Raw genomic sequence first — 72,089 nt, 5'->3', positions numbered from 1 at the left:
AGGATATTTTGTGTTATTATTGTTGTTTTTGTGTGTGGGTTTTTTTTGTTTGTTTGTTTTTTGTTGTTTTGTTTTGTTTTGTTTTGTTTTTGGTATCAGCAACACATTGTTTTATTATAGTTCTTAATTAAAAGGTTTATTATATGGTAGAGACTTTTTTCTATTAGTCTTCATTTGATGAATATGTTCTTTCATATTTTTGACCAGTTTCCTGTTAGATGAAATTAGGTCTGATTCTTTTTGTTTTGTTTCTTCTACATCAATCTATATTATCTTCTTATATAGTTCCATAAACATACATAGATTAGGAAAAATGTACATAATAACAGTTTTCCAGTTTTCCAAGTTTTATAACTTTTGGAAAGTTTTATAGTTTTTCTTTATTCAGGTTTAGGTTGAATCATTTCTCATTAAAATTATTCTTAAATATTTTTTTCTTATTGTATGTGGTATCTCCTGGCACATCTCTGAAATGACTCTGACATATAACAAAATAATACATAGATTAAAATATTGATCTACTCATTTACTTTATTAATTCCTTTATTAACTTAAACTTTTAATTTGGTAGTTTTTAATTTTCTAACCACAATTTTTTTTATAACTTCCCTTTGTTTCTTTCTTTGATATGTTTTAATTCTGGCCTCATTTTTTTGTTTTTTACCATATAGTAGAGACAATTTGAATAATGACAACATGTTGATCATACTAATACTTTTTCTTGTTGATTTTAATGGCTGTTAAATTATTTTTACTAGTATTTAATAGAGTTTAACAATAAATTCAGCTAAACTGCTTCTAGAAATACCCTTTGAACACATGAGAATAAATATTATAAATATATAACATTCTAAGCAATGAATAGCTAAACATTTATGTTTCACCCTTAAAATGCTTATACATTACATATACTCATATACACATATATTCACATCATATTATAGCAAATTATTTTTACTCTTTGCCCAAGGATGTTTATTAATTTGAGAGATATACAGGGAGGGGGGAAAGGGAGGGAAAAAGGAAGGAAGGAAGGAAGGAAGGAAGGAAGGAAGGAAGGAAGGAAGGAAGGAAGGAAAGAGGGAAGGAAGGAAGTAAAGAAGGAAAGAAAAGGAAAAAGAACCATTGATATGAGAGAGAAACATCAATCGGTTGCCTCCTGTATACACCGAACCAGCAGTTGAACTGTTACCTTTTTTTTTTTTTTTAATATATTTTATTGATTTTTTACAGAGAGGAAGGGAGAGAAATAGAGAGCTAGAAACGTCGATGATAGAGAAACATCGACTAGCTGCTTCCTGCACCCCCCCCACTGGGGATGTGCCCACAACCAATGTACATGCCCTTGACCAGAATCGAACCCAGGACCTTCCAGTCCGCAGACCAACGCTCTACCACTGAGCCAAACCAGTTTCGGCTGAACTGTTACCTTTTGGTGTTTGGGATGATGACACTCCAGCCAAATGAGCCATCTGGCCAGGGTTATAGCAAATTCTTAAGTACCAAAGCATGTGTATGGTCAATGAATATCACAGGTTAAAGGAAAGGCTGACTGCTACCTGGAGAAGATAGATATTAAAAGATAAATGGGTTTGGATGGGTAGAGAGCAGAGGGAATGGCATTCCTGATGATGGAGAAAGCAAAGCAAAGGCATGGCTATTCTATTTTCAAGGCATATTCAGAGATCGGATAGGCAGACCAGTCTTCAAGGTGAGAACAGTGCAGGTGACCCATTCCCGGCTCATTTCCCTGGCTTAACTCTCTCCTGAGCCATGCTGTTGCAGGTCTTTAGAATTGTTTGGAATAGTGGATGATTTTCCCCTCTTCCCCAGTTTGAATCCAAACCTCTTTCCTTTGTCAGACTGCACACTTTCAGCTTTGTGTTCTGATGGAGTCTCTAGTGTGGTCTTTTTCTGATGATCTCCCGGCCTCTGGACCTTGGTTGTTTAGCATGATTTGCAGCTTTGCGACATTTTTATCATGGGCTTGCTATTGACCTTTATTATCAAGAAAATATTTAGTAAGAATTTTATTATATGGTTTAATATCTTAAATTTTTATGACATTCCTAATATTTTTGCTCTTCCCATAGGGAAGGATGTCTGCTCTTACTTTGCAAAGATGATATTGGGCAGATGAAGCATATGAATGCTAAGGTAAGGAAATTCTGCAGTAGAAAGTTTTATTTGTTTATTTATTTATTGATTGATCAATGTATCCTTATCCCCAGTAGAATGTTCTTAAAGGGAGTGTGCAATAGTATAAAACTATAGAACAACTATGACTTAAAAGGACATTTTACATTAAAAAAAACCCATTATGTTTTATAGTTATTTCTTCAAAATGAATCTTATAAAATATGAAATAGGATAGACTTTCATAATTAGAAACACAAGCCTCTGCAAGAATGTGTATGTATTTGCATTACTAAAAGAAAGAATGAATCACAATATTTATTTAAATGTGAATTGTTTCATTTAAAACCAAGTAATTCCCAGGTAACAAATCACAGTGACCCCAGCGATTAGTTATCAGATTTCCCTGTAGAACTCTTAAGATACAATCCTGTGATGAAAACTATATATATATATATATATATATATATATATATATATATATATATATATAATTTCTGTTCCCAATTCCTGAGTCAAACCTTGAAACTAAATTGAACCCTTAAGGCCTTCAAAGCCTCTAGGTTCAAATATGTTCCTCATCAAACACAAGAACCTGAAATGGAAAAAGAAAGACTTTTTTACAGTGATTATTTTTATTTTTCCAAAACAGCAGTCAATGGACTAGTCTAGCTTTGCCAGTTCTTTGAAAAACTTGAGATTTTAGCATTTCTAATTAGTTGGTCCTCTTGCAGTGCAGAGATTTCAGCCATTTTCAGAGAACTGCCAGTCTTTCAGAATTTGGGGTTATTTTCATTGTGCCTCTCATTAACTCAAGTGGGAGCCCCTAGTCATCAATTAAATGAGCCTTTCACCCTAACTGCTGGCAAATATTTAAGCCTGGAACCATGCCAATGAAAATCTACAAGAATGTTAATGTTTCAAATTCTATGGGTAGAAAAATTTGGAAGAAGGTAGAGTCACGATAGATTTTTGGTAAATCATTTGGTGAACTTCTATTGAATTAAAATGATCTCTCTGATAAATGGTGTGTGTGACTGTAAATGGTATCACCAGCCATCATTTAGTCACCTTTCATTTTCTCACTGATTGATTTGACAAACCTAGTAGGAAAAGTAGGTCAGGTATGGTACATTTTTAACTGCAGTCTTACTTACATTGGCTTTGTTTTTCATTCTATAATAAACCTACCAAAGTAAATAATCATTTACCTGGTATTGTATCTGTAAGGCACCTAAAATAAGAAAGTGACACATTATATAAATATTTTTCCATTTTTTAAAACATAGAGCCAAGTGAAATTTGAAACAGCAAATTAGCAATGTTTTGGGAAGTCTGGGATGTCTAAAGAATTTTCTGTGCACCTTGGTTGGTGTCCAGAAACTAAAATTTGAGAAAACAGAATCTGAATTTAGCATCTTCTCATCATTTTAAAGGCTTAATATTACTGTAAAGCATATACTATATAGGCAAAAATGTGTATTGCTTTTTAAAAATCCCCAGATTTATTAGCTGTATAATGACAACTCTAAAGGCAAACAACTGTGTTTCATGTGTGTAATTCATTGCTGGCACTGTGTTAACAGTCATAGAAATGCAAGTTGCATATTTAGTGCCTTTTCTCACAAGAGTTTTACAACTGCCATAGGAAATAAGGATGTTAGAAGCGCAGAATATTCCGAGTTCAGGAATGGTTTATATAAACAGCTCCAAGTCAGCAAAATGTTTTCCAAAACCCTTGTCAGATTTCTGCACACAACTTATTGGCCAAAATTTTCTCTCATAGCCCATGGCTAGCTACCAGGGTGGCTACAAATGCAACAGATTAACTTCTGCAATCTCTTATAGAGGAGTTGTTTGGAAATGATTATTGGAATGGTCATACAATAGTATATGAATCTACATTATATTCCCTAGGAGGGGCCTATCAGAATTTCTTCCTCCTTAGATATAAACGAATTCCTTTACTTAATTATTTATTATAATGACAGTAACATGATTTATTAAATGTTTTCATGTGTAAGGCAGTATTCCAAGTAATTTCCAAATATTAACCCTTCAACAATTCCATGAGGCATGTTTCATTATGCCCAGAGAAAACCGAGACACTTCTCTGTTCCTGCAACTGGGAATTGGCAGAATAGAAATACTCTCAAACCAGTGCCTTTTAACACACTTCTACCACCCTTTAATTGCAGGCTAATGAATATCCATATCAGCCCTTAACTGTCCTTTTTTCCATTTTTATAATTATACTTTAAATGTAGTTTATTGTGGTGAGTGTGGTCAGATCATTTTTTGAAACATAATTTAAAAAGGCAACTTGGCTGAACTATCATATAGTACAAGTTCCCCAAAATTCCTCATTTTTCTTATGCAAAGTGATGGATTACTCTACATGTTCTCATATAGCACTTCAACACCTAACACATATAGTCTCTGAATTTTTAAAAAAATTAGATCTTTGAGGGTCCAGCAGAAGACTTACCTCAGCCCACTTTTTATGACTGACAAAATTTTCAGATTGAAAATCATCATTCATCTGTTTGCAAAGAAATCTCAATAAAAAATACAAAGACAATGCTTTGAGAGGAAGGCAAAGGGACAAGAAGCTGGAATGCATCTGGGATAAGGGAGTAAGAGATTTTTATGAGTTCTCATATATATTCCTTTGCATGAGAAGGAAAATTGCAGAGTTGATAGCTAAAAACTATATTTAATTTATAGGTGGATTTGGCTCATGTAAAAATAATGTAGTAAATTACTCTGAGAGTAACCTAAAAACATGAAGAATGCAGCGTTTCCATACATGACCTTATCATTAGTTAAATATGAAATAATGCAGGCTCTGACAATTCTTCCACTCACGTTGGACACACGGGCTCTGTGCATGATGCTAACAACTTGAAAGATGCCAGCCTTGGGCAGTGTTTGGAATCTGGCGCTCTAAGTACAGGTGGATGAGATAGGATCCCAGCACTGGCTCTGGCTTGGCTTGACCAAACCTTAGGGTTAAGCATGCTACACATTAATCCCGAGTGATGGATGAGGAGATATAAAAGAATGTGTGTTTAATGGGAGTGCTCTATTAAACATTTAAACAATGATAACTATGATTTCATGGAAATAGTGTAAAGTTGATGCACCAGTCAATAAAATCTAAATAGATACTATATCTTGCTGTGCAGGGAGTTAAAACCTTGTGACAAAAAACATTTCTGTCTACTTCCTTTCTCTCCTTCTACAAGACCTCTATAGCATTTCTATACTTCTGCTTTGGAAAACTAGATTTAAATCTTTCAGACTTAAATGATATTGGACCATACCAAAGACATATTGGCTATAACTGTATGCAGACAAATATTTTGATACATCTCAAGCTAAGAAAGACACATTGAGTCAGTGGAATGTTTTTTGTCCTATGATTTGCATGCTGTGAGAACTTTTGGAGTATGTGAAGCTTAAGTTAAAAACTTAGATCTGACCGTTATGGTTTGAATGAACTTGAGTAATTTATTTTAGATATTTACCAAGGACAAAGATAGCATGGATTTGCTACCGTAGAGGAGGTCATCAAATTCTCCCAACAGAACTGTATTTTATGTGATGCAGTTTCTGGTATTCCATGTCTGATAGAAATCAAGGAAATCAGTATTTTTGTTCACTTTTTGTACTTATACTGATTCTTTTTAATAAATTCAACTTCTTGGAACAAATAACAAATGAGTGCTATGTTAGCATGGAATCTGTTGACAAACTCTAAACCATCAATTTATTTGCCTTAATTTAAATAATTCTCTTGGAAAATGGCCCAGGATTAAAACACAATTTAATGGTGGTGACTAAGATTTATGCAGAAATGATTTTATTGTACTGTGTTTGTCTTAACAATGAAAGTGTGGATAATATAAACCTCCCTGAGGTATACTTTTGATATATTTCAAGGATATAATTTAGTGGTTTTTGCATTAATTCAATAATACCTGTTTGCACATTGGACCATGGTCCTGATTTAGCATCTATCATACTATTTTGTAATTGCCTTTCTTTATGTTTCTTTAGATTATAAGCTCCCTATGGGCAGGAAACATGTCTTTTTTACATAAATAACTAAAAATATTTTATAACAATTTTTATTTTTGGCTGTGGTTAAGGTAGCATTGAAAATAAAGAGAAAAGGAGACAGTGTTACTAGCTACAAGTGTGTTTTATTGAAACTAATAATTGTAAGTACTTCTATATATCCTTTTTTGAAAGTACAGAAAATGTACTTGAAACTTAACAGGTCTCCAAACAAATGACCATCAAATAATAAACATTTCAAGATACAGTAACTCCAAATGTGTTGTGAATCATTAAAAAAATAAACAAATGAAAATTATCTTACACAAATTGAAATACCTAGTTTTTTATTTTTATTTTATTTTTTAATATCTAGTTTTTTTAATTAAATATATTTTTATTGATTTCAGAGAGGAAGGGAGAGAGAGAGAAACATCAGTGATGAGAGAGAATCACTGATCAGCTGCATCCTGCACGCCTCCCACTGGGGACTGAACCTGCAACCTGAGCAGGTGCCCTTGACCGGAATGGAGCCCAGGACCCTTCAGTCCACAGGTTGACATTCTGTCCACTGAGCCAAACCAGCTAAGGCTAAAATAACTAGTTTTTAAGAATGGCTGCTTTCCCACTTAACCAGTGTTCTGGGAGATTGCAGGGCACACAGCTGATCTGCCTGGTAACACGGTCCAACTCGCCCTCCTCAGCATGTGCTTCTCAGGAAGATATATTTTCAGGGCTTCCTCCCAGAGTAGAGGCTGATAGTAGTGACTCTTTTGCCGCGAGGAGCCCAGGAATGTTTATATAATCCATCATGTGTATCCATGAAGTCAGAGGAGTGGGAGTTTGGTCCCACAGGAGTTTTCTTAAAACATTATTTGTAAAAGTGTGGGCAGTTGGCCAAGTCTTCATCTGGCCTCTCCTAATTTAGCTCAGAACTCCTTCTTGTTCAGGTATGTATTTTCTTGTTTGGCGGTAAAAAGCATAGAATAAAGCAGAGAAGGACACACTAAGGCACTGTATTTGTAAGGTAACACAGGGGAACATTCACTGGTTTTAAAGATTAGGATGGAGACATCTTAGGGATGTTATTACACTGCGTATCATAGTTCACTCTCTGTACCCCCATGATGCCTGCCCATTTCACATGCAAATTGTATTCCAAATTTTTCATATGTCTCAATTCAATAAAGCCTCAACTTCATTGAGTTTAAAACCTCATTTAGATTTCATCATCTCAAAAGGCCTACACTTCTTCATCTAAATCATCTAAATCAAGTATGGGTGAGGCTCCAGGTTTAATCCATTCTGAGGCAGAATTTCTTTTCATGTTCAAAACTATGAAACTCAAGAATAAAATCCAATGGTAGGACAGGCGTGGGATGCCAGTTATAGAGATCTCTATTCAAAAAGGGAGAAAGGAAGGGAAAAACGCACCAACATCCCCAAGCAACTTTAAAATGTAAATGAAGCATCAATATGTGGTTTGAAAGCCTGGGAATAATCCTTTGTGGTTTTCAGCTCTCTCATCTGGATTTCTGACTTTCCCCTCTGAGGTGGAGAATCCAACCTCTAGTCACCCTCCAGTTTTCATCAGGGGTAGCACATGTGTTTGATGCTGATTAGGTTTCCCAGCCTGGCTCCTAACTGTGGGGTTTTGGTGGGTTCTATAGCCTTTTTTCATTTTGATCTCTCCCTTCTAGTCCAACCTGGCAATGTTTCTGCTAGTATAAAATTTCAAGACCCTTTTGAGTTTCCTTCGTATGTCACAGGAACCCACCCCATTGGAAAAGAAGCTCCTCCGTGGGCCTTTCTTAGATAATCATATCTTTAATCTTGTGTTCTGCTGACTAGGTTGAGGGAACCCATGAATCACGTGCCTATTCTCCTTAAAGAGACATCTCTGAGACTGAATACTCAGACCTTCTGAGCCTTCAGAGGCTTTAGACAAAGGCCGGCCAGCCACACCCTGGGCTTTGTATCCAGAACACTTTTTCTTGAAAGTGATGCTCGTGATTTCAGTGTCTTTCTCAATCTGGACAGCCAAGACTATTCCACTTCATCAAGTCCTGCTTCCTTTTTGATTAAGTTCTTCCCTTACCTGTACATCTTTCCTCTTGCATTTTACTGAAAGAAGCCGGGAGAAACCAAGCCACATCTTTAACCACTTTGCTTGGGAATCTCCTCAGAAAAATATTCATGTTTGTTAGTTACAAGTTATGACTTTTGTAGAACCGAGGGACACAGTTCTAAACTCTCTGCTACTACGTAACACGACTTCTCTTTCTTCCAGTTCCCAATGATGTGTTTTTCATTTGTTTCTGAGCCCTTAGCAGCAGTGCCTTTACTATCCTTCCTACCAAACATCAGCTTATGAAGATTCAAGTCTCTCTAAGATATTGAAGATTTTCTCTTCTGTGTTTTTCACTGGCTCTTAATTAGCAGAGGCATTCAAGTCCATATATCTACCAATAGTCGGTTCAAAGCAATCTAGGCTTTTTCTTTCATGCTCTTCAAAATTCATTCTGTATTTGCTTCTTGTCCACATGTTTAGGTATTTGTTAAAGCAGCATCCTACTTCTAGTTCCTAAAATCTGTATGAGTTTGCCACATTAACGAATCACTACAAATTGAGTGGCTGAAAACAACCATGTTGACACTCGATTTTAGCTGAGTCAGACCCATTTTAGACTTCAGAATTCCAAAGTGGGTCTCACTCAGCTAAAATCGGATGTCAACAGGGCTCTAGGGAATGCCCATGTCTTTCCTTTTTCAGCTAATGGAAGCTTCTTGCATTTCTTGACTCGTGGCTCTTCTCTCACAGCCAAACGTATAACATGATCACACTTCTCTCCCTTACACCACTGCCTCTTTTTTGTAAGGATCCTTGCAATTATATTGGACCCCCTTGGATAATCCAGCATCATCTTCCCATCTGAAGACCCTTAATTTAGTCGCGTCTGCAAAGTTCCTTTTGCTGTGTAGTCACAGATTCCAGGAATTAGGACCTGGGCATCTTTGGGGAGGTGCAGTTGGAGCATTATTTTTCATACCAAAGAAACATATTATGCCAGTGTTTCCCAACCTTCTCTCATGATGAGAATCACCTGGTGGAGTTGTTAAAACACAGATTCCTGAATCCCAACTGAGAAGTGCTAAACTAGAATTTTTGAGAACATATAGGTAAAATTGCATACCTAACTTAGTGCTCTGTATATAACATCTGTGTTAGAGCACTAGTTAAGTATACAAAATTGCATACCTAACTTAGTGCTCTGTATATAACATCTGTGTTAGAGCACTAGTTAAGTATACAATTTTATCTATATGTTCCCAAAAATTCTAGTTTAGCACTTCTCAGTTGGGATTCAGGAATCTGTGTTTTAACAACTCCACCAGGTGATTCTCATCATGAGAGAAGGTTGGGAAACACTGTACTATGCAAATGAGGTCTTTAAAAGTGAAGTTTATGCCTCCTTTCTTTCTGTATCATCAGGATCTGGTATAGTTATTGCCTGGTACGTAGAAGGCACTCAGTAAATGTTAAGCAATTGTTTTAGTAAAAATAACTTGTATTTGGCATTTGCTACATGACAGACACTCTTCTAAGAGATACAGCAATGAACAAAACACAGTTCTCATTCTCATAGACCTTACCGCACTCTGGTGTGGGGAAGCAGAGAGTATATGCACACAATAGTCTTAAGTGATGGATGATGTGAAGAAACATCATCCAGGTAAGTGTAGAATTTGCCGGGTGTGCTATGTGAGAAGTCCTTTCAAACAAGGTGCCATTTGACTGGAGACCAAACAGAACAGAGGAATCCAGACTTATAAATATTTGGGAGAAGAATATTCATTAAGAGTGAATGGTAAATGAACAGATTCTGAAGTAGGAACATGTAGGGGTTTTGAGATTTTTAAGGAATAGAAAGGATGCCTATGAGGTTCATAATGAGAGGCGAAAGATGGACTAAGAAGAGGTCAGACAAGTGGAAAGGTGGCAGGTTTGGTAGCCTTCAGTAATCTGTGGGAAAGAGTTGGATTACACTGAGAGGGAAATGGAAGTACACTGCATAGTTGGAACACAGGCTGGAAAAAATCTGACTTGTATTTTAAAAGGTTATTCTGGTTGCTATGTTGACTATTACCTGCAGGAAGGTAAAGGTGGGAGCAAGGAGACAAGACAGGGCTATTGCAGTGGTTCTGGGGAGAAATGATCCTGACTTGGCATAGAGTGGTAACAGTGGTAATATGAATTTGTAGCTCATTCTACGTTTTATAAAAATTCTCACCTGATTATACTTCCATTGCTTTCCAAAGAGAGTGGAAGGAAAAGGGGGAGGTGAAGAGAAAGAGAAAGAGAGAAACATTACTGTGAAAGATACGCATTGATTTGTTGCCTCTTGCATGTGTCCTGACCAGACTAGGATGCAACCTGCAACTCATGTTAGAGCCTGATTGGGAATCGAACCTGAGAACCTGCATTGCGAAGGCCAGCACTCTTAACCAATGAGCAACACCAGCCAAGGCTCTGAATTTTTTTCTAAAGTAGAACACATGTGATTTGCATGAAGGATTGATTGTGGTTTGAGAGACGGCAGTTAAAAGTGACTGCAAGGATGTGGGCTGAGCATTTGTTAGTGGAAGCTTCAGGTTTTGAACTGGGGAAGACTACAGACCATAACAAATTTTCAGTTTTGGATATGTTTACATTGAGTTGCTGATCAGACATTAAGCAGAGATGCTATGTGGGCAGATGGACTTGGAGACTTGAGTTCAGAGGAGAGACTGGGGCCAGAGGTGCACTTTTTGGAATCTCGGCACCTAGGTGACATTTAAAACTGTGGAGCTGGATGAAGTCCCAGGCAAGAGAAGAGGCGCCAGCATTGAGCAGAGGTACTCTCTTGTCTGAAGGTCAGAAATCTGAGAAGAAATGAGCCCCAGGGTATGCTCACAGGCAGGCAATGGGGAAGGAGGGGACCCAAGAGAGAGTGAGGCCAAAAGAAGACAGTCATTTAAGAAAGGGGCAAGCCTGGCCTGCATACCTTAGTGGTTGAGCGTTGACCTATGAACCAGGAGGTCACTGTTCAGTTCCAGGTCAAGGCACATGCCAGGGTTGCAGGTTCCATTTCCAGTAGGGGGCGTGCAGGAAGCAGCTGGTCAATGATTCTCATCATTGATGTTTCTATCTCTCTCCCTCTCCCTTCCTCTATGAAATCAAGAAAAAATAAAATTTAAAAAAGAAAGAAAAAAAGGGGCAATCAGTCCTGGCTCTGTAGCTCGTTTGGCTGAGTATCATCCTGATTTGCCAAAGTTGCAGGTTAGATTCTTGATCAGAGCACATACAAGAATCAACCAACGAATGCACAAATAAGTGGAACAGCAAGTCAATGCCTCTCTCTCTCTCTCTCTCTCTCTCTCTCTCTCTCTCTCTCTCTCTCTTCCCTTTCTCCGTCCCCCCTTCTCTCTTCTACTCTCTATTTAAAAGCAATAAGTTAAAAACAAATAATAAAAGTGATCAAATATGTTCGACACTGCTGAGATGCCAGTAAGATGAGTACCCCAAAATAACCCCTTAGTTTGGCATCATGGACGTGATTGTGTTCTGATGAGTTGGGGATACAGATGCCTGACTGAAGTTATCCATGGAACTGCAAGGGCCTTTATAATCCACCAAACAGCAAAGACTCCTCACTGCATTTCTAAACTTTGGCAAATACTTAAAACTATGCTATGGAATTTGGGGCTGACTGGTAGTATAAATATTGGAGTTTCTTTGAAGCTGAGTCAAGACTTCTGCATTAGTCATCTAGAGTTCATTTCTTTGCAAAACTCTCAAAATGTACTAGCTTTAAGCTGTCTAAATTCCTTACCTTCAATTATCTCCCTCTCATAAGACAAACGAGTCTATAAAAACGGAGATTAATGTAACGAAGGAAAATTCCATTTTCCTGGGAGAACATGACTCAGTCCACGCAGAACAGTTTGGAAGGCACTTTTGCTTTAACATTTCTACCCCATTTCCTTATGGTGCAGACAGAGAGCGAGCATCGGATACTGCAGGTCAGGCATTAGTTATGGGGATTCCTTAGTAGAAAATGCATTTGTTCTCTTGAGACCAATGAATATGTTAGTAATTAATTAGTGTGGTATAAATTTCATAGTCCCCTCCTCTTAGTAAAACTCAATCATCAAATTGTTGGCTTAATGTAACTCCATATGTCAAAATCACTGAGTCCGTATTTGGTGTCTTTTGCAAAAAGTAGGCATAACTGTAAAGCACATAAAATACTGAAACTAATAGAGCCAAAAAAAATTATCCTTACATATGCTGCCAAAGTTTATTACAGGTTCTTTAAAATATAGCGTATTAGTGAAAACTACTCCACATACGTCTCTCATAGTATATTCCTATGCTTTTTCATTTCCTTTCTACAGAAGGGGGACTTACAGAAGGTATGGCATAGACAAAAGCAGGGGAAGCTGATTGGAAAAAGGAGGGTGTAAAAGAAATTTGCCAGATTGAAGTTATCATCTGAAACTGTGATCCAAGGAAGCAAATAATCTTTCATGTGTCTAGCATGATCTAGCCAAATGCTGGGTTTTGAGGGGATTAGAATTTGCTCTTGATGCTTCATATAATCTTGCTCTTGGCCCACCTCCCTCTTATTGGGGACATTCTCCTTGCAGTGGTGTTGACATAGGGTTACATATTTCATTACCCTCTGTTTGAAATTTATCAGTCATATTTTTAAGAATGTTTTCTCAACTAGGTCATGTGTGCTAAAAATTGCTTGATTTAACTTCAGATTAAATCCAAACAAAATAGCCAACCAACCAGCTTTCATTAAGGGAATGAAAAAGAAAACAGAAAGGGTGAAATATACAAGGAACAGTTGGCATATGGTCAACTCCCTGATTCGCCTATAGGCACAAACCTGACTCCGGACATGTGATTTCAACAAAGGGTTGGGAAGCTCAGTACTGGAAAATACTGATTGGAAGGGAAATGGTTGGTTACTTTTTTCTTTTTGTCACCGGCTTATATTTGCTTTCTCATTTGTGCTTTATTATTTAACTTCAATAGGTACAAAAGAGTCTACTGAGTATTATTGTTAGGAATAAGATATACCCAAATTCAAATCCCAGTTCTGACACTTACTAGGTTGATTTGACCCATTTACCTACCTTTGTAGGTCTTAGTTTCTCAAACATAGAAGGTAGACAGTCCCAACATTATGAAATTGTTGTGATGAGCATTATGTCAAGAAGTTTTGAAAAAGAACCAGTGTAGAATATAGACCCTAAAGATTTTAATCGTAAATTGAGTAATATATGTCCTGGAAACAAACAATACATTTGACAAGTGTGTTATAGGTACATAGTAACAAAGGACATTTTGGGGAGACCATGTCTTGAATATGGACATTTTTTGTTTAAATAGGAATACTTTTTGATTCATACTATAAAATATTTTGTGCAGAAACATGTATCATTACAAAACACAATTTGACATCTCAATAGATTAACTCACTAGGAATCATTAAGGTAAAGGAAATGTGGAGGAATAATAATATCACATCAAAATTAAGAGATTATTTATCTATCGCAGGACGAAATGATACCATATAAGTGAACAGCGATTCTGATTTGCATGAACTATATTTATCCATCAATTCATATGTATTATCTAAGTTTTCATATATCCAATTGCAATTGCAGAATGCATATAAGTGAATGTTAACAAAATCTCAAAATACAATTAAATTTAGGACCCCTTAACCCAGTGGTGGGGAACCTTTTTTCAGCCAAAGGCCATTTGGGTATTATAACATTATTCAACATATAAAGCTATCAACTTAAAAATTAGCTGTGATATTTGGTTAAACATTTAATTAACTCACCCCTGATGCCTTAACAGGCCAGACCAAATGATTTTGTGAGCCTTATATAGCCTTCGGGCCAGACATTTCTCACCATGAGGCTTAACTTCTAATCACATATCTGATCTCAATTATCTTTGAAATTTGGGAGAATCGAGTATTACCATACTACACACTCTACTGTTTCAGTTAGCATCACTGATGAGAAACCCTGACCAGTTTGGCTCAGTAGATGGAGCATCAGCCTGAGGACCATAGGCTCACAGGTTGATTCCAGTCAAGGGCAAGTACCTCTGTTGCAGGCTCCTCCCTGGCCTGGGCCCTGGTGGGGACTCAGGCAGGAGGCAACCAATCGATGTGGTTCTCTCACATTAATGTTTCCCTCTCTCTCAAAATCAATGGAAAAATATCATTCGGTGAAGATTAAAAAAAATAAAAGAATAAATGAAAAAATCACTGATGAGAAAGTGCTGATATATACTGTGAACACCAAGTTGAACTGAATAGATTTCATATAGTCTTCCAAATGATTGCTATAAAAATGCATGAATAACAATTTTGTTGATTTTTATGCTAAGAAGTTGTGGACTGGAAATAATATCTAACTTGGTCCCAAACATTTTGTTCAGTCTACTCTATAAACAGTAATAAACCTCAGTATCTTCTAGACAATGACACTTGGAATCATTTAGAAATTCAAGCAACAAAATTAGCTGTCATCAGACTTTGGTTTATTGCAAAATGTAGCAAAGTTTTTTGATGTAATCCCTGACCCCTTGCTCTGAAAACAAAAGCGAACACATAATTATTGCTCATTCTTTCCCCCTTCTTTATTTGTGCCACTGTAAAAAGAAGGGAGAGGGGAAAAAATCATTGTAATAAATAAAAATAGAGATGTAAGAGAGAAAAATAGATGAATCCAGATTAGAAATATTAGGAGCAACAGAAATATCATCAAGCAGTTTCAAAATATGCTTCTTTTTTTTTTTTTTTTAAAGGTTATCATGTAAAAAAAAAAAAAAATCACACCAAAAATATAGCAGCAGAGAAGAGAGATAAATACAAGTTAATTGCACACGAATCCCATGCAAAAAACCTGGGTCCTTAGCCAAAGCAGTAGTATTCAGAATCCAATTTGGGAGGCTTGTGCAGCGCCTGCGAGTCCTCTATGACGGAGCTGTCACTGAACTGGTCCAAGTCCGACGGGGTGTGATGGCCTGGGACATCATCCGCCAAAGTGTCCAGATAGCTCCCCACAGAGATGCCGTCCAGCCCGTCGCTGCCGTCGTGCAGGCTGTTGTAGCTTCCGTGGAGGGAGGTGCTCTGGCTCTCCAGTAAGCTGCACAGGCTGCCGCTGAGGCTACTGCCTCGGCTGGTAATGGTGGCTTTCTCTTCAATCATCCACTTGATGGACTCAATGCTCTCATTGATGACAAGCAGCTGGCGCATGAGCCTGGCGTCCGTGGCTCTGAGATTAACCTGCAGAGAAGGGGGAGAGAGGAGAGACCTTCCAGTTAGTCTATGTTCTCGAAAGACCCAGCATTCATTCGGATTCTGTCTTCTTCAGCCCATCATTTTAGATTCGTAGGCTAAATTCACTCGATCTCAGGATGTTTTGGAAAACTGCTGACCAAGGGCGGGGATCCTAATCAAGGAACTCGCTTCCTGCCAGACACATCAGGCCCCAAAAGAGACAGTACAACTCCCAATGCACCCCTGACCCTGACCAAGAGGCCTGGAAATTTCATACTGAATAATATCAGGTTCTCAGCTTAAAAAAGTATGCTCTCTTTGGCCAGATGAATAGCTTATCCGAGTTCACTTGAGAATTTGTGTGTGGATGCTAAGAGGTGGGGAGAGGAGAAATGTGTAGAAATTAGGAATTATCCATAATCATTGTTACAGCTTCTATTTTTTTGAGTGACAGCATGCCAGGCATTATTATAGAAGCTCAACCCTTGTTGTAGTAATTCTATACCACAGGCATATTATTTTATCCCCATTTTACAGAAGAAGAAACAGAAAAGATTTGAGGTCTGTTCTCTTTATGATTTATGAACATATATAGTACTCAATAACGCCTTGTTTCTAAGAGGAACCAAACTGCTCTAATATTTCTTGAATCCAAAAGGGTACCATCATACTAGGCTGACACACTTGGCAAGATGCAGTGTACAGATAGTTTCTGTAGATTTATTTTGCTTCAAGTATATCAGGGGCAGCCCCAATCAGAATTGGGGTATGGAATTCTGAGAAGGTTCTAAAATTAAGAAGGTTCTAAGTGCCTTCTAGGTGTGTGTTTCTTCTGATAGTTCTAAGGAGAAATCTGCCTTTAAAGCCACAAGAGATACTTTCTTTGTGGGTCTTACACTTTAAAGGGACATTTGCCAACATCAGTATGTGGTGGTTCTGGGGAAGGTGGGAAAGGGGAGGCCTCAGGAACTCCATCATTTCCTTTGTTCTTGGAGTTGGAGAGATGTGGCTCCTATGAAGGCTGTGGTGCCTGGCCTGGGAGGCAGGGACACGTTTGGCCACCAGGGGTCCTAGTCACATTTTTTATGGTTTGAAATGGATTCCTTCCACCCCCCCCCCCCCCCCCCCCCCCAGTTGGAATCTTTTAACCCAAGAGTCTGGGCTTTGCTAATTCTCTTTAACATCCATGGCTAATTCAAATTGATAGGTTTCTAGAATTATCAAAGGCACTCAGTCACAAGTGACTCAAGCCATCAGGGAGAAAGGAGCCTATTGTCTTCAAATATATGCATTCATTTTTGTAAAAAAATATTTCCTGGTTAAGAGTTAATCCATAACTGGAGGCAAACTTTGCATTTAGTGAATGTGCTGAACAAACATTAGGGGGGATGGAATTCCTACCAGGGACTTCAAAGATCTAAGATTACAGGGCAAAATATATATGTATAAATAGAAAAAGCACAAAGTACAGTTTAAAAATCTTTCTTTTTGATAAGATATTCAATAAAGTGATTGGGTGATTTCCTTATCTCTTCCAAGAAAGCACTGAGAACAAATTCTGTGGAAGGTAACCAGTGAAAATCTTTCCACTGAAGTGCTCACAAACAGAAGGATGTACACTTAGTAGGTCTAAGAGGAGAATTGTGTAGAAATTAAGGAATCATTATATCATCACATATTAGCTTTTCTATTTGTGGTGTCATCTCATTGACCTTGCAGTGACCTGTTGGTGAAGGAATGTTCCAGTTCACTCATACACCCCCATGAGCCATTAAGATACTGCAATATGACAAATATTTATAAATCAGCAACAATTTGCCTAAGTCCACTGTGGAGCTGAGAAAGTCGGGATGAGCCAAAGTCTTGCAAACGTCTCCAGTCAGGCAACCGTAGCTGATAAAACACGCTGTGTCCGTTGCTGGTGCAATATGAAGGAGAGCATGTCCCGAGGGCTCCCCAAATGAGCACAGATGCATCTGTTCGCATGCCCACCCTGTCCCACTCTGCTCTGGGTGTGTCCCCGCTATTCCTCTCACTTGAAATACTTTTGCTCTCTTCCTCCCTCAATCCAATTCTTCCTCCAAGTCCCACTTCTTCCCTCAACCCTAAATTGCTACTCCCAGCCTCCTCTGTAGTCCTATCTAATAAAAGAGTAATATGCATATTGACCATCACTCCAACACACAATATGGCTGCCCCATGTGGTCAAAATCCTGCCCCCATGTGGACACAAGATGGCCAGCAGAGGAGGGTAGTTGGGAGGGACCAGGCCTGCAAGGGAGGGCAGTTGTGGGTGATCAGGCAAGCAAGGGAGGGCAGTTGGGAGGGACCAGTCCTGCAAGGGAGGGCAGTTGTGGGTGATCAACCTTGCAGGGAAGGGCAGTTAGGGGTGACCAGGCTGGGAGAGGAGGGAAGTTGGGGCAAACAGGCTGGCAGGGGAGTGGTTAAGGGGTGATCAGGCTGACAGGCAGAAGCAGTTAGGGGTAATCAGGAAGGCAGGCAGGCAAGCAGTTGGGCAGCAGTCCTGGATTGTGAGAGAGATGTCCCAGTTGGAGAGGGTGCAGGCTGGGCTGAGGGACACTACTACCCCCTACCCCCCTGCATGAATTTCATGCACAGGGCCTTTAGTTAGTTTATATCTCACAGTTTAGCTTAATTTTGTATAGTCTTACATTGCTACCTATTATTGTGCCTTTGAGCTGTTTCTTTGACTAAATTTAAAGTGCCTTTAAGAAAGAAGCCATCTCTTCTATTTCTTCCATTTCTTTAGGTATGTCATAAGCAATGATTTTTTTTTCCCTTTTACAAATAGTCGTAATTTGTGGGACCTCAAAACATAATAATTCACATTCCCAGGAAACTTTGTCACTCAAGGGTTAAAACACACTTAGGATAATATTTCAGCATTTTTTGCCTGAGCCACACAGTGGCTGCATCAAATACAATTTTTAAAAAAATTCATTGCACAATATGAATAAGAGGGGAGTCGACTATGAAGTAACAAAAGCTTCCTTTGACCGTGACATGATTTATTTAAATAAAAAAATTCTTTTCTTCTGAAAGCAAACATTCACAGGCCATTGAACCACAGTTGGGGAAAGAAGCTGACGAAAGCGGGTCAGTTGGAACGCGTTGATCTGGCTGATAATGATTACAGACCGACTGTGTCTCCCTCTCTGTCCTTGGTGAGAGAGTAAACAGCTTCCCACTGTGGGAGCCCGGGGCCGGCCGGTTCACACGCTGCCCATCCATTTCCTGGAGCTGCAGGCTGCGGGCTTCACACTCACTGCTTTCTCCAGGAGCGAGGCGTGGCTGGGCCACTGCCCATGAACCTTGGAAGAATGAGCAATCCACCACAGAATAAAGCACACTGTCACCTCAGTCTGCGGCGGCTGCTGCCCCACCTTTCTCACTATTATTCATGTTGGTCCTTATGAAGTCTGACCATTGATGAAGAAGAGAGAAGACAGAAGGGGAGAGAGAGAGAGAAAGAGAGTGAGAGAGGGAGAGAGAGAGAGAGAGGAGAGAGAGAGAGAGAGAGAGAGAGAGAGAGGGAGAGAGAGAGAGAGAAAGAGAGAGAGAGAGAGAGAGAGAGAGAGAGAGAGAGAGAGAGAGAGAGACACTGAGAAACTGACTGACTGGCTATGTTGGCAGGAGGCCATGCAGTTCTTTCACTTGAGGTCTTATTAGGTCCCGTAACCTCACTCTGAAAATGGCTAGAGGTGAGAGGCCCTCCTTATGATCTGAATCTGTGTCCCCGCTCTTTGGAGAGGGGATGTGATACACAGCCCCCAGACCACCTTTCTGGTTTTCCTGCTCCCTCCATAACATTCCTCACTGGTTGAAATCATTCTGCTTCTTAACTTGTCTGCTTAGTTCCTGTCTCCCCCATGGGCATGCGAGTGCCACAGAGTGCACAGGATCTGATGTGTCCTCTTCACTGCGCTGTGCTCAAGACGTACAAGAGTGCTGGGCACATAGTAGGCGCTCAGTTAGTGTCATTCAGGGGCTGAATGAGTTGGTCAGATTGGACCATCAGGAGCGCCCCGCCCCTCCCTTGAGCTCTGCTGTGGGCCCGTGACATGTTTGTTTCTAGAAGAAAATACTTTTTTTTTTTTTTTTTTTTTTTTTTTTAATTTAAGTAAATGATGTCATGGTCAGAGGCAGCTTCTGGAAAGGGCATTTCAGTATTGACACGTTCCCAGCGTGCCACCCCACGCCTCTTCATTCACAGGCCTGGGACGCTGGGGAACGGCACAAGGTCATCCCTATCTTCAGCGGGCAGATTGCGAGCTGGTATCTCCGAAAGGAAGTGGACGCCAAGGTGTGAATCACACGCCAAACATGACTGTGTTTGTTCGGAGGTAATAATGGGTACGAGCACGCCACAGGTGTTCTGCAAACACTTGCTGAAATGAGTTAAACAAAGGGAGCAAACACACACAGAGGACATTTACAAAAAAAAAGTTTGCACGAATTGATCCAGCAGAGTGGATGTCCTTTCCTCTCTCCCGCCCTGGCCCTTAGTTGCTGCACTTTAAACAAGGTGAATGCTGACATTTCAGTCCTTTTTTAAGCAGGAGGTGAGCTGGCTCTGTGGTAGAACTTGGAAGGAAGGATCTTGAAAGAACAAATATTCTTAATAATAGACTTTTCCAGATCTGTGTTTTCTCTCACTTTGATACTGAAAGAATACAAAGGTTACCAATTGGCTCAGTGGGATCCCAGAGAGATGAGATGCGGTCAAATTTTCAGTGAAAGAGGGAGATGACAAACTGGTCCGCTTCTTTTGTGGCGGTAAATGAGGAACCTGCCCCTGCCTCTGCCGACCTACATGACCTTTGGGCAAAGTGGCCTGGCACAGAGGCCTGAAAGCCACATCCTGGGTGTCCCCTGAGCGGCAGTGAGCCAAGGACTCAGGGGATGTGGTAAAACAGACTGTGAACAAAGACTGATTTCTGCCCAGGAAAGGAGATTTCATTCAGCGGGGGGACTCAGCTGTCACTTGTGTCTGCTTCTGGCATTAAGATGTTATTTGATAAGAAGATTCTGTGGGACAGATCATCTCAGATTCTCCTCCACCCTGCCGTTGTCTCCTATTCTTTGCCATTTCTGTGGCCGTTTGCTCACTAAACTGTTTCTGCTCTGAGAAAATTCTGCAAGTTATAGAGGAGACAAGTCACACCGCTTTTGCCGCTCAGGAACTCCAGCAAAAGGCTTAGCTGGCAAACACCCATGGCTAAAGCCGGAAGTGTGAGCTCCGTGTGAATGCAGTGATAGAAATTTTAGCTCTGACCATTTGGGTTGAAATAAAAATCAGATTGTGTTCTGCTCCAAGATAAACATGCATATCCTCTTTAACATGCCTGTATCTTGACTGCATGTGCACTTGAACTGCAGAACTGTGTCTTCCCGATAAGGACATTACTCTATCTTGTCAGACTACAGCACCATGTTCTTCTATATCTCTCCAAGCTCTCTCTCACTGTGTCTCCCCTTTTATTTATGAGAATGGATTCATCAGATAAAAGCGAGCCATCTCGTAGTTATGCATTCCTACTGTAAAAGCCACAGTATCCATGACCTAAATCCCAGACGTCCAGCAGGCTGTCATAGGCATTAGAAGGGAGAAAGACTACTTTCCAAGCAAGTCCATAATAACGAACAAGCGGAAAGAAAGCCAGGTTAGATTTGCTTTTTAACAAGATGCTCTAATCCCGGTTTCACATTGGAGGAAACCAGTCGACATTGTTTTCAAGATTTGTCGTTGGCGGAAGCTCTCTTTTCTAGCCAGATCCATTTCTAAATATACAAAAATAATCAAAAGCATCTGTATGTACTAAACGAAAGAGCTGTTTCAAATATGCTTGGAATATTGTTTTTCCAGCAGCTTATCCAGTCTATCTGCATGTTCACTTTGCCTAACCTTCTTGCGTCCAAATTTGCTCCCTCTCCAAATTCACCACATCCTCAATTTGAAGATCACAGATTTTCTGCCTGCCCACAGTAACATTTACAGAAGTTTTATTAATAGTTTATTTGTAAAGCACTCCTCTAACTCTTCTCTCAGAGGATGTTGTGAGTGCCGCCTAGAAGACAGTGTGCATTGCCACCCACAGCCTCTGCTTTGGAATGAACGCTTCAGGGGAGAAGCCATCCACCAGTCCCTGTGGTTCCACCGGAGTTCTCCTCTGCTTTCCCAGTCAGTTAAAAACGGACAATAACATTGGCTTCTAATTGGGCAATAGAGGATTCCATTTTTATATCAAGTCAGCTCTGCCTCCTTCCATTTGTGTTGTTTCTTTGGGGAACTGAACAATAACTAAAACAGTTCACTCTTTTCCCAAGACCTTATAGAAGAGTTATTTCCCCAAAGACTAAATTATATACATAAAAACACCATCAGCAGCACAGTTGACTGATGGATGTTGTTTTGATAAAATCAAAAGCTGCATCTGGTTTATGTGAAAGGGGCGCATGTGATTCCCCCCTCCCTACCCCCACCCCTCAGTTTTAAACATAAATTCCAGGCACCCGGCCTGCTCCTGAGATCTGCACAGTTTCTGCTGGTTGGATAGGAGTTCATAGTCTTGTTCCCTCAGGTTTTTGGTCCAGCAGATACTTAGATGCCTGTGAAGTCGATTCCTCTTCCATAACCTAATATAGTGACATTGGTTTCCTGAGCACTTTCAATACATACCTGCAGAGTGTAGTCACCTGGGCTGAAATTCTTTGGAATGATGTAGCAGAAACACAGACTCCCCACATTTGTACCATGTGCATTTTTTTAATATGGAGGTTAAAATGGCATTTTTACATGGAAGACTAGGTTATGTCAAGTGCTCCTCTGTAAACGAAGCAGCTGTGCTTACAGTGGGAGGGAAGGCAGGATGCAGGGTGGTGAGCTGGTAGATGCTTAACTGGCCCCCTGGAAAACCACACACACACACACACACACACACTAGAAATTGTACCAGTATAAAAGATGTGTAGCACACACTTTACAAATAACAGTAAAATATATAGAGCCTTTTATTGTGAATTTCATGTAACTAATTGAATCTGAGAGAATGCTTTTGTTCATTTTTGCTAAACTGAACCTGTGGTTGTAGTTCAACCACAATTCAACATATGAACTGCTCCTAATCCACGAACTCTTTTCTCAACAATTCTGTCATTAAATTTCATACGTGATCTACTGTTTAACTTTTTATCATGCCAGCACCAATTATATGTGCTAAGCCGAAACCTGTTTCAGCTGCAGCATTTAGCCATGTGCCTCGGCACTAGTTATGTCTGCACCTTGCTGGTTGGTCAGTGGTGTGAGCAACTTTGCTAAATTGGATAATGGGTTCTGAATATGTGAAGAACAGTTCCCTGTCTGCGTGTGCTGTTGATAATGGGATAGCTAAAGACTCGGCCCCCTTTTCAGTCTAATCTGCAGTATTCACATTTTCCCTATCCTTGCTTTATGACCACAAAATCAAGGTCAAGTTCTAATTTATAGTGACTTCCAGTTTCCATGCTGTCAATACTCCTCACACGGTCAGTTTCAGTCTACCAATGTGATATCACTAAGCATAGGGTTGGTAAGAGATTCTCAGCAGTGCAGCATTAGATAGTATTTTACCCAATAGAAACAATACATGTTTTAAACAGCCTCATAAAATAACTAATAGTAAAATGCAGTAAATAATTACCAAGTGAAGTGTTTTGAGCACTTATTACCTTACTTTTCATATAACTTATTCATTTTTAGGTTTATATAAGTACACACTTCAAGGCATAAGAGTGACTGTGACTAAAAACTAGTTTATAAAACTGAACATTTAACACACAGGCCAGTAGGAATTAGCCCTAGTATTCTACTGAAGGTGCAGAATAAAAGCTTAACCTAATCTACTACATTTTTTGATAAGTAGGTCTGAGGCTTTCATTTCTCCCTTAAGGCATTTATTTTCCTATAAAGGATTAAAAGGCCAATGTAACTTTATCTTTTCCATAACTAGGATTTGAGGAAAATGTAAAACGTTTACACCAAACTTATTAGTGTTTGTTTTTTTTTAAATATATGTTTTTATTGATTTGAGAGAGAGAGGAAGGGAGAGGGAGAGATAGAAACATCAATGAGAGAGAAACATCAACATTGATTGGCTACTTCCTGAGCACCCCTTCCTGGGGATCGAGCCCACAACCTGGGCATGTGCCCTGATGGGAATCAAACTGGTGACCACTTTGGTGCATAGGTTGATGCTCAACCAGTGAGCCACACAGGCCAGGCAAAAGTTATTAGTATTTTTTTATGGAAAAATTTCAAATATTGAATATAGATTATTCATTTAAGCATCACTGAGATATAAAATGTACTTGGTAAAGGCATAATACATCTGAAACTCACTTAAGCATTTGTGCTTTGATATTATAATTTTTGCTGGATATATTTCTGATATAATATGCCACACACTTCTCTAGGTAAACAGAACCATGCAGAATCAAGTATAAACTGAGTATTTCTAGTGCATATTCAGCAGTGCCCTTAAGGGTGTTGAAGAAATAACATCGAGTCCCTTTTTTACATGATTCCAGGCATCCTTCCCACCCAAATATGTAATCTTCTCTTTCGGTACATTTTTTTCTTTTGTGCTTTCTTGATTTTAAGATTAGATCTGTTTGTCAGACCTTATGTTCCCCTTTTCTTCCTCATTCTCTTAATTCTATTTCTAATCTGCTATCTGCAGCCATAGATTTTTCCTATGTGTTGAGTAGGTGGGTACTGGGCTGCAAGGAAGACTTACCTTTGCCCTCATTAGGAAGTAGTATTAACTGAGTAAAATTAGGGAGGAGATATTCTCTATAACAGGATAAGGTGCGTGGGGCTTGCTCTCTAGAACAGCTCTTCTCAACCTTTAATGCACATACCTGTGGAATCTTGTTCAAATTCAGATTCTCTTCACTGCTCTGTCATCCTGCATTTCTAACAAGTTCCAGGCTGATGCCCGCAGAGATAGCAACCTCTGAAATAACTGCCAAGAACCCGTCTTCCCTGGTGTATCTACATCTTTGCATAGTTCCCTGCCCTTGTTTGTGAATTGGCCTATGAGCTTGTTTCTGAGGAACAGAATATGGTGAAATGGTGGGATGTCACTCCTGAGAAAAGGTAACAAAAAGACTGTGGTTTCTGTCTGGGGCATATTACTTGCTCTAATGAGAGCCATCTGCCAGGCCATGGGCCGTTCTCCTGTGAGATTTACATGATAAGGAACTACTATTACTGGACAACAGATAAGCGAGAAGCTAGGCTGCCAGCTGCTACAGGCTGTGTGAGTACTTTTGGAAGCAGGTCCTCCCTGAATCCAGCCTTAAGGTGACTGCAGCCCAAACTGATGTGGCGATTGCAGACTTGGAGCTAAGAAACTCTGAGCCAGAGGCACCCAGTGAATCTGTGCCCAAACTCTAACTCACCGAAGCTCTGATATAATGTTTGCTGTTTATCTGGCCGAGTTTTAGAGTTACACAGCATGAATAAGGAATACACCAATGCTTTTGGTAAATGGACCACACTTTGAGTAGCAAGTGCCTAGAGATCTTTTTACATGTGGGTAATTTTCGGTAATGGCTGATGGACCACTCTGCTGATGGAATGATACTCTGCTGATACATTGTTTTATAGTTTGAAAAAAGTAAAGCATAGAGTAAATAAGTATTTAGTGATGAAGACAAAAAATGTTCATTGAGTAGTCATTGGCATCTCCCATGGGCTAACCTTTCTTTTTCCTAAGAAAGGGTGGTTTATATACCCAAAGGAGAAATGACAGATTCAGATATGGCACAGATTGTGGAGTTATTAGACTGAACATTTACAATAGTTATGCTAATATGCTAAGGGATCTAATAAATATTGGGCAATATGCAAGAACAGGTGGATAAAAAATGCAGAAAGATGGAAATTCAAAGAAAGAATCAAAAAATGCTATAAGTAAAAAAACACTGTAATGTAAATGAATATTTCAGTAGGCTGGACACAACCAAAAGAGAGAATGAATGGCCTTGGAAATATGTAAATAATTTGAATGTCTCTTCGAGGGCCTTCGAGGTCCAGCAAACCATTATTTTAATTATCCATGGGATTACCCTATGTAACCTGCTATTTACTATTAATTTGGCCCAGATTTTTCAAATTAGAACTTGGCTTATAGATTTGTGTCTGGATGACATGAAAATGACTTTTGTCTAGCTAAAAAATAATCTCAAAGGTTATGGTTTTACTATCCTGCTGGACATTAAACATTTGCTCAGAGAAACTCTAACTTAAAATGATTTCATATGTCTTTTTCAGAAAATATATCAACCTTTCCTCTAATTCTTTTCTGAACGAACTATATATCGTCACCAGAAAGAAATCTCACAGTATGATCTGATCACAAAACTCCTAACTGGGCAGGTCATGATTGCTAGTTGTATGCCTTGGGCATACAAATTCTTTAGTAAAAGGTTTATCTTTGCCTTAAGCAAGCCCTGCACATTTTTTTAGTGCATCTAGGGTTAACCACACCTTTGGAATAAACATAACCACCCTTAAGAGAGCACATAATCTTGTTAACTACCCGTTAATCTAATCCCCACCTTACTTGAAGAAAGTAATCTTCCTTGTTAATTTCAAAACTGCCATTCCCTGGAGCTCTTGAGATTTTGCTTCTCAGCAATTGTCATTTTTTGCTCATATAAACTCTAATATAAAATTCTCTACATGTTTGGACGTTTCTCATGTCCACACCATCTTGCTGGTTCTCTCATTAAATGAGCTAAGAAAATCTGTGACATGTGCTCCCTCTGGGTTTGTATGAGAGTCATGTTTTCATACTTTTGAACATTGTACTTTGCTTACCTGCTAGGAATAGTTAAATAGAGTTGCCCACAAAGAGACTTCTGGAGTGACTCATCTTTCTACAGCAACAGGACTTGACCTTTTCTGACTCTCAGTTTTCTTCTGGTCTGGTTCTTTCTGTTCTGGTTTGTTTAGCTGCTGTTGTATCAGATTCTTGACCAACAGTTGGTCTATATTGTTTGTCTATTGGTGTGCTCAAATCCACGCAGAAAATATTCTATTTCCACAGATTAGGAGAACAAGCATTTGAAAATGTGTGTTCTGTATTTTCTAGTGCCCTGAGCCTGAGGTGGTAGAATTGAAGTTTCAAGTCCTGTTGATGGTCTAGCATTTAATTAGTCGGAAAAAACAAACAAACAAAAAAAAAACACCTTTTACTGCTCATGATTAGAAAATGAAATATTTTTCTTCTTCTAGAGTACATTAATGAATTAAATTAGTCTCTTAAGAAAAAGAATTTTCTAATTATAGAGGCTAACAAATACTTGGAAAAATGTAATATTACCAGAATTTCAAGAAAAAATAAGAACTCTAATACACTGAATGTACTGACCTATTAAAGGAGAAACAACTACAAAACTTCCTTACAGACAATACTAATTCAGAAGCATTTTTGTAGAAGAATCAAAGTGAATCTTTTTTTTTTTAAAGGTACCTGTCAGCATTGTATTCTTTTTTTTTTTTAATATATTTTATTGATTTTGTACAGAGAGGAAGGGAGAGAGATAGAGAGTTAGAAATATCGATGTGAGAGAGTCATCCATCGATTAGCTGCCTCTTGCACACCCTGCACTGGGGATGTGCCCGCAACCAAGGTACATGCCCTTGACCGGAATCAAACCCAGGACCTTTCAGTCCCCAAGCCGACGCTCTATCCACTGAGCCAAACGGATCTCGGCCAAAGTGAATCTTTAGAGATGAACTATTTTAGGTTATAAATAGCTAACTGTCTTTTTCTTGATTTCTTCAGTATGGTGAATAAATATAATTTAATTTAATTTTTTGAGATTTGAATTTATTATCTAATAAGGAGACTAGTTAATTTTAACTTCCTAAATTTATTATACTGGTTTACTGAAAAGTTAATGTAACCTTCATATATTATGTAAGATTAAGAAAACAATGCAATTATGTATTCTAAAATATATGTAGTTATAATTCTTAGTCTTTTTAATTCAACTGTAATAATTTTCTGTACTGTATCAGGTTAAATATAATTTGCAAGATATTTATTAATTTAGAACTTGAATAATACCAGGTTAATAAACAAAAACATATGGGAAATCTGTATAATTTCTAAGGAGGATAGATTATTGAAACACTGGTCACCAAGTGTTATTGATATCTTTTCAGGATATTTTCCCATTGATTTTTAAAGAGCGTGAGGGAAGGAGAGAAACATAGGGAGAAATATAGATATGAGAGAGACACACCAATTGGTTGCCTCCCACACCCTACCAGGGACTGAGATCAAGCCTGCAAATGAGGTATATGCCCTTGATTGGAACTGAACTATTGTAGGAACCCTTCAGTCCTTGGGTGGAGGCTCTCTATCCACTGACTCAAACTGACTTGGGCTTATATCTTTGCTTTTAATTTAAAGTAATAAAGTGACTATATCTTTGGGTCATTGCCATCTACAAAGGTGTGAAAAAATACATTTTGGTTGTGGAAGTCTTATAATGTAATATGTAAGCTTTGCTGGTCAGCTAAAATGCTAATATGTATATGACAGACTTATTATTCTACAGTTTCTCTCTGAAAGATTAGTAAATTGGATTAAAAAATGATAGCTTAGTTGTGTAGTTGAGACTACACTGGGAATAATCATGGCAAAGAACTGTAACAAAAATATGGTTTTGTATATCAAAGAGGAGAGTTTTTTGTTAATTAAAATTGTTCATTTTCAAAAATATTTTTATTGATTTCAGAGAGGGACAGAGAAATAGCAACATCGATGATGGGAGAGACTCATTGATCCACTGTCTCCTGCACATCCCCCATAACCTCAAACTGAACCATGACCTCCTGGCTAATAGGTGGATGCTCAACCACTGACCCATGCAGCCAGGCAAATTGTTCAGAATGTGAAAAAACATAGTGAAAGACAGAACTTGACTTGATATTGAAAACTGAATAAAAAAAAACACTCATAAAATCTGTTTGCCTTGACTTATAATATCTACAAAGAGTAATTCTGCAAGTAATAAAATATATAAAAATGGTAAAATTTGCTCAGTTTAGATGGACTTACAGGGAGAAGTTGTCAATAAATGTATAAATGCAAAGCTAGAACTATTTTTCTTTTCTTTGTCCTCTGTTGGGGTGAAAAATTGGTTTAGAAGAATTTAGTTTGCTCTTATGGAGATATAGTACAAAGTTATTTCCTGTTATCTGCTCAGATAGCAGAGATTCCTTATCTAACCTGAAAGTTTCAGTGCTTGGTCCTGGCTTTAAAAAAGAGAAAGAGAAAGAGAGAAAGAGGAAGAGAGAGAGGGAAAGAGAGAGGGAGAGAGAGAGAAAAAAGGAGGTTACTTAAAATTATGTTGTAAACTTACTCCAAACTTATAGCCATTCCTTGTTTTCAGACACATCTGAGAGTGTTTTAATCAAATAATTAAATCTACTCAAATAAAACTTAAGCCCTTTTAATTTTGCCTTCCAAAGAAAAAACCCTAAATTCAAGTTGAAAATCATTTAAGATGTCTTTTACCCCCAAACTATTTTTTGAGGTCTCTGCAAGGCCCTTGGCACGTGCCTTGGATGACTGGTAGGTAGCAGTCTTAGTAAATAATTGGGCATGCCTGTCCTCCAATAAACATTTTTAGAAAAACAGGCAAGCTGGAGTTAGACATTCTGTTGCTGTGGCTTCCCAGTGTTGCAGGTATAAAAAGAGGTACTTCCGCCGAAACCAGTTTGGCTCAGTGGATAGAGCGTCGGCCTATGGACTGAAAGGTCCCAGGTTGGATTCTGGTCAAGGGCATGTACCTTGGTTGCCGGCACATCCCCAGTGGGGAGTGTGCAAGAGGCAGATGATCTATGATTCTCTCTCATTGATGTTTCTAACTCTCTATCCCTCTCTCTTCCTCTCTGTAAAAAAATCAATAAAATTATTTTTAAAAAAAAAAGGGGGGGGGGGGTACTTCCTAGTGAATTTATTAACCCAATGAACTGTCCTCTCCTCCTCTATTCCTTCCTTTCCCCATCTTTTCGATCCTGATGGTCGACCTCACTAAAGAATTAAATAAATAGCCGGGACCGGTTTGGCTCAATGGATAGAGCGTCGGCTTGGGGACTGAAGGGTCCCGGGTTCAATTCCGGTCAAGGGCATGTACCTTGGTTGCGGGCATATCCCCAGTGAGGGTGTGCAAGAGGCAGCTGATCGATGACTCTCTCTCATCGATGTTTCAAACTCTCTATCTCTTTCCCTTCCTCTCTGTATAAAATCAATAAAATATATTTTGTTTAAAAAAGAATTAAATAAATATTTAGTATGTATGTGAGTTGTTTGTATGAGTCACGTTTTTGACTGTTGTTGTTTTGAAAGAGGTGGCACAAAGGCATTTGGGCCCCGAACAGCACAGATAACGCAGGTGATATAAAGAAACCTGAAAGTGTTGCAACAAAAGTTTCTGTTAAGTATCTGTCCTTAGTTCTTTTTTTTTTAACCTTTAACTACTTCTTATCTTCTATTTATTAGGGGAAAAAATTTACCTGTATTGCATCAGAGAGCATTCAATACCTTAAATTTTAATATTTCCAATAAGAATAAACTGTCTTCTCAGTGTGAACCGAGGTGAATTCTATGAGGAAAGAATGGATTTGTTACTTCCAGTGGATTTAGCTCTCTGATTATCTGTGATTCAGCACATTCCAAGTACTGTGATGACTCAGTGTTCATAATCTTCCTGAGCTGTCCACGTTTTATTTTCCACAAATAGCTTAATGATATCTCTGGCACTTGCAGATTGTCAAGGACTAAATTTATGTGCTACTCTCTTTAGTCTTTTAAAATGAAAGTGTTTAAACTATTCCTTTGCATAATACCATTTAAAAATGATCGATTTATTTGAAATAAAATGTATTACAGACATTAAAATAGCATTGCCTAACATATTACATTCATTTTTTTTTTCCAATTTAGTATTCTCCTGAATTTTCACTCTAATTAATGTAAATTATTTTATCTGGATATGTGAGAGTTTGCTCTCCTTTGCATGTGATGTAATTTGTCATGTTTATATCTATACAGATCCATTTCCAGAAGAGATGATAATCAAATAAATTTAAAACAGAGGTGATGGCTGATTTGTTACTTACACCAATCATGCCTGTGACCCAACTACCAATTGGTGATGTAATTTAGTGAGACTGGCAAGGAAAATAAAATTTTGGTTCTAGTCTTGGTTCCATTACTAACAACCAGTGACTTGTAACAAGTTACTCAACCTAATCTTCCTAAGCCTGTTTTTCTGTCTGTTAGATGAGAATACTGGAGATCATCTTTAAAATTCCTTCCAGCCCTAAAATGTCTCAATTCCTGGGTATAGCACATTAACAGTGTATGGTCAGCATACAATTTGCACAAAAAAAGAGATTTATCTATGTGTCTAATGGAGCATAGTTAAAATGATCTTAGCATTTGATTCTGAGAGATGACTACATTAGAAAAAAATTACATATGAACAAGGGAATTTCCAAGATAGAGAAATTTTAAAGATATGGGAGAAACAAGCACATAGGTAACAACTGAATATAAAGATAAATGACAAAAATGTGGTAAGCATGAACTAACTCCTCTAGTGCAGTGGGTCTATCCTATCCATTAATCCTAGTTTCTTTCATGTGTTTTTTGTTTTGTTTGTGTGTGTGTGTGTGTGTGTGTGTGTTTAATATGTTTGCATTTATTTCAAAGAGAGGGAGAGAGGAATTGAAACATCAATGATGAGAGAGAATCAGTAATTGGCTGCCTCCTGTACACCCCCTACTAGGGATTGTGACCTGACTTGGAATCAAACTGTGACCTCCTGCTTCATAGGTTGATGTTCAGCCATTGGGCCACACCAGCCAGGACATCAATCTTAGCTTCTAACTAGGATTATAGTACATGGCAAATCAGTAAACATATGTTGAGTGAAGAAATGGATGAGAGAGGGAAAAACAGGTATATATGTACATGGTAATGTAGCAGAGGATGAGCATCGGTTAATGTTCTTTGGGAAAAGAATATATGGCAATTGAATAATTTTGAAAAATGGATCTAGATAGAGAGAGGTGGGTAGGGGTGGCCTATACTAAGAAAGACCTAATTATTTGAAGCTGCAATGAGGAAAATAAGTGAAGGCCTAAAGAGGTAAAAGTTCAATATTTACATACATACATACATACATACATACATACATACAGTAAAAGTTCATTTTGTGCTCAGGAAGTGGCAAGCCAGGAGTACCTAGAAGACTGAGGATCTAGAATGTGGTGGGAAGGTAATCTGGAGGCATGCCCTGTCTGAAGTGTTGAACAAAATTCACTCCGCAATGATGTGATGGTCCATCCCAAGTTGTCTTCAACAGAAGCTCACTATCAGAGTCCTACCTCACTGCTGTGATCTGGGTTACTGACTTGGAGCTGACTTCTAAAAAGCATAAAGGGGTTTCATTAGGATCTCAGACCTGTTAGGGCAAACATTCACTAATTGCAACAAAAAATTATATTACAGAAAAAATAACTTGACTGTCTAAGGAAGCTAGACAAGGACTGCAGCTTAGATTGACATGGGGCCATTGCTTTCTGGGACAGATGCTACCTCTTCCAAGAATAATTTTGCTAAACTGTGAGTAAACAATTATTTCATTCTCCAGAATCCAAAGTGGTAGATTCAGTCTTGGAGAGAATCTGCTGAGAATTCAGAGTCCATCTGTGTATGTGAAGCAAGACTATTTTCCATCAGAAGCAAAGATGGGGTGAAGTGCTTTTCAAGTATCTGACATAGAAAGGCAGAGGGCTTGACTCCAAATTCTTATTCTGATCTCCCATTTCCTGCTCGTAAACCCCATCTCATTGTTCTTAAAATTCTCATGACAAATATGTTCTTCCTCTTGGGTTTTGACTTGCTCTCCCAATTTAGGGACATACTTAAGTTTCTCTGAAGGTCTGTGTATTTTTCCTGTTTTGTTTTTTTAATGGACACAAAAGAAGTTTGTTCTTGCCTTTCAAATGCAATTACATTAACTATTTCTCACCTAATTGCTAAACACACTTTGTTTTATTTGAATCCATTTAAAAATTTTCTTAAACATTCCTTTGTAAGCTGTATTCTAATAGCAGTTTAATGAAGATAATGCAGTAAAAAAAATTCTTAAAATGATGGATGATTAGAGAATCCCATGTTTCCCTTTAAGAGGGAACAAAAAAATGGTCTGGTACTCCATGCTAAGGAACAGGATACATATTACTAAGAAATACTTCTAGGTACTCCTAATTCACTTCATGAGCAAGTTTTGGAACAGCTTTTGCCGTCTCTAATATACTTAACTACCATTAAAATAATATCCCGATGCTACTTCAGAGAGCTGCAGCTACATCCATAGCTTGTGATGATTATTTATAATTATAACAATTAGTAATAGATGGTTTTGAATGAAAGGTGCTATGTGGAATTGCAATATGATTATTATAATAATGAGATCACTTTCTCAGCTTATACAACTCGTAAGGAAAATATTTTTGTAACAACAATAAGAAGTACATAATTATCATTATGTAAAACTCTAAATATTTTTAGTTGCGTTTATACCCTAGGTATCACAATTCGCTTTATGCCTAGTCAAAATTAAATTTTATTTTCTGTTTGAGCTTGTCAAGAGAAACTACCATTCAGACACTATTTTTTTTTTTTTTTGTGGGTTGTTTTTTTCATTGTGAAAATTACAAAGATATAAGAGTCAGATGATCTTAACAGAGTCTTGATCATACATTGATTATGCCACTCTAATCACAATATAATTTAATATTATGTTTTCTATCATAATATAATTTATTATAATCATATAGAAATAGTTTACCTAAGTGCTTTCTGTAAAATCAAATAAAACAATATATATATGTGTATATATACACACACACACACACACACACATATTGTTTTGTTTGTTTTCTTTTTGACTCAGTATGTTTGGACATTCTTTGCTATATTCTTATGGAGGCTAAAATAAAAACAGTGTAGAAAAATGGTATCCCAGACAGACTGGTACTCTAGACAAAAATATGGGTTTGGATATTTAAAACCAGAAATATCATACAATTCTTTCCCTAAGTAGCTTCTTAGATTTTAATATTTTCTCTACATCAATTTTCTAATCTATTTTGTGGTCTGATCAGTGTGGTATTCACCTTTAATATTCTATCAACTTTCTCTTGACAATTTAGGATTGGTTAAAAATGAATCATCTTTTAAAAAAACAACAACAAATGCAATTCTAGCTCTAACAGGTTTAGATAGAATGTTGGCCTGTGGACTGATGGGTTTGAGGTTCGATTCCAGTCAATGCCTGCGTTTCGGGCTCAATCTCCACGGGGTGTGCAGAAGACAGCTGATAGAAGATTCTTATCTTATGTTTCTATCTCTCTCCCCTCTGAAATCAATTTAAAAAAAACATTAAAAAATAAAGATACAATTCTATAACTTGGATTAAACAGGCACTGGCTTGCATAAGTATTCATTAACTCTAGGGGCAAAAGTAGATTTACAGTTGCTCATAAAGGAAATAAATAATACTTAATAAGTAATGAACTCATGTACTCACACCTGTAAACCTGTTTTTGCCCACTCAATATGATACCACTTTGATTTAATTTACTTTGATGTAATCTCAACATATTTTACAATCAAGAGTCACTCCTCACATTTTGCTGTTAAAGAAATAGAGCTATGCCCAAGTAACCATAAGTAGATGAATAGATAGAAAAGCAGTGTTATATTTGCACAATGGACTACTCATAAAAAAAGAAGGAATTCTTACATCATTGATGGACCTGGAGAGTATTATGCTAAGTGAAAACAAGCCAGTTAGAGAAGGACAAATACCATAAGATTTCATTCACCTGTAATTTAGTGAACAAAATAAACCAGGGGTCCTCAAACTTTTTAAAGTGGGGGCCAGATCACGGTCCCTCAGAGAGCTGGAGGGCCGGACTATATGAACTACTAATTCCTACTGTAACACCTTGGCTGCGCTCACTGCCCAAAAAACCTGGCGGGCAGGATCAGACTCCCCTGGGGGCTGCATGTGGCCCGCGGGCCGTAGTTTGAAGACCCCTGAAATAAACTAACAAACAAAATAGAAATAGACTCATTGATACAGAGAACAGACTGACAGTTTTCAGAGGGGAGGGAGGTTGTGGGGCTGGGTGACATATGTGAAGGGATTAAGCAAAGAGGAAAAACTTTGTAGATACAGACACTAATATGGTTATTACCTGGAGGAATGGGTGGAGGGAGATAAAAGAATAGATATAGGAAGGAGAAATAATGATGGAAGAAGACACAATACAACATACAGATGATGTATTATAGAATTGTACACCTGAAACTTACATCATTTCATTAACCAATGTCACCCCGATAAATTAAATGAAAAGTTTAAAAAATGGAGTTATGGAGATACTACAACTATCTAAAAGTCGTACACCTATTCAAAAAATGTAGCTGGGAATACATTGTCATTTCTATTCTTATCCTCTTGTATTTCCTTCTATCTGAAAATCACTGCTGCCAGATTAAATGGTTTGCAGTAACAGTAAAAATTAGCATAAATTCAATGTTAATTTATCACTTGTATCTTTGAAGGATCACAAATGAGGATGATAAAAGCAGATGCCTGGCATATGGCAGCAGATGGGTCACACCACATTTCAAAAGAACTAGTGGGAACAGGGTGGTTCCCTTTTCTCAGTTCTTACCACATAAGGTGGAAAGTATGGGGAGGAAAACAAGGCAATGCACACTTAATTGGGTCCTAATTTTCTTATAACTGTTAAATGTCCTATTAAAACATAGGGCTAGTAGTTTGCTAGTATTTTCATGTCACAGCCATGTAGAAAAATCTATCTAGAATGAGTAAAGGTAGATATATAGGTGGGAATCTACTATACCCACTGACGAGCTATGGCAGCCGATGGCAAGAATTATTGGAGCAGATGGCACATGAGGGATGCATCAGGACAGGTCCAGACACCCAGATTCATAACAATACCAAGTGTTTCACTCTCTTTGCTCAGGTGATGACTTCTCCTACATTGAAAATTTCATCTATGAAACATTTAAAATTTTATGTTATAATTACACATGCTTTTTATTATAAATCAAACATAAGAATTCTGCTTATGATAAAACTTTGACTCAGTACCCATAAAACATTATATAAATATCCTACGATGGAATGCTTACCCAGTCAACTAGCCCCTAAATAACTATTCATTTTTAAGGAATATTCCATTTTTCACTTGGAATTCTTTCCATAAATACAATTCATAAACTCAGATGATAAAAAAGAAAACCAAGTATTTATATTCATACACATTATACTAAATAATAGCTGGATTTTACTGGATATAACTACTTGCCATGTAATTAGCAAAGATGGTGCCAGATCATGTTTTCTCTTAGGTATGAATTACCTAAATAAGGCTCTATTTGGGTTGATTTAATCTCTCTTTATTAAAGAAAATATATGACTCCTACTCAAATAAAATCCTTAAAGAATTTTCTGAAATTAAAACTTAAAAGTTTATTCTAAATTATAATACAGAAAAGAAGACAAAGTTACAGCAATAAAAGCTCAAACTTTACCTAGAATTCAACGTTATTTTCTACTAATTAAAATCTTGGTGGATACAGCTTAAGCAGTATTGTATTTGGGTGTCTACATTAGTAAAAGTAATGGGACAGCCATTTTTTCTTTCCCTACTATCTGTCTTTTGATTCAGAAATGTAACTTCTGCCTAGCTGGTGTGGCTCAGGGGTTGAGCGTCAACTCCGGAACCAAGAGGTCACTGGTTCGATTCCAGGTCAGGGCACATGCCCAAGTTGCTGACTTGATCCCCAGTAAGGGTGCATGCAGCAAGCACTCAATCGATGATGTTCCTCTCTCATTGATGTTTCTGTCTCTCTCTTCCTCTCTCTCTAAAAATCAATAAAAACATATTTAAAAAAAGAAAGAAAGAAAGGAAGGAAGGAAGGAAGGAAGGAAGGAAGGAAGGAAGGAAGGAAGGAAGGAAAGAAGGAAGGAAGGAAGGAAGGAAGGAAGAAAAAGAAAGAAAGAAAACTTCGCAATCACCTAAAACTTGGCATTGGTCTCTCCTAACACTATGTGTGCTGCTTTTATAAGTTAATCAGTGTGGTTGCTATTGTCAATTTTTGGTAATAACAATAATGTCTTTCTAGGCTGTTTTGCAATGATCAGAATTCACTGCACAGGAAGTAGGTAAAGGACACCTGGAGGTGGTGTATGAATTCTAGGAAATAATCATAGTTCTCACAGGTAAAGGCCCCGGGATTGATGGCAGATATAGGAAGAGTCCTGGTAACAATGCATTTTAGCAATAGTGGGGGCATTTGCTCTTTTAATTATTGTGTATGTAATCTCACATAGAAAATTTTAACTAATCCAGGTTAACTTCCATAGTGACAGCAAAGAATTCCAACAACATTAATAATAGCATAGACAGTAATAACTAGCCTTTAATAAAGCACTAGTTCCAGGCACTATAACAAGTACTTCATATACTTTTAATCACCTAATTTTCATAAAAACTTAACAGTATATTTTATTAAATTGCAACTCAGAGAGAATCTGTACTTTGCTAGTGTCATACAACTATGGCATGATGGAGCCAGGACTCAAGACTTACATCTACCTGTCTCAGAATGCCATGGCCAACATGCTCCTTTCCTTATGCAAGAGCCCAGAAAACAGCATTCATGAACCCCTTAACAAAAATCTACTAGAACATTCAGTTTGCAAAATAATAATAATAATAATAATAATAATAATTAGAAAATCATGTTGCAAAAGGAATGACATTTATTCCCTCAGCTTAGGAATTGTTAAGGAAATAACCTGAACTGTGTTATCATCAGAAATATAAGAAACAAGTTAAATATCCACTATCAGAGAAATGCACAAAAAAATGGAGTCTCACTCAAGCAATAGCAATTAGGTTAAGAAAATCACATCGGAAAAGGTTTATGATACAATGCCAAGCAAAAATATGGGCTCTACAAAAGAGAAATATATAAGGTATATATCTTAATTTCAACACTGCAAAGGAAAATTACAGAAGAAAAATATTTGAATATAATAAGACAAAAATTATATAATAATGGCCTTGAGTAATCATTATTTTTGTCTTCCACTTAAACTTATGTAGTTTCTAAAATAACTATCAGGCATGTATGTTGCATTTTAATGAGAAAAACCTTAATAACAAGATAAATCACATAATCATAAACATGGAAATTTATATAAATAGCTGATCATTCAATGACAGTTGAATGATTAAAACATTACATTATTAAGTTTTTTTGTTTAGAAAATATCAACATTCTAATAAAGGCAATTTACATTAATTTATCATGTAATTATAAAACCTATGGAATTGTGGAATTCCAGGAAGAGAACGAACATTTTGGAATATTTATATCTTGTACAAGTATAACCTTCTCTCTTTCCTGTTCCAAAAATAATTTTGTCATTTTTTATTTTATTGCATACTTTCATTCCTTAGTAATCAACAGTACGCTTTCTTGTTTATGAGTATTTCAAAAGTACAGCATACTTTAAGGATCCCATAATAAAAAACACATGGAACTGTTTAGTTCTCAAGGAGAAAATCTCAAGAAAAAAATTGAGTCAGTATGTAAAAATATAACACAGTTTTTATTATGCAACTTCCCTCAAATAACAACTACAATTGGTCCTTATTGCCTACCCAACCATATTCAAGCTTCTTAGCTGAGAATTCTCTATTAACTGTGATCATTTTACCTTTCCTATCTCAGCACACTAATTTCCACATAGCCTTCTCACCTACCTCAATCATTCCCGATAGAGATTCCTAAGTAACAAGTGCTTATTACCCCCAAATTTGCCTAGGCTAATTTTCCCTCTACCTATGGTAACCACTCTACCTAACCAGTTCTTTGTAGGACACTTTCTAGACAGCTTTACTAATTCACTTCTCCAGTACTGAGCTCTTATACTCTGCTAAATGTATAGAGATGAAATATATCGGACATGGCTTTAGCTGTACAAGAACTTACATTCTGGAGAGGGATATAAAAAGTAAAAAAAAAATGAGAAAAAATATACAGTGCAATGTTACCCGTGCTATGACTTGGAGGATGAAAAGTCAGAGCTGACTGGATGAGGTGTGAGGGACAGCACTGGGAAAGGAAGAAATATCCAGGCAAAAAAGAACAACCCATACAAATGTCAAGAAATAAGAGTATACATGGCACATCTGAGGAGCTTAGGTGGGGCTGGCGTTGTACATGAAGATGTAAATGACCAGGTCTTAGGCACAGTATTGAATGGTTATGATAGATATAATTTGCTTGATATAAAAATTATATGTTATTACAGATCATGGGCCTTTGGAATTAGACCAGAATTTTTTTAATACCATGGTGGTTAAATATTGCTATTGTTTTACTAATAACCTCATTGGTTTGCAAGTAATCTGAAATCCATGTCTTCAACTGTATTTCTTCTGGGGCCTATACTGGAGTGGGATGTGGTTTGTGCTTAAAAATATGTGTTGCACTCACTTGATTACTGTTAGAGTAACATTTCTAGAAGCAGAGGTGGTGAACCGTGCCCGGGGTGGATATTTACATAGCTAAATGGTGTGCAACTGAGAGTTTCCATCTGTCTTTAAGGCCCAGCAGGGGGTAAGGATTTGGAAATATGTATATTTCCTATAGATATGCATCATTAGTGTTTAATTGGAGCAACCAAAGTTTTTGGCTGAGTCAAAGCAATTTCATGTGTAAAGTCAAGAGATGGCAAACAGATTCTTGTTAGACATTTCCAAGTATGTGAATCCTGTAATATGTACTTACTTGTTCTCAGAAGAGTTGGAGAGTATGAGTAGCACTAAAAGCTGCTTACAAAAAGACACTGCCTTATTTTCATGGAGAGGATAGCTTTTTCAAGTGATTTGATACTGTTGTCACAAAATTAACTCAATGATGTAAAAAAAGAAAAAGTAAAAGTGCATTACTCCTTGAAGAATTTTGGGTGAAATCCAAATAGAATCAGTTTGTTTTAAGACTGACAGAAAACAAAAATAACCCAACCCTAAATGTTATGAAACTGCTGAGCATCCCCAGTAATGATGTCTGGACTTCTGGAATTAAAGTGCAAATGCAAATTCTTTCCTCTATTTATATTGGCCACTCCATGACACGCAAAACAACCAATTTGGAAAAGTAGAAAATCCTGGCCTTGTCTTTATCTACTGTAAATCACTCCCTATCTCAACTTCCAACTCAGTAATGTGAGCATTTGATAGTGCTCCTATGAGACTTACTAGTTAGTGGTTTTAAATAAAACAGTGTTACAGAGTCTAACAATAATCATTTCAATCTACTTACTTATCAATGCCAATAAGATAAGATGGTTATGCTATGATTATTTAAAAGGCTCCAATACAGAAAGTGGCATCCATTTATGAGTTCATCCTTGCTATTTATTTTCTGAATGCTAATGGTCATATTCAGAGCTCATTTCATTATTAATTAAATAAAAAATGTGCGAGTGGTTCCATTTTGTGCTGGCAATATGCTTCCAAGCATGTTGATTTTCCATGTCTGCTGCCAAGTAAAGCTATGGTTCACGAAGAAGATTACTTTCTATCATGGCTGAAAAGAAGCACTGCTTGAGGAAGCTTTTTCACTGCCTTGTTAGATGCTCTTTAAAGTTATAGTATTCATCATTATAATAATATAATAATTATAATAAGTTTATAGTGTACATCAATGTAGTACGTGATCACCATTAAGATCCTCTCAAAATTCCTGACCTCATCACGTGTGAATACACATAGAAGCACAAGCAGTCAGTTGCTTCACTACATATGTTTTCCGTGTTCTATAAAATTAGTCTTTTAATTCCACTTATAAATGTAAATTTTAACATGGTTGGAAAGGAGAGTAATAAAAAATTACTGCCACTGAATAACCAAATACATCCAAAAAATACTTAGCATCACATAAAGAATGTTAATCAGTTTAAATGTACTTCAAGGTATAGATCAAGATCATGGACAACACATATGTTTGCTAATAAAAAAAACAACTCGATTAGGTGATAAACTGAAGATATCATACCAATAATACGAACACCTAAGACAATAGTTTTATTTTACATTAAGTGTACTGATGTAGACAGACAGTACAGATTTCATTTTCCTGGGGTGCAAGATTACCTTAAAGCAGAATACATGTTTATAGACATGAAATTTACAAAATTTACATAATTTCCAAGGCTACTACTGAAGGTTGGCATTGGAAAAAATGTAACTGACAAGAGTCGGGGGACATTTTATGATCCATTCTTGAGTATTTAAGTTTGGTCCCTGTTAAAGCAATGCATAGTCTGCATTCATCATGAAATCCAAAATTTACCAAAAAAATCTTTGTCAAGTTCTAGTTCATTTTTTCCCCACTGACCAAACCATATGTAAAGAAGACCATAAATCTCTTAGTTATCCTGACTTTCTTCTCACATACTCATTCTGACGTTCCCAAACTAATTTTTAAGAACTCCCAAGTAAGGGATAATTGGAACAATACTACATCAAAGACAAACACAAATTTAAAAATAGAGTAATAAACTCAAAGTTAAGAAGTGGAATATGAAAATTAAAATTATATTTCATTTCATCGGAGTTGGCAGGGCCATGGTTCCGGGAAAACTATGAACACAGCCAGATTAAAGAAAAAACAAGTGGGTGTTTTTCAAGAGTTAATTCAACATAAGGATATTACTATTAGATGCAACCCTCAAAAGGAGTTTAGCACATGATGACAGTGATAGTATAGCTTAAGTCATTACCTCTTTGATCAAGTAACTATAGTATTAGGCAGAAGACTATTATGAATAGTCCCATTTATTGGGCAAATACAGTATTCTAGCAAATATAACTACAGACATTCCATTGAAACATAGGTAGCAAGTGTTTTATATTCATTGTTGAAGCGTTATAACATCATTAATTCTAGGATTGAGGAAAGAAGATAGCCTATGTGAAAATGCTTTGTAAACTACAATGTATAGTGCAAAATAATGACTCATAGGAGACATCTTTTCTTAGACAAAAATGCTGAAACATTATATCCTTTTCCTGTGGCCTTTTCTCTCACTTAACAAAACTGGCTCTTCAAATCCTTGTTCCCATACAGTTCAAATACTAGAAGGCAATAGTGTTGTTACTATATCCAGCATTCAAATGTATTTACTGGATACCCAGCTGCTACTTCATATATTTTCATACGGAACATAAGCTCTGGCTGAAAAGATGATTTTGTGAGAATAGAATTTCTGGCATTAAGTCAACAGGAAGTTGAAGCATACTAGGGGTATTTTCCAATTGCCCCTACTATGCTTCAGGTAGACCTGTTATATTGTCTAACTGAATACTGGTCTGATGGATGTGAGGTAGCCACTTCTAGCATTCTTTCAAAGATATTCTTAGGGAAGGTCTGAACTCAGCAGTAAAGGATGGAGGTCATTCATTATGACTGCGATTCTGCAAGAGTGAGGAAGGACATTTCTGCCCCGTAACTGTTCTTGTTTATGAGAAATACTCACTGAAGTATTTAGAAGTAATAGCATGTCTGCCATGTTTTTCTTCCATTTGGAGAGTGTGTTTATGAAAGCTGAGGGCAACAAAACAAGACTTAGGGTAGAAGCAGAGGGAGAGAGCCTGGCTCCCTAGAAACATGATAGGAAAGAAGTGAGTGAGCTGTGGCAGGGCTGCTGTCAGCTCACTGAAAAGTCAGAGAAAAGGGGGCCTTGAAACCAGGTTCATGGGTGAAGCCTGAGATGAGCTGCTGTTGCCCATTCCTCCCCTGGTTATAAGTCTCCTGGGACCCGTAAGAGTTCAGGAGAGAAAAGTCAAGATGCATGCCTCCAGGGAAGAAAGGCGTAGGTGCTCCAGGGATGGCTCCCCTGTCTGCCACTTTTTAAGGTGAAAAAAAATTAAGGAAGTTTGTGTGTGTGTGTGTGTGTGTGTGTGTGTGTGTGTGAGAGAGAGAGAGAGAGAGAGAGAGAGAGAGAGAGAGAGAGAGAGAGAGGGAGGGAGGGAGGGAGAGGGAGAGGGAGAGGGAGAGGAGGAAGAGGAGGGAGAATAGGGAGGAGAGAGAATGAGGTCAATGTAAATTGTTAACAGGTGGGAGAATCTGGATGAGGGGTATATAGTGATTTTGGGTACTATTTTTGTAGCTTCTATGTAAGATCTAACATTATGTTAAAATAAAAGGGTTTTAAAAATGCCTGCCACATATCTGGAATTCCTCCTGTGGAGTGGATAACATACGTAAGAAAGAGGCAGATTAAAAGCAGCAAAAGCCCATTAGTGCAGCTTTAGGAAGGTGGTAAAAGAATGCCGCTGGGAAAACCAGGGTTTAAAAAGCTCACATAGGGACAAACCAGTCCAGAAGGAAGCCCGGACTGTTGCTGGTTTAGTAGCAATACTGGAATATTTGATGGCTTTTTTTTTTTTCCCCCCATCTTTTGAGACTAACTCCAAATTAAAAACAGAAAAATGGGTTGATTCCTTGGAACTCCTTTCCATTTTGAATCTTATAATGAGCACTCAGGACACGGAGCTTTTTTCTTCCTGTCCATCCAGCTTACCCATCAGGACGTTGATAATGTGATGCTCACTGAAGTTTGCTTACCTGCCTCAGACATGTAAGATACAGCGTGCCCAGGTCACATTGTACTCCTAAGTCCCCGAGGCCCGCCCAAGAAGAGTCAGATAATTAATGCCCTGATGACTGATGCTACCCAGGTACTAAACTAGGCTGCCAAAATAAGTGATCACTTATTGGTGGGCTGATCAGAGAAGAACCCTTTCATTTCTATGGTATGGCAGTGCCCCTGAGACTGACAGTATCTCGGGATAGAGTAGATCGTGCAACCAGGAAGAAATTCTGCTGTATTGCTTCAAAAAAGGCAGGAAAGTTCTTTTTCTTTCTTTTTTTTTTTTTAAAGTAATGAAATGTGAAAATTGAACTGGTGTTTCTCTGGGCAGGATGATTCCCGGTCCTTGTCCAGGTGGATTCAAAGAATGAAGCCACGGACAAAAGGTGGTATAGGAAAAGGTGGGAATTTATTGAGAAACAAGCGCAGACTCCTATATGGGGAAGGGGAGAGAAAGACCCACTAAGTCCCTCTTCCTAAGGTTTACAAAGGCTGCAGTTCTTTGTGTCCTGATACCCCCTCCTATTGGTCACTATAGCAGCTCCAAAGCTCAAACCTCATGTGAGGTTCCCCTCCTCTCCTCCCTTATTGTTTTTCTATTCCCTGTGGTCTTCTTCTTCCCTCTCTGAATGAGCGGCTTCCTTTCCTTTATTCTGTAAATGTACACCTTCTGCAGCTCTCAGCTCCCTTATTCTAAGGAAATGTATACCTTCTGGCAGCTCCCTTATTCTGTGGATGTATACCTTCTGCAGCTCCCAGCTTTACAGCCCTGTGGTTCTCCCCATAGAGCCCCTTATTCCTGAAACTTCCTAAGCCTGCCTATTTTATCCCTAAAAACCCCTTTCAGTAAAGTAGAACGATAACAAATACTCAAAAGATGTTTTAATATTTCTTCAACCAACAACCTAAATTGCAGGTGACTGGGTTTGCCTGGTGGGAGGCAGGGGAGGGACTGGTTCTATGTTCCAATCAAAAAGGAAATGTTGCTAAAGCATTCCAAACACAACACTTAGAAGCAGGACTAAGGTGTACTTCAATTTAGTTGTTCAGTGCTCAATCCCTCAATAATGGCTGGGCATTATGGAAATACTAGAGGCCCAGAGCACAAAATTCATGCACTGGGGGAGTGGAGTACCTCAGCCCAGCCTGCACCCTCTTGCAGTCCAGGACCCCTTGCTCCTTACCACATGTGCACTCACTGCTCTTTACCACTCGGCTCGCTGCTCCTTAGTGCTGTGGCTAAGTGCTGCTGCGGAGGCAGGAGAGACTCCTGCTATTGCTGCTGCACTCGCCAGCCATGAGCCCAGCTTCTGGCTGAGTGGCGCTCCCTCTGAGGGAGTGGACTGACCACCAGGGGTCAGCTCCTCTATTGAGCATCTGCCCCCTGGTGGTCAGTGCACATCATAACGACCAGTCTTTCTGGTCATTCCTCCATAAGGGTCACTTAGGCTTTTATTATATAGGTAAGCATTGATTAGTCATAGCCTCTGCCCTCAAGGTGATAATAGCAAGGGAGAAAAAGATAGTAATATTAATCACACATTGAAATATATAGCCTAAAACTTGCAAAACAGGAAAGTGACAAATGAAATTATGTACATAGAATTTTCTCAGACTTTTGCTCCATGGAAACATTTAGTCCTAGAGATAAATAAATGCATTTATAAACGTATTTAGTAAATGTGCTTTTACTGCAGAAATATTCTTTTCCGTGAACAATATTTAGTCTACCATTAAATCATTAAGTTTTATAGTGTGACTAAAATCACTGAACTCAGTCTTTAAATTAAGTGATACTTGGTAGTTCCTCGTGTATTATTTCTTTGCAACACAATTTTATTATCACCTTTTAAAATGATAGAAGACTAGAAAGTGGTTTGAGATTCTTATGCTTTTCTGCACTTTGAACAGAAAATTTTCTCTCTAAAAATGTATATAAACATCTATCCAAGTCCTAATATGTTCCACTCATGTGAAGAGACTGTAGAATGTGTGTAAATATTTCTGAGAGTAGCAGTCAACTTCATCACCTTTCTTTGGTGAACTTGCCCATGTTTAGCATCAGCCACTGTGACTAAAATCCTGAGGGTCCGTCAGTTTTTAATGCACCTTATTCTACAGAGAGGACGTTCCTAAGTTGCAGTGGCCAATTCTTACTTGGGCACTAAGCATTCCAGGTGTTACTTCTGTGCAAGGGCGCTCAGTGACAAACTTAGCAACTCAGACTTAGTACGTGAAGGACAAGAAGCTATTTCGCATGTAGTCGCACTCTCTTCTTCTTTGAAATGGAATAAAGGGAAGAAAGAGAAAAATGAGTAGTAGAAACAATTCTAATCTCATCTTTTCTTACAAGCACCAAAGAGTTAAGCTATTAATCCGATGGGAAGGACAGAAAAACTAATGCTTAATAATCTCTTTCTGTTTAGCAGGCTGAATCCCAGCTATTTTATATATTAAACTCACTATGAGCTTAAAGGCATTTAGCTGATAATTCACTTCATTTCAACTCTACCTTATTCTGAAGCACACATTATATAATTTTTAATTTTTAAAATTTTATCTGTCATTTTTTTTTCTTAACAAAATACAAAATATACTCAGTGTAGAACAAGCATATCAAACTCAAAGGATAACATGAGCCAAATAAAGGTTTAAGTTTATTTGGGCCGCAAAAAAAAAAAAAAAAAAAGCTTCAATTTTCATAGCAATGTAGGTTTATTTCAATAGGGACATACTGAATACAAAGGGCTCAAATAAATGAGTAATCGGTCATGAGTATTTGTTGTGAACTGTATGTGGCCTGCGTGTTGCAAGTTTGACATGGTTGGTGTAGAGGAAATGGATGAAACAAGAGCTCAATAGAAAAACAAAACAAAAAAAATATATATATTACCCATAAACTCTACCATCCAATGATACTACTGTAAATACTATAGGATATTTTTATTTCCAACCTTTTCTCCTAAGCATAGTATATCCAAAACTGTTTCCCTGTTCATAAATAATTTTATAATATAATTTAAATAGTTAAATTTCTATCATATGCACATAAATAACCTACCCACCATTACTGGTCTCTGAGATTACTTTTATTTTTCATTCTTGAATAATACCAAAATTACAGACTATATTTATGTGTGCATATTCATTATTTTCTTAGGGTAAGTAAATTGCTATATTTGTCCTAAGTATTCCTGGCACCAGAATTGCTATGTCAAAGGATATTTTTTTTCTTTTTTTAAATACAGTGTCAAGTGTACCTCTAATGGTACCCTGAACATACACACTACTAGCTGCAGTGAAGAGAGTACCTGTTTCTCTCCACTCATGCCAAGACATGGCTTTGCCATTCTTTTCTCATTTGGCAAGAAAATCCTTTGTTTTACATATATACACAGAAACCCAGGAGGAACTCATGGGGTTTTTATTGTGTTTTACACTGGAGAGCTTTCATCTTAGATTATAAATCCATGGCTTGTAGACACACATGCTAGAGCATTTTCCCCATAGAGAATGACTATGAGTTTGTTTTTTAATGAACAACTGGAATTGCCAATTAACAATTATAATGAATAGAAGTATCTGAACATGGAGTGTTCTGTCTTGTGAGCTGGGGAGTACCCATCACTGAAGAAGTTGAAGAAAAAAAATTATCAGCTGATTGGCATGCCAGAAGGAAATCGGTCTGGATGACCTCTATAGTTTCTTTCTACCTTAAGGTCTTTGATGCTTTTTTCTTTGTTGTTGTTATTATTATTATTTGTAGAGAAGCAAGCAAGAATTTATTGACCACCAAAAAAATATACATAGGACAGTAAAACAAAGAAGGGCAAGGAAGAAGCAACAGGAGAGCCGAGGCTGGGCTGCCTTGACTCACCAGGAAGGCAGAGAGAAAGGACGGGGAGTAGGGTTCAGGGGGTTAGTTAACCTGGGAGGAGCTGCCTCTGCCCATTGCTCCCCTGGTTGCAAGTCTCAGAGTTCCTTGGAGTTTAGGAGATGCACACCTGTGGGGAAAGGAGAAGGGGAAGGAATGGCCTGGGTGTGCTCCATGGAGGGAGAGCAGCCTGGGACCTAGCTGCCCCTGTCCACTCCCCTGGCTGTGAGTCTCATGGGGTCCCTTAGAGGTTAGGATATATAGTTATGTGGGAAAGAGAGGGGGGAGGGAATGGCTAGAGAGAGAGCACCCTATGATGTTCTTTTCTATTTCTAGAGATTATTGACTCTGTATTTTCACTTCATTACAATATTTTTATAGTGATTGTCTCTGACTGCTGTACTTTGTCAGTAATCTATCCAAAGTGGCAGCACTGTAAGTTATGCTTTGGAGCAATATATATCTATAATCAATACCAGAGTGTTTGCTGAATCTAGAAAACTAGCTGCAACACGAGCTCCTGAGAGTTTCAATTTGAAAAGTATGCATGCACGTATAGTCACAAAAATATATGTATAATTATAGCTAAAGTATGTAAGAAACCAAAGGTATGCTTTCATGTGTTCAGAAAATTTCTAGGAGGGTACATAAAATACTATTCTTAGTAGTTGTCTCTAAGGAGGGGAAATTGGGTAAAGGGATGTGGGGACCTTTTATTTTCCACTTTAGATCATTTATATGGTTAGCATGTTTCAATGAATGCATGTTAGAATTTATTCATTATAATTTAAGATTTTATGAAAGAGAAAATTTGGAAACAAAATAAACTTCACTCCAATAAAAAGCCAATAGGAGCTATTTATCATGAAATTGTCAGTAAAGGAACTACTGGTATCTGAATTGAACAGCCTTACTGCCTAACTGCCTAACCAAGTTGGACTTAAACACAAACTTGTGATAAAGTGAGTTGTGAGGAGGGACTTTTCTTCTCAATACATGGAAAGTTGGAGACTTAAGTCCTAAGTTACCATACAGAGAGAAAATTCCATAATTTTAATTACAAACAGATAATTCTGACCATTTTTTTTAGCTTGCATAAAAAGAATCCATGGTATCCATCAAATCTTTTTTAAACCTTAAAAATTATTCAAGAAAAACTGATGCTGATAGTAGAGGGGGGCATGCATGTGAATGTGATGTGCCCCCTAGAACTTAGAACTGAGGAATTATCCCCTGAAAATCTGAAATTAATCATAAGGCATCAGAGGTCAGGATTAAACTATTGCCCCTAAAGACAGTCCAGTGTGCCCGACTCCTGACTGATGGAATTCACATTTTGAAGACTAAGAAGTGTTAGTTAGAATATAGGCTTCACTGCCATGGGCATGCTGCCTGAGCCAACCAAGGCAGCTTTTTAATTAGTAACTGGTTGAGCTTGATATGAGAAGTGACAAAATAGGATAAAAATTAACTAGATAAACATTTCTTAAGTTCTATCAGAAATCTGTTTGCATTACCTAACACCCCACAGTGCCTACCTCAAAAGTGGGTGTGGGGTAAGAATATAACAACATATAGATGAAAACTTTTCACAGTACTACCTGACATAATGTAGTCATCCAATGCAAGTCAGATGACATAATAAAGTAAGGAAAATGAAATCTATAACACCAAAATTATGTGAGGGTGAACATATACTATCCAGTATACATGCAGGCAAAGACATAGAGAAAGGCCTGAGAGGATTCATGCCAAGCTTCCACGGCAGTTTCCTTTGGGGTATACAGTAATATGGGGGAGCTAAAGTATTGAGGATAAGTGAAGGGAGACTTTAATTTTCCTTTTTCAGTATATCTATATTTCTGGAAGTTTTATAATGAAAGAGCCTATCTTTAACTTTAAAAAAGGAAACAATAATGTGTTTGAAGAAATACCAAAGGATCCATCGGTAGATGTGAGATGAAATTACTGTAAAAATGTGCATGCACAATAAATGAGCACACTTCCTGGTACTCAGATATAGTATGATTTGCGAGTAATTTGGAACCACCATGTTCTTGTTTGAATAAATGGCTGAGAAACCACTTCTAGTGACTTAGTCAAGTTACTTAACCTCTGTAAGCCAGTTTCCTTATCTATGATATAAAATGCACATATGCATATATGTGTAACCCATGGACACAGACTAGTGCAGTAAAGGCCTGGGGTGGAGGGTGTCAGTGGGGAAGGAAGAGGTACTCTGAAGCATGAAATGTAATACCACATGAATGAATGAAAGGTCTCATTATAAGTAACCAAATAATAGTCTCCAGGTCCTTAGACTACCTAAGATACTGTAAGTAGGCTCATTAACCTGGGGAAAGACTGCCCATCTCTAATACTCTGAGTAATAAAGATAAATTTTTTAAAGAGACTCGTTGGGCTGGTAGCTCCATTTTTTTCCTATGACAGATAAACTGGTGAAAAAAGTACATGTTGGTATAGCCATTTTAACATACATAGAAATTTGATAATAAATAGACATAATAATAAAAATAGCTACATATAAACATCCATGTCTTTAGTTATTCCTCCTGGGAAAGCTTATGGAAAAGAAGCATATGGTTTAAACTATTTAATATTTTGAAATTCTGAAAGAAAAGCAGATATGTACATTTAATCCTAGGTGTCAACAAAAGCAAAGAGGTACTCTGAAGCATGAAATGTAATACCACATTCATGGTTAAAAGCTCAGATCCTGGGGGGAGAAGGGAGTCTAGAAGAGGTCAATGTGAAAAGAGAGGGTACAGTTTTAGTACTTTCAACAATAAAGGTAAATTAAAAAAAAAAAAGCTCAGATACTGACTACAACCTAGCTCATCTCCTTACTATCTTGGTAATCTTAAGCATCAACAATAAACCTCAATACTTTACAAGATAACTGTGAAAATTATGTTTAGTTATGATAACTATAAGATTTCAATGAGATGATACATATAACATGTTTAACATAGTATGTGGCACATAGAAAGATCTCATTATATGGTGATGGAAGACCTGACTTGGGGTGGTGAATGCAATTCAATATGTAGATGATGTATTATAGAATTGTACACCCGGAACCTATACAATTTTATTAACCAATGTCACCCAAATAAATTCACAATAATTGAGTTGAATGAATGAATGAAAGGTCTCATTATAAGGAACTAAATAATAGTTTCCAGTTCCTTAGACTACCTAAGATACTGTAATTAGGTTCATTAACCTAAGCTACTATACTCTGCTTGCACTCCAGCTGGGGAAAGACTGCCCATATTTCTTTTTTGCTTTTATATAGAAAGGTGGTCCCTATGGAAGATCTAACGTCATGGGTGACGCTACGACAGTTTGGCAGAAGAGGTGCCTAAGCTTTCGCCTGTCACAAAGCCGCGGTGCCCATCTAGGGCTACTTGTCTAAAGTCAACAGAACAGCCATGTAATTGACATAAAACCTGTTAACTGCCATCATTCTCAATGTTTTTGAATGCCTGTGCAATAACTGGTTTTCTTATTTCATTGAGTTAATATAGTGCCTTGGTAGAGATGCCTTTATCCCTATGTGAGAAAGAAATCGTATTATAACTTGCTCAGTGCCACATACCAGCGAGTGCGAGAGCAAAGGCTAGAATGAGGGACCATGGAAGATGAGCTAAAGTCTGCAGGGATAGAGTGCTGGGCCCAGCCAGCCTGCTGGGCCCTGTTGGTTTATATCCTGTCTTCTAGACGTGACTGGAGTCCTAGCTTGTCTGATTCCAAAGCCGGTGAAGGCTCCAGCAAACCAGAGGTCCACCACATGAGTAATGAATAAACAGCCTTTACAGAAGAACAACAAAAACATGTCCTTTAGAGAAATAGAAACACATTCTCAGGGATCCCAGAGACTCCAGACATTAATCCCAGTTTCATAAGTAGTATCTTAAAAGCTAAAGTCTTGGTGTGTGAAAAAGTCTTTCAATTGTTTCTCACCACTACAAAGTGGAAGGTAAAAAGGTATTTTGATGCAATCACCCAAGTGAACATAACCAGTTTTAAAACTGGCGTAAAATGTGGTCTTTCGAGATCAGGGCAGTATGGTTGTGTAACTTGAATAAAAATGGGAGGCAATTCTTTTTTTGTCAGAATATGTTCCTCATGAGTGTACCGATCATTCAACATACATTCCTAGGGACAGGGCGGGGCTCATCCGGTTTTTGGAAATGTCACTGTTTTCAAGTTATGTATAAATCCTCAGCGTTCTGTCTGTGTAACATTACTATCTTTGCCTGCACTGCCATTAATTTTGAGCCACTGTGTTAGGAAACATGTTTCAATGAGATTTGTTTACTAGAGTAAGGAAGTTTAATAATACTCCATGTACAATATGACGGAAGAAACTACTGTTAGGAATCAGATTTCCTGATCTCCTTTATGTCTTTATCCCTAATATTAATCAAGCCTATAATTTACATAGTTATTAGGACTTTTAATTCCTTGCACAAGGCACATTTGCTGTGAGAAATCTCCTCAGCTTTATCTGTTCGTCTCAACATTTCTGTCTAATCTCCGTCATGGTATCACATGCCTGCTGATGTATTTGTTTGTAATCTTTCTCTGGCCAAATTATATTTCCATTTTATCTTTTCATCTCTCTTGTGAACTCATCAAGGAAGTTGCATTCTACTTTCAGCTTCTCAATTATATATCAAAGGGCTTTCCTTAAGTTTTTGTCCAACTGAAAAAAATAACTAAATTTTAGCACCAATGATATAAATCTTGTTGTCTACTTAAGTTGAAGTATAGCTGATGCAAGTGTGAACTTCATGTAGTAAAATTCTTTTTGAGGGTATATAAGATAACTTTTCTTTCTTTTTCAATAAAAAATATTTTATTGATTTTACAGAGAGGAAGGGAGAGAGATAGTTAGAAACATTGATGAGAGAGAAACAGATCAGCTGCCTCCTGCACGTCCCCTACTGGGGATGTGCCCACAATCAAGGGACATGCCCTTGACCAGAATTAAACATAGGACCCTTCAGTCTGCAGGCCGAGGCTCTATCCACTGAGCCAAACAGTTAAACAGGGCAATAATTTTTCTTTTTACTACAAAATAAGCCATTTAACACAGGGAACACACATGAAAAAGATCAGTAGGAGAAACATTTTTTTTTTTTTTACTATTTTATATTATTATTTTACATTTATCTTTATTGTTTAAAGTATTACAGGTATCCCCTTTATTTTTTTGTTTTTCCCATTGATCCCCTCTATCCTGTACCTGCCCCTCCCAGGTCTTCACCACAAGATTTTTCTGTGTCCAAGGGCCTTGCATATGTTCATGTGAGTTTCCTGCTAATCACACCCCAACCTCCCACCCCGCCTTCCCTCTGAAAGATAACATTTTGATTTATGTTCCAATATTACTTGATATGTTTGTGTCAACTACTGTATTTGCCTAGAAAACTTTATTAAAGCAAGAGCTGATGAATTGGATGAGGTATTTAAATGCTTTAATAGTAGAAAAAAAATAACTAACTTAAGATTGGTTTTTACCTCACTACTACATAGCTGCTATGCAAATAATTGGCAAAAATATGGAAATCAGGACACACTATTTTCAAATTAGTTTTTATAGTGGCACTTCAGTAACCATCCCAACATAATAAAGGGTTGTCTAAAATCCAAAATATGGCATCAACAGTAATACGTACTTCTTTACAAACTCTACTTTGATTTTGTAAACAGTAATTATGTAGAAAGGCAAATGTGGGAAGGTGTATTAGACTCCTTCTAATTCCAGGTTCTAGTTCTTTAGTAATTGCTTTTATAATCTCCTGCATTTCAAATTACTTCCAGAGTAAATTGATGTAGATAATTTTCACTCTCAAGCTAGATGTATGATATGGATGCATTGAAGTAGAACTAAAACTCTTTACGCGTATTGTAAAAGTGCAATATAAAATTAATCACTAAGAAATAAAATGCAGGTTCTGACAGACATTATAATTATTGGAAAAGATTTGGATATTCTGAGATATTCTAGAACTTAGAGTAATACTATTTGATAAGTAATGCTTAAATTCCCACTCTTAAGAAAATTTTGCAAAAGGAATCTTTATGCACTGAAAGAAGTATAATATATAATACTCATAACAGTGTATTGAGTATTATATATTACCTATATAATACTCAATACACTCCCTCTTAAAAAAAGGAGTCTTTGCATAGAGAGTAGGAAGAAAATTTCAAATATAACAGACCTTGGATGACTGACTTTTTAAGGTAGGCATTTTGTTCTATATTCCCAATGACTTGAGGCAGACCTGGTACATAGTAGGCACTCAATAAATATTTGTTGGTTGTTGAATGAACCCCTGTCTGAACCCCAGACATGCATCCTGAGGAATTCTTTTGATTGGTCTCTTAGTACTTTAGGGGATGATAAGATATCACAGATTTATAAAACTATATTTTGAAGGGAAATTATTGGGATACAAGACCAGAATGGTCATAAAAACACAGTACATGGATTCAGATGATATAAGTTAAGTTTCTGTCCACTAGTTAGCTGTGTGACCTTAGCCTGCTTTCTCAACCTTCTCTTAGCCACAGTGGTCACATTTGTAAACTATGAAAGAAAAGAATTCCTTTCCCAGTATGGTCTTAGACACAAATGATATGACAGATATTAAAACACTCTGTGAACTGAAAAGTAGTCACCAAATATTATTGGACATAATTTGTATAAGAGGTCTGAAATATATTTCCAATTTTATTATACATCTCTTATGTGAAGCTCTTTTTTATTGTATTGTCAAATTTCCTCATCTTTAAATTAAAAATAAAAATACTTTATACATTGGGAAAAGTTGCTCCCTCCCCCAAACATCCTGATATTTCTGAAAAAAATTTTTTGCAATATTTTCCTTCCCACCTCTCTATTATGTATGGTGCTATTTATGTTCTTAATAAGAGTTTCAACATTAAGAAAATTGATCACAGAAACAGATTCTCCCCCCTTCTTCAACCTTTTTCAACTTTCTTCTATTACAATGCATTTCACAGGCCTCTATGAGCATGGATTATAACATTAACTAATAAGAGTTAAAGAAATGATTCATAAAAAAAGCATAAAAGGAGATGAGAGAGACAATGATAAAGTCATATGCATGGAAAGAATCTTCCCTACAAGGCTAGACTGTATCGTGTCCATGGTATACACATCCATTCAAATAGGAAAAGAAGGAGGCTAATTCCTGGAAGTCTCTAGAATGGAGTGTGCATGACGAAGGTATTTCTTAGGAAGGAGTTATGAAGGCAAGATCAAAGCCTGATAATTCTAGACTATCCAGAAGAAAAATCTGTGAACAACTCAAAATAATGAGCATAAACTATGGGGTCGAAGTTTAACTCAATGCTCATGGTAGAGGATAGACAAAGACATACAAATCATGATTAAGAGATTGTAGCTCAAATTTCTTTACATGGAGATCCTAGGGAAGATAGGAAGAACTGCATCTGTTCGGTGTTTTTAAGAAAACTGCCAAGTCTACATGAAAACAAATCTGTTGCTTTTGCAACTATGCTAAAGCTGAGCAACCAAAGAGTTATGTAAAATGGGGGGAAACTCTCTCATTGGCCAGGGAATATACCTGTTGTCAGTCCCTTCTCTCTCACGTCTCATGGCCAGTGTTATCATGTGCTCAGTGGAGACCTTTATTAGAGCACAAAATTGAGCGCAAGTCATCTGTTCTGGCATGAATTCTCCTAAGCGCATAGATGCTTTACATAGAAATATAATGGATAGTCAATTTAGCAATGTGCCTCTGCTGTTACTGTTTCTGCTTGCTTTTTAAAGTTTATTTCTTAATATACCATAATCATTATATGTAGCAAGATCTGGTTTAGGGAAACTGATTTTTATTAACTCTATGACATTTTCATTAAGAGAAACAGATATATCTAGAAAGTGTTGAAGAGGAACAGAATCATGACCTCTATATATACCACTTTGGAATTTAGATTATTTTGAGCTGAAGACAATCAAGACCCAGCAGGCTGGAGAAAAAATGTTACTTCTCCCTTAACTACCTAAAAGAATTTAGATAGGGGGCCTGGTTCAGAAAGAGAGCTATTACCAGAGATAACTTTTATCTGAACAACCCGTCTGTAAGCCAGCAAACATCTAATTTCCAAACATCTGCTCTTCTTCTTGGCCTGAGAATACCTTTCTCCCCTTTGAAGCGCTAGGGCCCTATCCCATTACTTTTCTCAGAGAGGCAAATAAGCCTCAACCGCCGAACTTGACCTTGTGTCTCACATTTTATTGGGGTTACCGTACATGTGAAATTAAATTTGTTTTTCTCTTGTTAATCTGTCTTATGTCAGGGTACTTGTTAGACCAGCCAAAGAACCGAGAAGAATAAGAGGAAATTTTCCTCCTTAATAGTGTCTTTAGTTGTTAATAACCAGATGTGAATGTTGGGGTTTTTTTTGTTGTTTGTTTTTTTCCCTATAGAGTTACAGAACACATTTGACTTGATATACTAAAAATAATAAATGGGAAATGAGTACAAGAAATTGGAGAGCCTTAAAATAGAGAGGTCTCCTTGACTTTTTCATTTTGCATTTTCAGCAGCCAGTAAATTACCAGGTATAATAAATGCTTAGTAAATATTTGTTGAATAACGAATATGTATAACCTCTTTAAATATATATATATATATATATATATATATATATATATATATATATCTTCAGGTGAGAAATATATATGTGTGTATATATATACACATATATATTTCTCACCTGAAGATATGTTTATTTTATTATATTTATTTATTTTTAAATATCTATTATATTCATTTCAGAGAGGAAGGGAGAGGTAGAGAGAGAGATAGAAACATCAGTGATGACAATCATTGATTGGCTGCCTCCTGCACACCTCCTACTGGGGATTGAGCCTGCAACCAGGGCATGTGCCCTTGACTTGAATCCAACCAGGGACTCCTTAGTCCACAGGTTGATGCTCTATCCACTGAGCCAAACTAGCTAGGACTGATTTCATTTATTTTTTAAAGAGAGAGGGAAGGACAGAGAAAGAGAGAGGAGAACCTGGATCAGTTGCCTTCCAAATGGGCCCCCACTGGGGATCAAACCCGAAACCTAGGTATGTGCCCTGACAGGGAATTGAACCCACAACCTCTTGGTGTACCTGAGGATATTCCAACCAACTGAGGCATGGGGCTAAGGCTATAGCTATATATTTTTAAACCTCTGGGCATTCCATGTAGGGAGAAAATGAATACTTGAGACATACAAGATACAGAATGGCTTTAAAGAACTTGAGAGAGGTTTTTAGAGTGTTTCCTGGTGCCTACATGTGGTGAAAATTCTGAATATGGGACATATATTGAAGACTGGCTTTTTGTGCTCATAGGATTGCCAATATTACTTTAGGCTGTGGAATTCATTCCCTCCAGAGTGTTTCAACTGCAAAAAGAGGAGGGAAACACCTCTGGTGACTTCTTTTTTAATGCAAAGCTCCAGCAGATAGCATCATTTACGTAGAAAATCCTTCCAACCATCCCTTGAGAAGCCCCCCCCCCCCACTTCAACTTTACTTCTCCCCAACCTGGTAGAAAATGCTGTTGATTTTCCTCAAAATATTCGGGAAGGAATCCTTTCCTCCAATCACTTCATTGTACAAATTAGCTGAGGCCACGTAGAAGTGACTTGCACAAGAGCTTCTGGCAAGTGCCTTTATCTAAATCCACCCGGAATAAGGAGTGTTCCCGTCCCAGTACTCCTTCCCCTCCCTTTCTCAGGCTAACTGTAGCATTTGCAAACAGCAGGGAACACAACTGCAGATTGAGGGTGGAGGGGGCAGGGTAGGAAGTGGTGATTAGCAGATCCCTGGGCCTGGAGATCACCTGCTCTCTCGGATCAAAACAGCGTAACAGGCTCTTCATGAGAACATCCAGGGCAGGACGAGTGGGCCATTGTTTTTGAGAGCCAGCTGTGCAGAAGCCGCTCAGCAGTGGCCTTGGAGCGGCAGCTGCACGGAGGGGCGGAGGCCGCGGAGGTGGGAGAGGAGGGAGCCAGCGAGGCGGGCCGGCTGCGGGGACCCCGCGGCGCCACCTCTCGGCAAACCCGGAAGTGTTTCTCTAATAAAAGTGCAACGGCCTGAGCCACCTCATTGAACCTAAAGTGTGAATGGCTCGGAGCAGGCCCCAGATGCTGCTGTCGTGACTGCAAACCCTGGGGGCACTGGTGCCCGGGAGAGACTGCGCTCCGGCCGCTAAAGGGTCAGAGCCAGGGAGCACCAGGTCCTCGCGATCGGGAAGCACACAGGACGGAGCAGGCTCTGCTCTCTGGGCGAACCGTGAACCGAGCAAAGTCCGGGGTAAACAAGCCTTGCAGCGGCTGTCTCCAGACCTGCACCCCCTGTGTGCTCCTCTCCCCCTCGTTTCCCACGCATCAGAGCCCACCCCTGCAGCCCCGGCCACCCTCTCTCCCAGGCCCTATCTTCCCATCTCCGATCTCCCCATTTTTGGGGGGAGGTTCGGGGAGGCCCCCCTGCCCACAGCCGGCGTGCCCACACTCACCATCTCTTGCCTGAGGAGGTGCAGCTTGGTCTCCAGCCTCTCCAAGGTGCTGGAGTGGCTGCGTCTTCCCGGGGAGCCCGAGGTTGGGGAGGACGAGGAGGAGGACGACAGGGAGGGCGGGAGGCTGCAGCAGCTGCTGCTGCTGCTACAGCCGCCTCCGCCGCTCCCCCCGCAGGGGTCCCCGGTCCTCTCCGGGGGAGCCGGCTCCTCCCCGCGCAGCGAGCGCACCAGGCTCTCGGGCACTTTGCGCCCCAGCTTCAGCTCGATGTCCCTGAGGTCCGGCACCGCGGCGTCTTCCATGGCTTTTCAGGAGCGGGGATGACAGCAGGGAAAGGCTGCGGCTGCGAGGTGGCAGCGGCTTCTCAGCGGGGCCCTGAGGTCAGAGGCCCCTCCAGCCGCCGGGGTGTCTGTCTGTCTGTCTGTCTGTCTATCCGCGGCGGGTCCAGAGCTCCATCAGCCCCATAGCCACCGCCTGCGCGTGTTCACCCCGCAGGCTGCACAGGGCGCGGGGTCCCAGCCGCAGTCCCAGGTCTGGTCGCCGTCACTCCCCCGGCTCTTACCGAGGTTCGAGAGCCCCATCCATCCTCTCCCCTGCCGGCCCCGCCGCTGCGAAGTTGAGTTTAATTGATATTGCAGAGCCCGGGGAGAAGGCAAGGGCTACAGACAGGGAGGAAATAGAGGGAAACGAAGCCCCAGCTCCAGCTTTCTTGGGGGGAAATCACGTTATAAAACTGTCCATCACGTCCCCGCGCCCTTCACCGGCTGCCCATCTGGTCCCGCGCGACCCAAAATAATGATGTGGCCATCCTCCAGCAGCGTCGTTTCATTTTCCAGCCATAAATCCCCCAGCTTTCAGAGGATCCTCAGAAAATCGTCTCTGGTCAGCGAGAGAGGAGGGCGGGCGGGTGCAGGGGCGCAGGCAAGGAGGTGGTCCGCAGGAGTTTAAGGGCTTCCTGGGTCCGGCAGAAATAGCCTCCTGGCCATTTAGGCTGTTGGATCCAAGTCATTGTGCTCCTGCGAGCCTCAGAAACTTTAAACTGCGCTGGCAGGTGGACCAAGCCAGGGCCAGCCCCTGCACCCCTGTACCGTATATCCTAGGCGAGAGGAGCAGCACGTTTCCGCGCCCCTGCTGCCCAGGGGTAGTTTCAGCGCCCTGTTTTCGTTGGGAGTTCCTAATAGGAGTATTAGATTTCAGTTTTCCCTGGCGGGATTGCCTGGCACCTACAACCTTTACAACAGTTAGGGAATATTGGAGGCAGAATATTAAGACTTGAAAGGTTGTGTCATACCCCACCCCACCCCATCTTCCCAAGGCAAAAAAAAAAAAAAAAAAAAAAAAGTAACTTTAAAAGCCTTTCCTAATAGTTTTATACGAATAAAAAGTAGCCAAGTGAGAATGCACAATCAAATTAATGGGCTTAGCTAATGTAACAGTATGTCACTACAGGCAGAAGTGAAGAAATAAATAGCCAGAATAATGCATATGGTTACTGAAGATAGCTATGAATTTTAAAAGGGGGGAGTTGCTGAGATGCTTTTATGTTAATTACGGAGGGAAAATATTGAGCATAGCTAGTCAAAAAGTCGTCTTTGATAATTTATCTATATTTTCAACTATTTAAGAGCATGCAATCTGTTAATCTGAGATACTTTTACCAAGGAAGTTATTATGGATTATAGGTGTGATTCAAAATGGAATTTATGTTAATATCTTCAAGTGGATGATACCATTTTCAATGCAGTAAAGTCTAATTTTGGAATATTTTGAAATATGGCCCTCCTGTTTCTGGGACAAATAAGTATTTGTGGTATTGGTCCTTCCAACCTCCATTCCCAGAGACATCACTCGGGTTTTGTCAACGCCTGTAAGTTCATAGGCAGACATTTCTGAGAGTTTGTTTCTAGACTCCTCTAGAAAGTCTAGGGATAAAAACAAAAACAAGAAACAAAAAAACAGGGCTTCTGAATGACATATTTCATGTCAGGGAGAAAGTTGCTGAAGTTCTCTTGTCAGCATGTCAAATATTTGTGTTATTACTCACTCTTAAAAAAAAGTAGAGAATAGTTGTAAATTAGGTGCCCTTTTTAAAGCTGGAACAACCATTTATGGAATCAAAGGAGAACAAGACTAAATCTCAACTCACTGATAAAGCTACATGCTTTGTACTAAATTTGGAAAACCACATGCCCATTGCGTAAGAATTGCACTGTGACATGTAATTATGGAAGGCTTGCATCTCAGTCAGGAACAGGTTTTTTGAAAATGATAAAACCCTTACAAAGTTTACAATGGAGTTGGCTGAGAAGAGTAGCTTACAAATACAATATCTACCTTGAACTTGGTCAGTTTAAAAAGTTTATTGTCAAATTAACATCAATATAATCTACAAAAAAGGAACACTTCCTTTGCTGTGAGTCACAGACAATAAAATTAGTATTTGATACTGGTGAAAACTCAAAAATAGAAAAAAAAAATGTTTGCCTGTTAAAGGTCAGCAGAGAAAATTCCTCTGAAATTAAAAATATGACCCATATTGAAAGTAATACTTTGTGCCAGTACAATATAAAACAAATGTTAAGACTTACATTTTCTCAATTTAATGCTTTATGATATTTAAAATAGAGACATTTTGCCCTAGCTGATTTGGCTCAGTGGTTAGAGCATCAACCTGTGGACTCAAGCGTTCCAGGTTCAATTCCAGTCAAAGGCACATGCCCAGGTTGCAGGTTCGATCCCCAGTAGGGGGCATGCAGGAGGTAGCCGATCAATGATTCTCTTTCATTTCTAACACTTCTATTATAGAAAAAGGGCAAATAGCAATGATGAGAGAGAATCTACCTACTCCAGGACTTCTGTGAGGATCAAATGAGATGAGGCACGTGAAAATGCTTCACAAACATTTGGTTAAACTGTAAAATGTTTGCACCTGGCTATAAAATAAATCGGGTTCCTGAGCTGAAGAAACTCCAAGGGGGCTAGTTGCTAGGGAGAGGAAGCCAGGCATTGCTGAATGACATCATTACCCAGCACCCACAGTGACCATTTTTGGGCTGGGCTGGGCTGTGGACTGCATTTTGTGCCATGGGTTCTGGCAGGGTTTGCTGCGATTTGGTGGGGTGTCACTCTGGGGTGGTGGCGGGGCCTATGTCCCACTTGGGGGAAGCTGAGTGTTGGTTTTTCAGCGCCAGGTTCCTGGTGCAATTTATTTTTAAATGGCCAGTGCACGTCATGGCAGCTCCTGCGTTGAGCATCTGCCCTAAGGTAGTCAGTGTGCATCATAGCTACCGGTCAGAGGGAAGGAAGGACTCTTAGCCTTTTATATATTAGATGAGTCAGTATTAACAGCACTTCCTTCCTGATTCAGCCTTTCTTGTCCATCTCTAATCATTTCTTATTTCCTTAATTAAGAACACCTGCCAGCAACAACCTAAACTCAGGGTGTTTCTCCAAGGCTGATATGTTGAAAAATAAATTTATGAAAGTAGTTATTGTTTTTGTGTTTGTAGTACATTTTTTGGACCTAGACTACCTTATATATGCTTCCTTTTCTAACTGCCTTAAATATGAACTAGAATTGCCTTTGTTTTCTATTTAGACTAAGGAATCTAAGCATGGGTATTAAACTATGGGGAACTTTAAGCAACGGAATTTCTTCCCCAGTTGAATTGTGTTTCCAGAGAAGGAAAGGAAGCCTCTTATTTATCATTTCAAAACACACACACAACACAACAAAACCCAATGTCTAATTTAATAGGAACGTGGTTGAACTCAGATGACAGGTTTTAAAAGAATGTCTCATTCCTCCCAAAACAGTGATATGGTGTATGCTTCACACATTCCACGCTTAGAACATTTTCTGGTATTAGACTTATAGCAATTGTAGACTCAGTAAAGATGGTATGGTGTGAGCAATGCCACTCCTTACTCTGCTGGCATTGTGGTTAAAAGAAAAAAGACCTTCCACCTTCTCCCAGGCACTGATTCAAGGTTTTCAGCATTCCCAGATCTTGCTGGCACCAAGTTCAAGGACTAGGGCAGATTCTCTAACCTGAGACTCCATTCCCCACAGTGCAGAATAATATCAAGCAGCTTACTGCCTCAAATTACTCTTAAGAATTTCAAGAAGTATCTACTTAAAGGGTATCAGCTTCTTTGGATCTTTGTTTTAAATGCGTAGGGATACTGTTTCTATAAATATTTTTGTTTAGCTGATGATGTGCTTAACAAGGAAAATGTCATACAAAACTAAAGAACGTTGCCCTAGTTGGTTTGGCTCAGTGGACAGAGTGTTGGCCTGCAGACATGTTACGGACTCAATCCTCAGTAGGGGTGTGCAAGAGACAGTCAATCAAAGATTCTCCCTCATCATTGATGTTTCCATCTCTCTTTCTCTTTTCCTTTCTGAAATCAATAGAAATATATTAAAACAAACAAACAAACAAACAAACAAAACAATAACAACAATAAAAAAGCCTTAAAGAATGTTGATCGTTTCCATACATAGTAGACATATATTTGCTAAAGCTGCAAAGATTTTATTCTGTCTATTTATAGGGTGATTTCACTCACCTATTTTGTAGTTGGGTTTCTTTTACAGCATAAAATCATCTAGTTTATTACCAATCTGAGCTACTTATGCATGTTTATGATATCTATCTATCTATCTATCTATCTATCAATCTATCTATTGTCTATAATCTGAAATGCTTCTCCCTAAGAAGCACAGATCCTTTAAATAGTACTCTGATTAGAATCTAATTAATATTTATAATCAGAGCTAAACACTTCCCTGAGAGATTTAGTAGACAATACTAAAAGTAGGTCACCAACATCTAAGTCAGCCTTATCCCCTCTTCTCAATCCCTGTCAAATCGCTCTGCCTTCATTATGTGTAAAGAGTCTTTTATTTGCTTTTACTTGTTTGGCTGAGCTCTGAATTCCTTCTGAAATGTGCATAGCCAGGGCCCAGGAAAGAGACCTCATCAGTGAAGCTAACCTGGATCTCTTCCTTCATAGACATCCCATTTTGGCTTATAAAATAGACAGCAGGTTGTATTTCAGTGGCATGCTGATAAATGTTTATAACTATCTCTCTGAAAATATATAAAGAACTGATTTGTAGCTTTTGACAATTTTCATGGCGTAACTATTCCACTGTGGCTGATTTCAAGCTATGGAGGCAGCCTTGAATGCTTATGTAAAGCCACAGGGAAGAAATAGATAACGGGCTTTTTCCTAATTGGGAAAAAGGTATTAAAGATGACAGGCTAGTTTACCCCTTTAGTCATAATCACCTATTGTTAGATAATAACAACTATCAGCTTCTTATTAAAGTATGCTTTTTTTATAAGCTAGAAACCTTTGATCACAGAAATAATCTTCTCCTGTAATCCAGTGGCATAATTATGGACATAATTTATAGAATTCACCTTTGATATCTTTTAGCAAACACCTTGATGATTTCTAAAATCAAATATGAGGTGGGTCTAACAATAGATAGTGTAAATATGAAAACAAACATAAAGGGCCTAAAGAAATCTCCTATTTCCATGTCCTAGCTTAGAGACATTCTTTTGGATTTGATTTGAAAAAGACTTCACAGATTTTATGTGAAGTGTTTGATTTTATACAGCATGGAGGCTAAGCATGTTGGTCTAGAACTCCAGTGGGGGCAGAGAAAAGGAGGATGACCACGCACAGGGAGGACAGTGCCTGAGAAATTCAGAGAGACCTGTGATGTTCCACAGAAGGTTTTGACCTGTAGATGTGGCACATGCTGTAGAATTCCCATGGAGGTCCTGGCTTCATTTTCAATGCCCATTTCTGGCAGTGTCTTATGAATAGCTCAGTTCTTCTCCATTGTTCAGGCTTCTAGCTTCTCATTACCAGAGTGTTATAGTTGTGTAAGGCAAGGCAGAAATGTTTTTCAGTAGTCTCAAAAAGAAGAGAATAAGGACTACACATTTATATGCATTTTTTTTTAAAAAAAATTTATGAACATCACAGAGATTCTATGTGAAGACACACATGCGTAAGTTAGCATTATTTGGGAGTTAAAACTCAGCAAGTCCCCATATTAGAATTTCAGATGGTAGTCTTATGAGTTAAGAGCATTACTCTTCAGTTGAAAATTAGCCTTCTTAAGCTATTAACTAGCCTTGCTGGATGCATGGAGAGGGGAAGGGGAAAGGGATAAAGAGAGGAGGGAAAGAGAGAGAATATGGATGTCATTTTTCTTCCAGAAGTAGGTATGAGTCAATGTGAATACTTTTGTGACCATAATGAGATATTTTTGAGTCTATGTACCTTATATAAAAGATAAATACTGTAATTATGTCTTTAAAATATTAAGGCAGGTAGTTACTGGTTATTATATTCATTTGATGCATCAGCAAGAACATTTTTTAAGTAGAAAAACACTTTTAAACCAGAGCAGCTCTACTCACAGATTTTGTATCATTTAATCCACATAACAACACAGAAAAACAGTGATAGTAACCGCTCTCATAAGATTACTGTGAAGCCCCAAAAGATGAAACTATTTGCCCAGGGTTCACTGGCATCAAGTGGGAAAGCTGGGATTTGCCTCAAGTTTTATTTTACTCCCCAGCTCATCTTGTTTTCATTACTTACAGATGGGCATGAGCCCTCTTTCAGAATTTTTAAGGGTGTCTACTGCTGAACATTAAAAATATATGTATTTTTTAGAGAGAGAGAAGAAGGGAGAAAGATAGATAGAAACATCAATAGCTTATGTCCTGCAGAAACCGGTTTGGCTCAGTGGATAGAACATCAGCCTGTGGACTGAAAGGTCCCGGGTTCGATTCCGGTCAAGGGCATGTACCTGGGTTTCGGGCACATCCCCAGTAGGAGGTGTGCAGGAGACAGCTGATTGATGATTCTATCTCGTCGATGTTTCTAACTCTCTATCCCTCTCTCTTCCTCTCTGTAAAAAATCAATAAAATATATATTTTTAAAAATTGGTTATGTCCTGCATGCCCCCGAGCCTGAAACCTGGGCATGTGCCTTAACCGGGAATCAAACTGGTGAAATCGGTTCGTGGGTTGATGCTCAACCACTGAGTCACACCAGCTGGGCCAAACTTATATTTTTAAGAAGCCAATATCAAGTTAATGCTTCTGATGTTTAGGGGGAATTCATATTCTAAGTGAGGTAGAGATAAAAATTAAAATGGATTTTAAAAATAAGCGCATTTATGGAAGGTTTATATGTAATGACTCATTAAGGGATATTAGGATATTCTACGAAGCTGTTCCCATGTTCCACCTCTGATTTCATATGAATCATCCTTTCCTCCTCTAGCACAGGGCCAGGACTTGAGACTGAATGTGGCAGTTAGTGGACCCCAGATCTGAATAGGTGTGGGGGCTAACTCTTTGGTTTACAAGGGGATGGCCCTAAGGGAAATGAAAGAGTTGGAGGAGCAAAGGGTGCTGCATAAGAGCTTGTGTAATATCTTGGCTGAGCAGAGGGTTTTATGACCTTTTGACCAGGGACACTTCCCTTGCCAGCCTGATGTGGCAAATGCCATGGGCATGGCAAAGTCACAGGGGTGGGGGAACACACGGCACCCTGCCATTTCAGAAAATCAAAGGCAGGGAGAGTGTAATTGCTTACCCATGTGTTGTAGCTGATTTTGTGGTAGCTGACCCTCAATTCCATAGTAACCTTTGGCTTATTATCCTAGGGTATACTTTGGTAGTTCAAACACGTGGATGTTTGTTTTAAGAACATTGCTGAAGTCATTTATACTTCACTATGTTCTACCAGAACCACTTCATATTTTGATTGTGAGTCAGACTGTGCTGGTTCTTAGGGGCCAATTAAAGAGATGTGATTGTAAATATTGGAGGTGCCATAGCACAAGATATGGCCTCAGAAAGGAGACGGGAAGAGGGAGGGAGGAAGGAAGTGAGGAAAGAAAAGGGTGAGGGGAGAGAGAGCAAGTGTGGGAGAAAAGGGGAGAGCTTTCCTGACAGGTGAAAACCCAACAGTTTCACACAGACAGGTCTGGTCACTCTTGCTATAATAGCAACCAATCTCATGTGACAGCTATGTAAAAATTTGGGCCAGAAACACCTCTCATCCTCATTTTCTCTCTCAGTTCTGGTTTGGTTTTTTTTTTGTTGTTTTTTTTTGTTTGTTTGTTTTTTCCCCTAGAGATGATTTAGGGTGAATAATGGGATTCTGAAAAGACAAATTTTGATTACTTGTAAGAAGGTTGTTACAATTTCTTTGCAAGAAAAGAAAAAACGAAAACAAACAGAAAGCAAAGTATTTACTTATTTATTTACTTTCTTTTTTCTAAATATTTTATTGATTTTTTTACAGAGAGGAAGGGAGAGAGATAGAGAGTTAGAAACGTCGATGAGAGAGAAACACCGACCAGCTGCCTCTTGCACACCCCTACCAGTGATGTGCCCGCAACCAATGTACATGCCTGACCGGAATGGAGCCTGGGACCTTTCAGTCTGCAGACCAATGCTCTACCACTGAGCCAAACCGGTTTCGGCTATTTATTTACTTTCTTACAACTTACCTAAAATTTAAAAATACATGAGTTGTGATTATATCCTAGGTAAATTAAATATATTCTTGGGATGCATGTAAACTTTATTTAGAGGACCAATGCTCACATTTTAAAATCAGGCATACCATTAGACTCAGCAATTTCTTTTCTAGAAATGTATCTCTAAGAAGACGATCTGCAATATGTAGAGATTTATTTATAAATCTGTTCAATACAAATCCCAAAGAAAAACAACCAAGCAAGCAAAAGCAGCTATATAAATGTCTGGTCATAAGCAATTAGGTAAATAAATTATGTATAGTGTATAGTCCCAGCTTGGACAACTCTGCAACCAATGATAGAAATACTTAACAGTACTTTACTTAACAGTAAAATGAGAAAAATTGCCAGTATGTTGTTAAATCTTTAAAAAACTAAAAAAAAAAAAAAATGCTCATGTCCACATGTTCAAATACACAAACACACACACACACACACACACACAAACACACACATATGTACGCATATTCATACACATATACATGGAGTTATAAAATAGTCACCTAAATTCATATCAAATATGTATGCATAGTTATCAAATAATCAAGAAGTTTTAGCACTTTCTATTTTATTATTACATGTTTATGAATGCCTTTTATAACAGCTGGGTTTTTTAACCTTAAAAAAAGAAATTAATTGGGATATTTTAAGGGGAATTCTGGGTGTTTAAATAAATGCAAATGTCATTTAATAACTTAATATGTTAGTTTTCTAAGTAGCCTTTGCTAATATAACTATTAAAACCCTAATGCAATGGAGTGCCAATACTATCATTGATCGCTGGCTACCTCATGGCAAATTTGTGTTCTACTTTTCCCATGATGAAGTGGGCTGCCTACTCTGGGTCTGACTGGAATAACTCCTTCAAGTAGGAAGCAGAGGATAACTCTAAAAATTGGCCAGGATTATTGCCTGATGCAACATAGAATAATATAGTCAAAAGCAGGCTACATGTGACATAAAATAATGAGTTCTCTCTATATTTAATAAACTAGAGCCCCAGTGCATGAAATCCTCCATGTGTAGCATCCCTAGGCCTAGCCTGCGATCAGAGCCATGTCTGCTGCTCCGTGATATTGCTCACCGCTGCCCTGCAACCCTCTGTGACACTGATGCTGCCCTGCAAGTCCAGTCCTCAGTCCTGCTCCACTGCCACCCAGCCCAGTTCCCATGGTTCCCCATTGGCCATTCAGTGATGGGCCAGAAAGGTGGTCAATACATCTCATAGCAACTAGTCAGTTGGTCATTCTGGTAGTGATGCCTGGCCTTTTATTATTATAGATGATCTAGCAAAATTATATTTCCCACAGCACTGCTACTGAACTTTATTAAAAACACACACACACACACACACACACACACAAAACAATACCTTTCAATTTAAAATATATTAGCTAGAAATTCAATCCATGAATGTTCAGGAACTCTTTAGTCTCGTTTGAGTTAATGCTATGTTGGGTAGCAAATAATTGCAAAGGAGGGATTGAGATACAAGATAATATTATAAAAAAAGGATCAAGCCAAAACTGTGAGTCCTTGGGTCAGTACATCTGGGTGTGTGGGAGGTAGTGAGGGTTGAGATGTGATGAGTCATCAAACATAACACAGATACCACACAATTTTCCCTCTGGCCAACCCTGAATGTTCATGTCTTACACATTAAAAGTTTGCAAAGGTCTCTGGTCACTCAACGTGTAAATCTCAATCTGTATGAAGATATTCTCAGCTCATGAGAAAATTGCATTAAGTCCTAACTCAATGAACTGTCATCATTCATTCATATTTATTTTCTAAGCATAATGTGAGTAAATTAAATTATTTTTGGTTCCTGTGTGAGAACTGTAGTAAACTATAATAAATGGACTACAGAGTGTATTCATTTCTGTAACATGTCATCAACTTCAGATTCCTTAGGCATTTGTGTTAGAGATTCATTGAAAGAATGGTTTAGCTGACATATAACCTGGCATTACCTCATTGTAAATTGTGTCTGAATAGGGATTATAAAGAAATATTTTCTAGTTTGCTGGAATGTGGCCTCTGTTTTATAGAACATAAGTTTCCTGGTGTAATATAATATCTTTACTTTGTATTATATACCATTCCTAATTATAAAGTGGACTTTGTTTAAAATAATGTATAAAGGGCAAACCGTATTTGACTAAGAAGACTTGCAATGCACATTATTTAAACAAGTGTTTTTATATAGCTATATAAATATGAAAAAAGAAAGCATAGGAAAGAATGAGATGAAGTCATATTTCGCCCTATTAGTCAATTCTCATATGGCCAACACCCAGGCCCTTTCCTACCCTATCCTCTGCTTCCCAATTAAGCTTTCCAGTGAGTTTTCCATTAACATTTGTTTCCAGTTTCATTCAGAATTGTATTTTATTTTATCCTGCTTCTATTTAAATAACAAAGAAATTATATATGAAAATTTCAAATTGTAAGTGTTAATTTTAAGAATCCTTTCCTGGTTCTCTTTCACCACTGTTCTCTCAAAATTTTCTGTCACTTTCTCCCACATTTTTATCATATTTTCTCCTTCTTTACCTGTCCTTGCTGCTGTCTTGTCTCTATCTTTCCTCCTCTTCCTTACCTTTCCCTCCCCACCTCCCCATTTTCTTTTTCCGTTCTTATATTTAAAGAGAAATTAGTGGTGTCCTCATGCTGATTAAAGTGTATTTCATACTGTTTCCTTTTAAATAATGTTAGCTAGCATTTATTGAGTACTTACTTTCTACAATTACAGAAGGTAGATCCTCTTATTGTACCCATAACACAATTTGTGGGCTTAGCTCAATTCAGTAGTTTTCCTATGGCCACCACAGCTAGGAGCTGTGTTTTATTCCAAGATGAACACTTTTCTCTCTGATTCCAGGGTCCATGCATTTAATCATTGTTGAGTGCTTTCTCCCTTTTTTATAAAAAATTCCCTGTGATCAGGCCACTTCCTTCTCCTTGGTTCTTGGTTCTAGCTCCTTGTAGATCTGTTATAACTCAGAAAGCCGTATGTCCTTGTAGGCCAGCCTCATTTTTCCCCTCTTCTACCTGTTAGCTGTTCTCTGTTAGCTGAAGCTTATAGAACAGGTAGGTTACATGATTAGGGGGCGTCTTGTTCTTATTTTGTAGTTAGGAAAATAGAGGGAATAGGTTGATAGAAGAAAGCTCAGCCTATCCTAGGGTTTCTGTTTCTCTCTACCCCCCCCCCCCCCCCGAAAATAAATTCTGTGTTCTCTGTAGTTTTGTTATCTTTCATTCCTTTGAAAGTGAATATGGGAGAGCAACATTGTGTAAGAACCTAGAAAGAGGAGAAAAACTACCTTTTTATGGATCTGGAAAAAATATATACCTTTGCCCCTGGTCTCTGATTTATAACTTACGAAAAGATTTGACAGTTGTTATTTGACAATAACAGTTCTAACAATCACCGTCTTATATTATGCACACAGTGTGATAATTATAGCAGGAATTTGTGTGCCCTTTTAATATTTTAGGAAACATAAATGCCCAGATACATCAGTTGAGTTAATAAAAATAAAAATTTAACATCCACCCCTAGCTGGTTTGGCTCAGTGGATAGAGTGTTGGCCTGTGGACTGAAGGGTCCTGGGTTTGATTCTGGTCAAGGGCACATGCCCAGGTTGTGGGCTTGGTCTCCAGTAGAGAGCATGCAAGAGGCAGTCAATCAATGATTTTCTCTCATCATTGATGTTTCTATCTCTCTCCCTTTCTCTCTGAAATTGATAAAAATATATTTTTAAAAAATTGAACATCCAAGTACCTTTTTTTATGTTCTGCACAGAACTAGAGGCTTTGCTTATTCTATCATTAATGATCTGTTCTTTCAGCCTAGCTGGGTGTGGCTCAGTGGTTGAACATCAACCCAGGAACCAAGAGGTTACTGGTTAGATTCCTGGTCAGGGTAAAGGCCCAGGTTGTGTGCTTAATCCCCAGTAGGGAGCACACAGGATTCAGCCAATGGATGATTCTCTCTCATCATTGATGTTTCTATCTCTTTCTCCCTCTCCCTTCCACACTGAAATCAATAACAATATATATTTAAAAATAATAATTATTCTTTCTACTACCTCATGATATGTAAAATCATCATGTACAAAATTAAATTGTCATTTTCCTTAAGTCAACTACTTTCTGTACTTCCTTATTTTAATTTATGGCACCACAATTTATGAGCTCAATCTCTCTCACACATTTAGGAGTTTGGGATATTTACTGTGTCTCTATCCCTTTTAAACTTATAGTCGATTAATTATTAAACTCCACTGACTTAAAAAAAAAAAAAAAAGAAAAGATTTTCTGTCTGGTAATCAGGCTCATCACCTCATGATTACATGATCACAATTGGATCAAAACTGATTTCCCTTCTTTACTGTTTTCTTTTTCCTCCACCTTGCATAAGGCTGTTTCTAAGAAGTTTTCCTAAAAATGCTTTTCATATAAGGCCTAACCAATGGACACAGACAACAGGGGGGTGAGGGCATAAGAGAGGATTAGGGGTAATGGGGGGGATAAGAACACAAATGAAATTACTTAATCAATAAAGAAATTTTAAAAATAAAATAGATACAAAGAAAAAAAATAAAATACAGATATTTAATTAAAAGAATACTTTTCTTCCTCTTAAGATCTGTAATAGCTCCATTACCTCTGTCCTGAGTTCTAAATTATTCTGATCTCCACAGCATGAAAAATATCTTACCTATTGTGCAGATGTGCCGAGCCATCATAAAGAAAATTTCTCATTGCAGTTAGAATAGCTTCCACATAGTTTCACCCACACAGAGGCTCCCACACTGCCAGCTTTAACCATCTGCCTTTGCTGATAATGTCCTTCTTGTCTAGAATTCCTGACTTTTTTTTCATAGTTGAGTCCATTCTTCAAACCCAGATTCATTCCCCCCTCTTTTCAATGTCGTCCTTCCAACTTTCCTTCCTTAGTCAAACATTGCCGTTTCTGCTGTGTCAGGCATCATGCTAGGACAAAAACAAGGAATAAGCATGAAAAAGACCAATGCTTGTGCTTAAGGAGCTCAGACTCACAGTAACCATTGTGCCTGCAACATAAAAACCTCATATAAATATTGCCTCTATGGTTGTTCCATTATGTGAATTCATATTCCACTAATATGAATTAGTGGAATTCATAGCCATAGTTTGCCGACCACTGCCCTAGAGCATCTAAAACTGACCTGGACAATAAAGTATGTAAATTAAGTAGCCTATTTGCCTCCACTCAGAAGAGAAGACATGCTTTCAGAATTTGGGTCAAAGAATATATTTCTCTCTATTTAAGGCTGGAAGAGTGTTTCAGTGGATTGTTAGTTGATTGGGTATGAACATCAAACTATACTGGTAATGATATTGTAAATTTAAGTTTATCACTATCAACTTATTCTTTTTACAACTCACTCAGGTTGCACAATTTTGATTTTATACTTTGGAAAACTATTATATGAATGGTGTAAATAATCTATCAAATAACATTAAAAGACTCTTGAATGTGACCTGAGATCTAAATACTCACATTTTTCCATTTTCCATTTTGATTCTTTGGTGATGTCTCTG

At 38.2% G+C, this 72,089-nt stretch overlaps 1 protein-coding gene across 1 annotated transcript; it reads right to left on the bottom strand.

Moving 5' to 3' along the window:
• Nucleotides 1-14,795: 14,795 nt before the first annotated feature.
• LURAP1L (leucine rich adaptor protein 1 like) lies at nucleotides 14,796-58,957 on the bottom strand. Its single transcript, XM_084898264.1, has 2 exons — nucleotides 57,906-58,957; nucleotides 14,796-15,560 (listed from the first exon to the last, which is right to left on the bottom strand). The coding sequence occupies exons 1-2, from the start codon at nucleotides 58,203-58,205 to the stop codon at nucleotides 15,186-15,188; spliced, it is 675 nt and encodes a 224-aa protein (XP_084754390.1). The 5' UTR covers nucleotides 58,206-58,957; the 3' UTR covers nucleotides 14,796-15,185.
• Nucleotides 58,958-72,089: the final 13,132 nt, after the last annotated feature.

The sequence above is a fragment of the Pipistrellus hanaki genome (genome assembly GCF_964339955.1).
Source record: "Pipistrellus hanaki genome assembly, chromosome: 11".
In the NCBI taxonomy this organism is placed as follows: domain Eukaryota; kingdom Metazoa; phylum Chordata; class Mammalia; order Chiroptera; family Vespertilionidae; genus Pipistrellus; species Pipistrellus hanaki.
This window is presented reverse-complemented; position numbering and strand designations above follow the sequence as displayed.

What these genes read in the sequence shown, in the direction of transcription:
- LURAP1L (XM_084898264.1), bottom strand. Translation starts at nt 58,205, where the DNA reads ATGGAAGACGCCGCGGTGCCGGACCTCAGGGACATCGAGCTGAAGCTG. An exon ending in ACCTCCTCAGGCAAGAGATG is followed by an intron (nt 15,561 to 57,905) that starts GTGAGTGTGGGC and finishes CCTTCTCTGCAG; the next exon opens with GTTAATCTCAGAGCCACGGA.